This window comes from Dipteris shenzhenensis, chromosome 1, assembly GCF_047967505.1.
Source record: "Dipteris shenzhenensis isolate YYH24624 ecotype China chromosome 1, Dip_SZ_1.0, whole genome shotgun sequence".
Taxonomy (NCBI): domain Eukaryota; kingdom Viridiplantae; phylum Streptophyta; class Polypodiopsida; order Gleicheniales; family Dipteridaceae; genus Dipteris; species Dipteris shenzhenensis.
The window spans coordinates 57,150,057-57,222,145 of NC_141596.1; the positions used below are offsets into that span (position 1 = coordinate 57,150,057).

At 41.8% G+C, this 72,089-nt stretch overlaps 2 protein-coding genes across 2 annotated transcripts; both read right to left on the reverse strand.

Moving 5' to 3' along the window:
• Positions 1 to 27,706: 27,706 nt before the first annotated feature.
• LOC147906088 (uncharacterized) lies at positions 27,707 to 29,321 on the reverse strand. Its single transcript, XM_087376542.1, has 3 exons — positions 29,181 to 29,321; positions 28,187 to 28,481; positions 27,707 to 27,960 (listed from the first exon to the last, which is right to left on the reverse strand). Exons 1-3 carry the CDS (start codon positions 29,227 to 29,229, stop codon positions 27,906 to 27,908), a joined length of 399 nt encoding a protein of 132 aa, XP_087232668.1. The 5' UTR covers positions 29,230 to 29,321; the 3' UTR covers positions 27,707 to 27,905.
• Positions 29,322 to 38,837: 9,516 nt separating this feature from the next.
• Positions 38,838 to 55,181, reverse strand: LOC147906089 (uncharacterized). Its single transcript, XM_087383048.1, has 2 exons — positions 54,952 to 55,181; positions 38,838 to 41,400 (listed from the first exon to the last, which is right to left on the reverse strand). Exon 2 carries the CDS (start codon positions 41,398 to 41,400, stop codon positions 39,127 to 39,129), a length of 2,274 nt encoding a protein of 757 aa, XP_087239174.1. The 5' UTR covers positions 54,952 to 55,181; the 3' UTR covers positions 38,838 to 39,126.
• Positions 55,182 to 72,089: the final 16,908 nt, after the last annotated feature.

Consider the following 72,089-nt stretch of genomic DNA (forward strand, 5'->3'; position numbering starts at 1 on the left):
TGGCTTGAAGCAAGCACCTAGAGCATGGTTTGACAAGATAGGACAGTATCTTGTCACTATTGGCTTTCAGATTTCCAACGCAGATTTCTCACTTTATGTGAGAAAAACAGAGAAAGGTATTATGCTGCTTGTCATTTATGTTGATGATTTGATCATCAAAGGTGATAGTGATGAAGATATCCTTCATGTGAAAATGCTATTGAAGCAGAAGTTTGAGATGAAGGATTTGGGAGAGCTGCATTATTTCTTGGGCATTGAGGTGATTAGATCACCAAGTGGGATACAGCTCTTGCAGAGGCAGTATGGATTGGACATGCTATCCAAATATGGGATGACAGGCTGTAAGCCTATTTCAGTTCCTTTGGAGCAGAATGTGAAGCTGAGTGCAAATACAGGTGAGCTTCTAGAAGACCCTACTATGTACAGGTGCATAGTAGGAAGTTTGATTTATATGACTATTACCAGGCCAGATTTGAGCTATGCTGTTGGATTGGTAAGTCAGTTTATGCAGGCTCCAAGGAAACCGCATTTGGATGTGGCTAGATGCATACTCAGGTATGTGAAGTCCACATTGCAGTATGGACTATTTTATGAGGCTGGGGTTCAGATACAGTTGCATGAATACATTGATGCTGATTGGGCTGGTAGTATTTCTGATAGACGATCTACCAGTGGATATGTGTTCTCTTTTGGGAGTGCTGCAGTCACTTGGAGCAGCAAGAAACAGCCTACAGTTGCCTTGTCGAGCACAGAGGCTGAGTACAAGGGTGCAGCAATGGCTGCATGTGAGGTAGCTTGGTTGCATAAGCTACTTTATGATATGCATCAGTCTACAGATGGGCCAATTGTCATTTATTGTGACAACATGAGTAGTATACACTTGGCAAATAACCCAGTCTATCATGCTAGAACAAAGCACATTGAGGTGCATTATCACTATGTGTGGGAGAAGGTTTTACTAGGTCTTATTGATCTAGTTTATGTTAGCACAGAGGATCAGGTAGCTGACATATTCACGAAGGCATTGGGCGCAGAGAAGCTGCGGAAGTTCAGAGACCTGCTTGGTGTGCAGGAATTGGGATTGAGATCGAGGGGGAGTGTTGAGATATGGATCTCTGCTCGTGATATGCCAGGGTGACAATTGTGCATTTATGTCACCGACTTGTTAGCTACAGATGCGGTTGGTACACTACCCATGAATAATAGCTGGATGACAGCTATCCTTATGTACTCTAGTTCGTGGCTCAGTTAGTATGCCACCTTAGTTAGCTAAGTTTGGTTTGAGACCCACATATATGGTTCTTCTATTTCTTTGTACTAGAGTTCTTTTGGCTTTCACAACTAAGAAGAGGAAAACTGTTTTCAGCCTCCACCTTTGTGTGTATTCCCCCATTGTGTATGTGAGAAAGCCGCAAGTGAGACTCCTTCCTTCTCTCCCACTATCTTCACATGAAATTCCTGACTAGTACCTACTCGGAGTCAATCCATATGCTCACATATGGTTTCACATCATTACATTACCTGAAACCTTACATTCATCAATTCAGTGAGCAGACTTCAGAGTTCAGAGGCATTGCAAATTGTTTCAGTGGGCAGATAGACTTTGATTTCACACACACATGCCACCATTGTAAAGCCTATTCAGCTATCTCATGACATCGTGCACATCATTTCAGCGTAAAGCCTCTTGGCTATTCCCGGCATCATTGCCACAAGCCTTGTAATATAGATCAGATTTTATATACTGCAATTCTATCTTCACCGATGGTACAGAGATTTCACTTGGCATATTCAGTGTATTTGCAGTTGATTCATACAGAGATCTTCATGACACTTTTGAGTACATTTCTTGCACCATGTCGACTAGCAACCTCAATCTAGAGGCATTTGCTAAGTTAGACAACTCCAATTACGGTACATGGAAATATCAAATGGAGACCATTCTTGTGCTTCAGGACAAATGGGAGTATGTCAATGGGTCTACACCTAGACCATTGGATTATCTAGCCACAAGTAGCTCTACTACATCTGTTGTCACAGCACCAACAACGGGATCTACATCGGGATCTACATCTACACAAACAGTTTCCGCACCAGTAGCAGATCCTACCATTGCTCGAGCTCAAGCAGAATGGGATAAGAAAGACAAGTATGCCTATCACCTGATCAAGCAGAATGTGCAATATGTCATGCTAGGACAACTCAACATAGTCAAGACATCAAAAGAAGCATGGGATATGTTCGCAGCTCTCTACGAGTCCAAGAACACATCCAGGATTCTCACCCTGAGAAACCAAATCAACCAGAGTTTCCGCAACAGCAGTGAAACTGGTCATTCTTATGTACTCTGCATAAAAGACTACAAGAATCAACTTGCAGTAACAGGAGAGACTATGAACCCCACAGAAATGGTTCAAGTAATTCTGAATGGACTAGGAGAGGGATACGAGAATCTAGTCCAGAGTATTGCCATCCAACGGCAAATTCTAACACTAGAAGAACTTCAGTCAGTTCTACTTGGTGAAGAACTCAGGATTCAGGCCATTCAAGCACGTAAAGGTCATTCTAATGATCAGGCATTCACAGCTTCAGACAGAAGAAGAGGCAAAGGCAAATGCAGAGGTAGAACATATTAGAAAAGTGGTCATCATCAACAAAATCAAAGTCAGAATCAACATCAGCATCAGCATCATCCTTAGCAACATCAAAATCAGCAACAAAGAGGAAATCATTCCAACTGAGGAAGATTCCAAGGATGAGGGAATGCATCCACCAATGTGTCAAACATTCAGTGCAACTACTGTCACAAGTTTGGACACTATGAAAGAGATAGCCGCAAGAAGCAATACGACCAAGGCGGTCAATCCAGCAGTAATCGAGGAAATTCTTAAGGCAGAGGAAATCATCGTGGTGGACATTCTAGTCACAGTCATTTTGCAAATGAACATGGAAATATGTTTCTTGCAAGCGAGAAATTGCATCAGATTGATACAGTGTACCTAGACACTGATTTCAATCCCAAAGAGGATTTTCGCTATCATGTCGGCCAAGTGGAATAGGATCCTTGGTACATAGACAGCGGTGCATCCTCTCATATGACAAATCATCAAGAATGGTTCACAGAGATGAAACCATTAGAAGGACAAAAAAATGTCATCTACACAACAGACAAATACACCGAATCCAGTTCAAGGGACAGGTGTCATCCCTATGAACAATTTCACTGGTACAAAAGGATTAGTCAAAGATGTGCTCTATGTTCCGAAGCAAGAACCTTTTGTCAGTAGGTCAAATGACGGAACACAATTACAAAGTCATCTTCGACGGCGATGAATGCACTATCAGAGACAAATCTAAAAGATGTCAGCTAGTAGCAAAAGGTGTCAAGGAAGGACGCTTATACAAAATGCTAGGTACAGTACTAGATAAGCATGCCATGTCAGCTCAAATGCAACAGATGCCACTATCTGCAAAATGGCACAAGAGATATGGTCATGTCAACTTCAAGTACTTGTTAGATCTCAGGAATCAGAATATGGCAATTGGGATTCCGAAGCTATAGTTTCTTGGAAAAGTTTGTGAAGCATGCTGCTTCGGCAAACAAAAGCGAACCAACTTTGTCAGAAGTACCTCTTGTGCATGAGGTATTCTTGATTTGATACATACAAATGTATGGGGTTATGCCCAGACCCGCAGCATCGATGGTTCACTTTACTACTTGACCTTCATCGATGACTACAGCAGATATTGTTGGGTCTACTTTCTAAAAGAGAAATCTGAAGTGTTTTCTAGATTTTAAGAATTCAAAGCCATGGTAGAAAACCAGACAGGCAGAAAGATCAAGGTCATGAGATCAAATAGAGGAGGTGAATACATGTCTTTAGCATTCATGAACTTTTGCAGAAGTCACGGCATACAAAGACAATTCACATGTGCAGATACTCCTCAACAGAATGCAAGAGCTAAAAGGAAGAATGGGACTTTAGCAGACAGTGCTAGAGCAATGCTTAGTGAAAAGCATCTTCCAAATTAGTATTGGGCAGAAGCAATAGCTATAGCAAACTACTTGCTTAATCGGCTTCCTACCGAACCGATACAAGGTATGACTCCAAATGAAGCATTCACTGGACACAAGCCACGCATTGGGCATCTCCGCATATTTGGTTACATAGCATATGCCCACATACATGATGATCATCGCAAGAAATTGGATGCAAAGTCACGCAAATGCATCATGGTTGGCTACAATGAAGAAAGCAAAGCATACAAATTGTATGATCCCATCAATCGCAAAGTCATTATCTCTAGAGATGTAATCTTTGATGAGGAATCAGAATGGAAAACCTCACCTGCATAGGAGATAGAAGCATCGACTTCACAGTCATCTATAGAACAGGTTGATGAAGAAGAGCAAGAATTGCCAACAACACCCCAAGCAGAGCCACAGCAACTCAGCGACACTAAGCAAATGGAATTTGTTTCAGCTCGATGTCAAGAATGCATTTCTCAATGGTTATCTAGACGAGGAAGTCTACATGCAACAACCAGCAGGTTATGTTGAACTAGGAAAGGAGAATAAGGTTTGCCATCTCAAGAAGAGTCTCTACGGCTTAAAGCAAGCACCCAGAAGTTGGTATAGTAGAATTGACAAGTATTTTGCTAATCTAGGATACATGAAGTCCAATGCAGATCATACTCTCTACTACAAAGTTCAAGGGGAAGACATTACTATTGCACTTTTGTACGTAGATGATTTGATTGTGACAGGAAGCAAGGATAGCTTCATCAAAAAATTGAAACAAGACTTATCTGTAGAGTTCGACATGAAAGATCTTATTGTCTTGGAATTGAGTTCTGGAGAGATTCAAATAGCACATTCATGAGTCAGCTCAAGTATGTTGACAGTCTCCTGAAGAAGTTTCATATGGCAGATTGCAAGATTGCAGCCACTCCCATGGAACAGAGTTTGAAACTTACTAAAGATTCAGAAAAGCCTACAGTCAATGACAGATACTACAGGCAAGTCATCGGATCTCTTATCTATCTAACAATCACACGGCCAAATATTTGTTATGTAGTAAGCTCACTAGCATAGTTTATGGCAAATCCAAAACAGTCTCACTGGAATGTAGCCAAAAGAGTCTTGAGATACATCAAAGGTACAAGACAGTTTGGGATAGAATACAGAGGAAGTCATCCATGGTTACATGGATGCTGTGACATTGACTATGCCGGAGATCATGAGACTAGGAGATCAACGACACAGGGATATGCATTTTTCCTTGGTCAAGGTGCTATATGATGGTTGTCAAACAAACAGCCAACTATTTCTTTGTCTTCGACTGAAGCAGAATATAGGGCACTCACTACAGGTGCATGTGAGGCTATATGGCTCAGAAGACTATTGTTAGAAACAAATTACTTTGATGAGTCAAAGCCAACAACAATATACTGTGATAATCAATCGGCTCAAGCATTGGCCAAAAATCCAGTATATCACTCCAAGACAAAGCACATTAATGTCAGAGACAGTGCTTAAATTTGCTGCGCAGATTGAGCTTCATTAGACTTTTGGGCTTCATATGACTCCCAAGAATTTCACCAGCGCAGCATTCATGAAGCTCAAGCATATCTCCAAGACTTCAACATATAATGTACATACATATAGTTAGTAGTTAGAATTTATTAACTATACTACTAATATGTATCCCAAATAATGTGAGTCTGCCTGCTCTATAATCTCAGAGGGCCTGGCATTAGTCTCGGAGTCTGTGCAATTGTCATCTTCAGCTTAAAATGGGATTTGTACGGAGTGTCATCTTCATTTTGAAGCTTAAATTTTTTTCAAAGACTTCACTGAATTTTTTATGAAGCCTAGAGGTGTGCAGCAAATTTAAGCACTGGTCAGAGAGCACTTCATCAGAGAAAGAGTGTTACTCGGTGACATCACACTGCAACATTGTGATAGCAAAGAAAATGTTGCAGACATCTTGACCAAACCACTCGATAAACAGCTATTCGAGAAACACCGACTAGCTCTTGGTTTGACATAGAGGAAGGACATTCCCATTAAAGGGGTGTGATGGAATGTAATGCTCAGTCCTTCTTTGATTCCCTAGAATCATCATCTTGAGGGAAGGCCTACTTCATGGTGTTGATCTTGAGGGAAGGTGTTGAGAGTTCATGCTCAACATCATGTGATCATGTGTGCATAGCACAAGCATGTGATCATATGTGCATAGCACTAACCTTATAGAGTGCTATAAAGGAAAGGGTTAGATCCCCTAACCCTAACCCTAAAAGGGTTTGTATATATTCTATTTTTTCAACTAAATCTAGTGTACAGTTAGTCATTTGTGGTGTGCTCTCTAGCTATGCCCTCTCTCCTCATCTCCACTCTTCTCCTCTCCCCTCTTCATATTTTGTCAGCGGGCTGAGAGGCAGGGAGGGGGCGGCGGCGCAGGCTGAGAGGGAGAGGAGAGGGAGCGGGCTGAAGGGAAGGGGGAAGGCTGAGAGGGAGAGGAGGAGAAGGGAGGGAGGGGCTGAGGGAGGGGGAGGGGGAGGGGGATGGGCTAAGGGCAAGGGAGAGAGGGAGGGAGGGGCTGAGGGAGAGGGGGCAGCAAGGGAGCGTGGAGGAGCAGCAGCTCACTAGACCATCTGCATCATTTGAACCACCATCACCCCCAAATCACTATGCCATGCATCCCTTAGAGATCTCCCTACTACTATGCATGCTGCCATGTCATGATGAGCTAGTACCCTGGGCACTTATCTCTAGAGGAGGGACTCCTGACCTCATGGGAGTACGCTGGCAACTCTACGAGGCAAAAGGGCATCCAAACAATAGGGGAGAAGGGACTCCAGAACACCGCAGGGGATAAAGGACTCCTGATGATCACAGGGGAGAAGGGACTCCAGACCGCATAGGAGAAGGGACTCCTGATGATTGAGGAGAAGGTTGCCAGCTCTGCTGTCGCCTGCTAGGCTGTCTCAACTACACAAGAGTAATCTAAGTTGGTGTGGGTATGGGGTGGTTTGGAGTCTATACTGCCAACTCCTGGGGGGTGTTTTGAGTACTTATCATGTATGTATATAACTCCTGAGGAGTGGGAGGGTGCCCCAAAATGTTATATAACTATTGTAATATAGCATCCCGAAGATCAAGCGATGCTCTTGAAGAGCTTCCTGGCCAAATGATGAACTGCAAAAAAGAAGAGAATAAGTTTTCCATCATGCATGCCCTCTTTCTCTCTTGCATGCAATCTTGTGATTTCCGTCATGAATGCCATTTTTCTATCATGCATGCAATCCCGTGATTTCCATCATGCATGCTCTCTTTCTTTATACCGCCCTCATGCTATAGTCCAATTTCCGTCATGTAATCAGTTATTTCCATCATTCATGCAATCGCTTATTTCCTCATGAATGCTTAAGGCATTGAAAATTCGACTTAAACATGCATGCAAAAGAAAGGAGAAAGGAAAGAGAAGGGAGGGTGGGAGAATGGAAGGAGGATATAGAATGGAAGGAGAAGGTGGAATGGATTAAGGAGAAGGGAGATGGCAAGGGGAAAGGGAAGGGGAAGGGGATTTCCATCATGCATGCCCTCTCTCTTTATCCCCCTCATGCTGTAGTCCAATTTCCCTCATGCAATCACTTATTTGCATCATTCATGCAATCCCTTATTTCCTCACGAATGCTTATGGCATTGAAAATACAACTTAAACATGCATGCAAGGGAAAGGAGAAAGGAAAGAGAAGGGAGGATGGGAGAATGAAAGGAGGATGGAGAACGGAAGGAGAAGGGGGAATGGATTAAGGAGAAGGGAGATGGGAAGGGGAAGGAAAGGGGAAGGGGAAAGGGAAGGGGATGGGGATGGGGAAATTTTTCTTTAAAAAATGTCTATCGAAGGGACCCATAGACGTGGCAAACAACGCGTCTATAGGCACAACTACAATGTTTTCTCTAGCAGGCTAACATGCTGTTAGACGTGCTCCGCCAGAAACTTTTCGACAAAAAGTTGAAAACGACATATGCTTGACCCAAAAAGAACAAAAGTGCCAAAAACATCCTTTCCCTGCATATGACAAAGGACGAATTGGAAGAGAACAACTTCCAAAGAAGACCAACTGACAAGAGACTTACCTTGGATAGAGGTATGGAAGCTACTTCTCTTCCTTCAAAGCTTCCTCTCCTTCTTCTCTTGTGGCTTCCTTCTTCACCCTCTTCTCTTGTATGCTTGGGGATGAGTGTGTATGCCTAAAGATGAGTGTGGGTGCCTGGAGATGAGTGTGGGTGCCTGGAGCTGTGTGTGCATGCTTGGAGACTCGTGTATTGAAAGGAAAGCAAGCACGACGGAGTGAGGAAATGAGCGAAATGTAGGTTTAAAAACCAGTCTGCTTGTCTAACAGTGCGTCTTCACTGTGTAATAGACGTGCCTATAGATGCGTTCCACAATACATACATGCCTATAGACGTGCTATAAAATTTTCTCATTAAATACTCAAGGAAGAACACATTTTTTGGGTTGTTTATTCGTATGATGTCTTCATCTTCAACAAGTACCGGGCCAGTGAGGATGAAGCTACATATCCACCATTGAGAAATGTGGTTGGAGAAAAAAATCAAATGTATGTGTGATCCATGTCGAGGAAACATGTAACGTGCACGTAGAATTACACTCAATCACATCTCAAAGTACAAAGAATGGGATATGACTGTATCTTGGGTAAGTGTTAAAGCATTGAGGTTGATTGAGATACCTATGGGTGTTCATGTGTTTGATATATGATCCTTTTTTAATTTGATATAGGATGCATTGTCACACCCACATATGTTGCTCTATGCTCATCGTGGGGAGGCAAAGCATCAACGATATGAGGTGGGATCTTCAAGATGGACCGCATACCATTATGGATGCATGGATGGTGATACTAGCCCTCCACCATTACCTCATGAGGCTATAGAGGAGGAGGTGTTTGATGATATGGTGTGGGATTTATTTGTCCATCAATCCTCAGGTAGGGATGATAGCATGGAGCAGGGCAATCTTTTTACTACAGCATTAACACCACTGTTTGAGGGGTGCACATTCTCTATTCTACATGCCTCCCTTGAGTTACTAAACTTGCAGACTAGGCAAGTTTGAATGCATTACACAAGTAAGCATTAAAGTCTATTTTGCAAACATGGTGAATTATGCTAGTGGGTTAATTACTGGAATACGTTTTCTCATTTATGGTCTTCACGTGTAGGCTATCGTGTAAAATGCTTCCAAGGGAGAATAAATTACTGACCTCAAGAGATATGCCAAGGAAACATGTGACCTCTCTTGGAGGACTAGAGTACAAGCACATCCATGCGTGCAACAATGATTGCATTCTATTTCGTGGACCACATAAGGAGGCAAGAGAGTGTCCTACTTGTGAGAGGCAAGATATAGAGTAGATCTCAAAACTTTGGATGTGCCTCATAAGGTTCTGTGACATTTTCCCATAATCCCTCGCATCCAACATATGTTCAAGTGCAAATCCATTACAGAGGTCATGTCATGGCATTCCTCCCATCAATCAACCGATGGCAAGTGGAGAACTCCTGTGGACACTCTTGCATGGAAGCATATTGAAGACACATGGCCAAGCTTCAATGAAGACCCTTAGAACTTGAGACTTAGATTGGATATGGATAGTGTGAACCCATTTGGTCTCAAAAGCACCTTTTACAGTGTATGGCCAGTGGTATTGGTGAATTATAATCTTCCACCCTCTATGGCAATTAAGAAAGGACATGTTATGTTATCCCTTCTAATTCTAGGGAAACATAAAGTTAAAAATCCTAATGTTTATCTAGAGCCTTTGGTTGATGAGCTAGAGGTACTTTGGAGAGGTATCAAGGTGCATGCCTCCCTCATCACAAGACTTCAATTGCAAAGCAGTCTTGATGTGGATGATGCATGACTTCCCAAGCTATGGCGAGTGTTCAGGTAAGCACTGAACTTTTAATTATGAGTTGGCAATTGATGTGGAACCCAAAACCGACCTTGTTTACGCAATTGCATCTATTGTTTAGGTCTCACTACATCGGGTTACCATGCATGTCCTGTTTGTGGTCCTTCGCTAGTTGCTTCACTGAAAGAAGTATTGAATAAGGTCATCTATGAGAATCACCATCGATTTTTCCCACCTGATCATCCTAGATATGTCACCCCTTGGAATGAAGTCCCCCCACTCACTTTAGGAGATTGGATAAAAATTTGGGACCGGTTCCACCACTCCTCCACCACTTGGCATGAGCCGGTAAGGGTTTGTAACTATTGTGTGCTATATTGAATGGAAATAAATGTTGCACGCTAACACCAGCTTTTGTTTAGATACTCCATCTTTTATTTAGATATCCCATGCACCATGGAAGTTATCAAAGCTAGAGATGGTGGTGGTGAAGCAAGTTATCACTACAATTCATACTCCCACTGGATGCATGAGGTGTTTGAAGGGGGCCTTCACAAAGAGCAAGAAAAGAGGTGTAGAGCAATTATATGGCTTGAAATCTCATGATTAGCACAAGATGCTCCAAGTAAGTATGACTTGGCATAATCTCTTTTTCCTTCCAAATTTGTGCTCGTGTAGAAGCAACTAATCAACCATCGCTCATGTGTTCAGTTCATACTACCTACTAGCATTTCTCGTAATGCATTGAAGGACATGAAGGATTGTATTTACAAGATGGGAGAGGGAAAAAAAGTGGAGAAGAAAGAGGAGAAGGAGCAGAAGAAGAAAAGGGAGAGAAGGATTGGGTAGGAAAGTTGGGAAGAGTGGTAAAGGAGAGAGGGAAGAGTGGGAAAGAAGAAGAAGAGAAGGAGGAGGAGGAAAGTTTCGAGTGCAAGGGTATGGATGTAAGGGTTAATGATTGCTACCACGGTGACTTGCATGCTAGCACATGTGGAAATAGAGTCCTCATTGAAGCATTTTCATGCTTTTCCCACGAGCCTCATAGTGAGCATCTTTCTCTCACTAAGTCTAATATTTCTATTTCTAGATCATAGATTCACAAGTACATCTCAATATTCTAAAGAAGCATTTAAGGGCTATTCTCTCTATGCTCTTGTGGGCGACATGGACATCTATGAAGACTCAAAGCTACTTTGCATTTTAGAGTATATAGCTTAGTGTTTTCAATTTAATCATGTAATTTATTAAGTGTAGTCTAAATCCCATGAGATCCTAGACCAATTTAGATTGCTCACTCCCATATGCAATGTCCTGCAATGCACACACATGCCTATACACCTTGGTTGAAGCTTTGGCAAATACTTTCCTTTAAAGCTTTATATGGAGTGGGTTACTATACTTCCCACACTATTCAAAAACTCACCATTGACAATTAAAAATCATGATGCCAAGAATGGTCACATGGTTAGCTTATTTGGATTACATCATGTTGGTATTCACCTAGTTAAAAAATCCAACCTATGCATGGCTAAGCATGGCATGAACCCTGAAAATGACATAACAGATTTCATGTTGCTAGATAATTCAACATCAATGAGAGAGTCTACCTTTTCTATGCTCACTTCAAGAAAACTAAAGAAAGGCCTCATGTTGTAGTGGGTCAAACCTTATACTATCTATTGTAACGATGCTTATTGCCCCCCATGTGATAATAAAAATGACATATACCCATGGCTCCTACATGATGTACTTGAGGAAGGTGTAAGAAATGAGGCCATGTGTAGTGGTGATTGTTGAGTCACACTAGCATAGATTAGTTAAAGTTATGAGTTAGTTACATGTAGCAATTATATTGAGGGAGACCCTCTTTGCAAGACACATTCTTGATAATATACGATGGTGCACTATGAGGATACAACATCTATGACTCATCTATGATATATGAAGCCATTTTTGAAGCATGGTAGAAGTTTGCAATAAGTTGGAACAACTTGGTTGCCTATGCCGAGCTGCAAACCCAGGTGGATAGCATGCTTACCCATTTGAGTGGTTGCTCGCATTCGATTCCCCTTGGAGAAGGATACTTGTTACATGTCATCATAGGCCAAGAGCAGCGTACCCCCTATCGTTGGTTGTGTATGTGTGGGGAAAGAAAATGTGGTTGCCTATATTATGAAATTCCGTCAACGCTACAAATTCCTCGTGTGTTTTGATATCTTTATCTATGAGGAATTCCTCTTGTCCATTCTTTCTATTGTTTTCGATGAGGGTTTAATATTTAAATTAGGGTCCTCTTCCCTCAATCTCGAGGAGTTGATAATTCAACATTAGTGAGCTCCAACAAGTTCATACTCTCTTGTTTTATGAGAATGGGTGAGCATATTCTCCAATGCAAACGTCTTTCTAGCGTCTTTGAAATACTTTGATAGATGAAAACTTTACTATGATTGGGGAAGATAGAGGGATACCTTTATGTTAGTTTCACAAATAAGGGATATGCAAGTTCAACTCGTATAAATGCAAAAGAAAGACTTATAAAAACCAACCAACTTTAATGTTCATTAGTACATTGTAGATAACTGAGGGAATGTGCCTTCTTCATCTTCATTATATATAAATGAAGAACGTCTTATCATGTAGAAGCTCCAAACAAGTTCATACTCTCTTGTTTTATGAGAATGGGTGAGCATATTCTCCAATGCAAACGTCTTTCGAGCGTCTTTGAAATATTTTGATAGATGAAAACTTTACTATGATTGGGGAAGATAGAGGGATACCTTTATGTTAGTTTCACAAATAAGGGATATGCAAGTTCAACTCGTATAAATGCAAAAGAAAGACTTGTAAAAACCAACCAGCTTTAATGTTCATTAGTACATTGTAGATAACTGAGGGAATGTGCGTTCTTCATCTTCATTATATATAAATGAAGAACGTCTTATCATGTAGAAGCTCCAAACAGCACACACAGCATTGTTTTCGTGATATTTCAGCTTACTATATAGTATGGCGATCAGTACCAGCCTACCCATAATGTCCATACTCCATTTAATCCATAGAGATAAACTCCATCTGGCTGCATTTTCCAGTGGCACTCGCTCCCTGCGAACGGCACGATTGTAGTCGTGTCGAAAACAATCCAGTCCACGTAATCAATTTCTTGATCGTGACCCCACCAAGCTTGACACCAATGCTCCTCGTCCCCTCCATCCGCACCTCCGTCCAAGCTAAAATATAAGTCCACACCGTCTTCAACAGGCACTATTTGACCAGTTGTGTGAACGGAAGCACATACTAAAGACATCTCTGATCCTAGTGCGTTGAGCACATGAACGCTATCTGCAACCACATGATCGATTCCGTAAGGCAAAAGAAAGAGACTGATATAAAGAAGCAGGGCAAGAAAGCGCTTAAAGCGCTTCACTATCATCATCATGGTCTGCCGGTCTACTAGATGGAAGTGTAGCAGGCCCAGAGATATCCCTGGTCGAATTATCAAGAGCCAGATGGGCAAGCCAATTACTTGACCGAAGGTTGAGAAATCGTTACTTAAATAACAACAGATTGAAGAGTGCACCCATGAGGTTTTGTTTGTATACCAAGGCAGACGGACAAACCAATAACTTTCGGCGAAGGTTGCGATGTGAGATCGTCCAAGGTTACATAAAGCATAGCACAAGAGATGCTTGAAGGACGTTCGTTTTTGCCGTTCGGTCAATCATAATGACCTTAGGCCGAGCGTCAAACGCCAAACACGAAGCTCGTGTTGTATCCTTCGCCCTTGTCCTCCGACTTTCGTCGTTTGTTTCGTAATGAAATTCTTCGTAAACTAGTCTTTACATGACGGATTTCACGAAATGTAAACCATGAATAAGCCACACAACAGCATGGACGACTGAATTGACGAATGGCTACATAGTACAGAGTCGAGGAAGAGATCTTTAATCATACAAGGGAAGAGATATTTAATCCATTCATATCTTGTAGTTTAATATATACTTGTTGTTCCATACACAAATTCATTACCAAAAAGATTCGGACGTATCAATGTTGGCTCATTTGTCTTGACTCTGAAAGATGTTGGAATTGACCCTTTTTTGTAAATGTTCTTGACTCTTGTTGCACATGTTCTTTGGAATAATAAATACTAATGAAAGAATACAAATGTACATTAAAGTACCCTTTCAAATTATCAAAATACTTACAAAGACATGTGAAATTGGAGTAGTCTCTTCAATATTCTCATTATACACATGAAGCATACATTTACACTTGCATGTAGGGAAATAGACCCTCCGAGAGGAGATGTTTCTTGTCTCTCATTCAGTCTTATATGCGATTAAAAATATAGGGTGAGGATTTTGGCCCATTGCTCTAACTTCTCAAGATTCAAGGAGCCATCAAAGGCTTGAAAATCTAAGGATGTATCCAACTTGAAGAATTTGGATAGGTGGGAGCCTAAGCTATCTTGAGGGGACCATCCTCCTATAGAATCACTATCTGAGATAGTCCCTCCATGGGTTCCAGCATTGGGATTTGAATAACCTAGCACTTGTAAAGCTTGAATAGCTTGGTCTATGCTCTAAGATATTTATTACAAATTTATCTATCCAAATTTGATCATTCTAGAAGTCATCTCTCCTTGCAACTAAGACATTTTCTTTTAGGGAGATTGATAACCATCTTGAAGTTGTTGTTGTTGTAGTTGAGCGTGGCTCCTTATTTCGTCAAGCTCTTCATGAAAAACAACATCAATCTTCTTGGGAGACATGTTGGGATTCAAAATAAGGGATCAAAGTCTATTGGAAAGAAGAAGAATTTTAGAGAGAAAGGGGCAAAATGAGTGCAATGTATTGGGAGACATGTTGGGATTCAAAATAAGGGATCAAAGTCTATTGGAAAGAAGAAGAATTTTAGAGAGAAAGGGGCAAAATGAGTGCAATGTGTTGGAATTGAGATGGCTAAGTGGTGTGGAGACTTCTTTTCAAAACTCAAGCTCTAGTACCAATGATGTCAATGTATTTAAGAATTCTTTTAGGACTTGCAATGAGAATTATGATTGTATTGTCCTACCTTTTGGTTTGACTAATGCTCCTACAACATTCTAATGAGTAACATTTTTCATAAATATGTGAACAATTTTGCTCTTGTTTTCCAAGTTGACACCTTGATCTACTGAAAAACTAAAGGACATGAAACTCATCTTAGAAAATATTTAGAGAAGCTAAGAGATTTTTTTATATGTAAATTGAGTAAATGCTTCTTTGCTAAAGATTTGATTGAGTATCTAAGTCATGTCATCTTGAAAGATAGAGTGCATATATATCCCAAGGAAATAAGGGCAATAATTGAATGGCCAACCCCTAAGGGTATTAAAGATGGTTGAAAACCTTATAAGATTAGCTAGTTCTGAAAGAAACCTACATATAAGAGACTTTTCTAAGATTGTTTCACCTCTTACCTCAAGGGGTTCACTATATGCAAATCCTCCATATCATATGCATTGAAGGCCTACTTTCAACGTCCATTATCTATGAGCTTTTCATGAATAAATTCACCCTTTTCTATTCAATCTATGAATAGTGCCTTTGAAGGGTGCCCTTTGAATGTAAAAAATGTGCAAAAAATAGATCTTTTAAATCCCTCTTGTTGAACCCACATTCTATGCTTACCTATTTATGAGTGACCCCTCGAGCTTTTTACCTATGATGTAAGTGGGGATCAAATAGATTTTTTTCTACCTTGGGACAAGAGAGTAGTTAAATTTGAGAAGTGTAAAGAGCATGAAAGAAAATATCTACATACATATAATTTGCTCTACATATATATGAAAGTGTTGATTGAAAAGTGCACTACTTGAACTTCTCATAAACTAAAGGATTCAAAATATTAGGCTATGGATTAGGAGGTAGGTAATGTTGGGCTACAATTACATGCACACATTTGAGTGCATGATTCATAACTATTTTTCGTTTCATGTAAAAGTACAACTCTGAAAAGTGGAGCTACTACATGATGATTTCAAATCATTGATCTTTGGATATGTTTGTAGCTTGATTCATCTTAAATGGATGCAATAGAAAATAATATGTGCAATGCAATTTCAAAAAATGTAGTATTATGCATCATTTTATATTGCTTTCTTTTCCGTGCACTTCCTTGTAGTGGATCTCGCAAACATGTTAAATCTTACTGAATTTCTTAACGCAAAGCATTGAACATAATAGAAGGCATTTTTCCTTTTGTTCTTTTCAACCATTTTCATGCTTCTTTGCACTTATTTAAGGGGTCCCAAAAATCAAATTTGGTAATTTGTATGGCCAAAAGAGGCAAACCATGGCCATCACTTATTTTTTAATTTTGCATCTTTCACAATGGATTTTGAAATTACATGGCTACTACTTTAGAGAATCTTAAGTATATCAATCTTGAATACACCTCTATCTTATCCAACACCAATTTTATTAATTTTGGACTAGTGTGCTATCCAAAAACAAGATTATAACTTCTTTGAATTTAAAAAATTTTTAATAAAACCCTCTATTAAGCAAAAATCGAAACATTTATAAAAGAAAATGGAAGTAAAATGATACATGGCCATAATCCATGCGGCCATAGCCAAGGCTATAAGTTTTTTTTTCTTCTCTTTTTTTGAAAACCCAAAAAAAAAATCCTCCTCCCCTCCCCTCCCTTCCCTTCCCTCCCATGGCTATGCTGTCATGCCCAAAAAAATAGAACCCTTGTGGCCGTGGCCACGCAAATGTTATATATTTAAAAGAATGGGCATGCATCCATGGTTGCATGGATTATAGTCAAACCTCCTCCCTCGACCCTTGATGGCCTTATTAGCCTCCCTTTGCACCACTCTCTCTCCTTGATCCTATTTTCTCTACTATGTAGAATGACTGATATAATGAGTGAATTATGGGATGGGTGAGAGTTCATATATAACTGATATAATGAGTAAATTATGGGATGGGTGAGAGTTCATATATAGGTTTCTTTTGGAACCCTAGAGCATCTAAGCTAAAAAACCATGAAAAGAGAGATAATTAGAATGAGAGAGAGAGAGAGAGGGAAGTGTTTCTTCTTTCGCTTCCATCCCCTCTCGTTCCTTCCCTTCCCTTCCCTCATTTCCCTTAAGTTCCCATCCTCTTCTGCTCCTTCCCCTCCCCCCCCCTCCCTTCCTCCCCTCACCCCCTTCTCTACCCTCCCTTCCCTTCCATTCCCCTCTCCTCCCTTCCCTTCCATTCCCCTCTCCTCCCTTTCAAGGATTGCATATTTATGTAATCGTGCAACCTTTGCATTATTTGCATTCACAAATCACACACCAAAGCATGCACACAATGATGACAAGGACTTTCTACTCTTAAAAAATAGTAAACCAACTATCTACTTTCTATACTCTACCATTTATCATCGGTATATTCTCAAAATACCATCAGTAATCTAATACTTACCATCAATAAGAGAACTATACCTTTGGAAAAAATTGTAGTGCTAACATTATATATAGGCATGATTTACCAAATGCAGTACTACGCTTGATACCATTAGTATCATACCTAGTACTACCAAAAAACATGCATATATCATCAGTAGTATGCCTTTTTCTATTGGTAATATTCTACTTACCGATGGTATAAGTATAGCTGTGATAGACTTGAGGATGACATCAACTCATTTCAAATGCTTTTTATTTGAGAGGTCATTTTCTCTCCTATCTTAAGCTCCACACTAGGGCCTGGCCTTGAGATTAGTCTCTAGCCTTAGTCTCTAGCCTGTATGCTTGCAAGAAACAAGAACTCAATGGGTCTTGCATGTAAGTTCTTATTCTCTCTCAAAGAGGGAGGTGGATTTTTATCGGCCTTTTATTTGTAGATATCATGTCATTATTTATTTTGTATTGCAATATGATATATATTGCATTCAACATCATGTTGCGTGCATTGCTGCATGTTACCTGTAAGTGTTAAAAATTTATTCTATCTTATGCACACTAGTAGAATCATATGTGTTAAAATTTTCTTGAATTCATGCTTTCATAATGCCGCAAAATACCTTGCCTACACCCATCCTTACTTGAATCTTCATACCTCACCATTCGAGATGTCAAGAGACCAACCACCTCATGATGACAGAGGCATAAGAGCAAGAAAGATACCTTTGACACAAGAGGAGGATCATGAACAAGAGGAGCATGCCCGTGCAATCCATGTAGAAAGGATGCAAACAATTGCCACCACACCCCTTCAATGTTTGCCAAACGTTATTGAGTGGAGCTCATAGTTGGAGGATCTATTAACCATCTGACCAATACATGCAGAGGTAGAGGTAAGGGAAGATCATTCTCAAGATAGGGAATGCAAAAAAGGTGAAGGCACTTGGTAACCACTGCTCAACCAATTCAAATACATGTTAATGGAAAATCAATGACACTAGGAATCGGGAGATTAGATCATGAGAACTTGATATTTACATCGATGTGTATGGGAAATAGCCCTTTCATTATGGGGATGCCCCTATACTTCACAAAGATGTTATTTTGGCACTTTGTGAAAGGACTCCTTGTAGATTTCTCCTCACACAACAACAAACCTATAAGGCCTCACACAAATGTTGTGATAACACAAGAGATGCTATTAGATGTCAAAGCACCAGAGATAATGGAGGATAAATTTTTTAGCTTTTGTGATGAAAACAAAGTGCTTTTTGATGAGATTTAGTGGCTAAAGAACACAATGAGGGATGAAGTGTCACGAAACTTGGTCACAAATCAACCTACATAGTTAACAAGCTTAGCCAAATTGAACACATAGATAAGTCAATAATGTGTGGACCAAAGAGCCGTATCAGAAGGGGTGTAGCCACATGATACAAATAGTGCATATGTCGCCACGTACAAATCACATGCACCTTGATTACTTGCTTCTAGAAGGTATTCAAGATGCACTTTTATGTCTTATTTTGTCAAGTAGTTTTTTATGCATATATTGGATTATATGTCCCACCTTGTGGGCATAAATTTTGATCTTATGTGCTTGTTGTAAGCCAATTATCATACCTGATGGAGACACATACATATAATTGAACCAAATCCTTATATATTTGGACACTCATGCATGACGTGTGGTGAGAAACAAGGAAATTGCAAAGGCCTTAAATAGGGAAAGATTAAGGCCTTAAATAGTATCATACCCATCGGAGATAAACCAATAGGCTAGAAGCACAGCAATGAGTATTTTTTAACACTAATGCATGATGTGACTATCATCCAATTGATAGGGACTCCCTTGTGATCTAGATTATCAAAGGAGCCTATGTGCCATTAGGATATGGTAGTTGTACTCCTCATTGGTAAGAATTCACCCAATCACAAAATAATTCTAATGAAGTTCTATGCAATGTATTCAAGCCAAGCTAAAAATTACAAAAGAAGTATGTAGAACACATACTTATTAACTATGCTCGGAGGACTCACTTGCAACCACTCTTAAGTTGTGAGTGAAGCACCTCTCCTTTGCATGTAGACTTGTGTAGCTTTCTGCTACTTGTCCCCTTCATTGTGGATCTCATTTTGGCCCTTCTCTAATCTACCTTATTCATATAAGGAGGACTCATCTTGCCTTCCCTCACCACACCCCAAATCTTTGATTAGTGATGTGTAATAGCATGTACTTTGTATCATAAAAAAGAACCGCCAACTTCCTTATATTATCATTGTGGTATTGATACCATTAGTAAAAAAGCCATTATCACTAGTTAAAGGTCTATTATTTTGGAAAATAATCCTTTATTGATGGTAACAGGCATGAAACTAGCAGTATTAGGATTACTACCACTAGTAAAATCATGCCCAAATATACCTCTGGGACTATGTCTTTTGTCAGTGGTACAAGTAATTATACCTATGGTAAGACTAATGTTGTTGGCAGTATTTTTAGAAAGTATTAGTGGTAAATGGCAAAGTAGTGGTAGTAAATAGCCAATTCTCATTGCATGCATGATTTCATGAAAGCACTATTCACAAATGTTAATAATGAAAAAGTCATGTGATTATGTGAATATACAATCCCAAGATGGAAAAAGTACTCACGGGGCTATGGAGATAGACTCTAATGAGATAGCCTATCCTCTCCAGCTCGCTCTCCCAGATCTCTTGCATGCAAACCTTGCATCTGAGGTGACTGCCACTCCCCAGACCGATGGCTTTTGTCTTCCCTATGCCCCTTTCAGCTGGGATAGAACAAATATTGACTTTTCTTATTTCTCCAAATTTTTTCCTCTCGATCAGTGCTCTAAGCAGCATCAACCTTTATCTCCTCTCCCATGAGAAAGTGACACCCATGGTGCCCCTCCCCTCAATACCTTGCTAGTTCCCAAGACAAAAGTAAAAGAGGAACCAATGGACGTGGCAACACAAGCTTTGGCAGGTCCTTCATCATGGGTAGAGGCAAAAGCTCCGCAGGGAGAAGTACTATGAGAGGCAATCGTCATAGTGAACTTGCCAAAGCACTACCAAAAAGCCATACAGGCCAAGGTGATGAACCCCACACCTCTTACACAGGGGCGTTACAACAAACAAAGAGATTTTTTTTCTACATCCCCCAAAGGCGCTCTCTTTTGGCAGCTACCAGAACAAACAAGATATCGAAGGAGCGACCCAAGATTCAGTGCGAGGCTTCACATGACGGCCCTAAGTGGTCGGGAAAAATGAATGACACGCCGACATGAACGATCACCAATAGGCTCCCATGACTCCAATAGCGAAGCAGATGCATCTGATAACGCAGGAGAGACTCATGCATCGAGCAACACAACTCCGAGAGCGGAGAAAGTTAATCAAATAGGTAAAACTATCTCATAATTCATTGATGAAGAGATCTTGAGGATATTGAAGATTTCCTTTTTGACAATGTGCTTGTTGGGTTCTTACATTGCCCACGCCCACCAGTATCTTACCTAGAGAGATGGTTTTGCAATAGCTGGGTGAAGAATGGGGTTGGCATTGGCAACCTGTGGTTTCTGTGTAGAGGGTACTTCATCTTTCTTTTTGATAGCCCTAAAGCCACCTCCAAGGTCTTGCAACATACAAACCTCTCTATTTGGAGAGGTGGTCTCCCTTCATCAATCCCAACATGCCTCATTCCACCAAGTTCCTGTCTGGGTGGAACTTCGAGACTCACCTTTTTCTCTTTTGATCAAGTGGCATCGTTGTGTGCATCTTCGGGCAAAGTTCTAAGCATTGAAAGAGAGGAATTTATTAACCGGAGGGGCAACCCATAGGTTTGTGTGCAACTTGATTGCTGACAACCTCCCAGAGACATTGCTACGTCTTCGTAGGAGAAGGGACGTTGTAAGGGAACAACCCCTGAACTACAAGAATCTTCTCAGTTCTGAATTCATGCTTTCTTTGTGGTCTATCTAGCCACGCAGTCAAAAGCTATCCCCTAACCCTAAAATCCCAATCAAACTGCCTCTAACTGCTACACTAGAAAAGTGGATACCAAAGAGCACCTCCCCTCTCCCGGTTGATCAAGGTCCATCTCACTCTTCTCATAATAATTTGGCTGGAAAAGAGGTCACCAAAGGTGAAGCTTTTGCTGGCAAAGGCAGCTTTACTGACAAAGATGTTCCTGCTCTTCCTATTAACAACCCTTTTAATGCTCTTAATGTCATTCCACCAGAGGATATGGTTATTGAAAAATGCAAGACTTTGAGGATGAGGTTCTAAAGAGTGATGATTTGCTCTTTAAGGAGGCTGACTCAGAAGAGGAGCTTCCTTCCCACCCGAGTGTTGAGAAAGATATTGTGGTCAAAGGTAAAGCAGTGGCTCATCTTCACTCTAAAAGAATGCTTTCACATGCTAAGCACCCTACTATATTACCTAAGAGCCCCAACTCCAGGGCTAAGAAGGGCAAAAAGAAGCATAGTAAGTAAACCCATGTCCTTCCTCACACTAAATGTGTGTGGATTAACTGACCCCACTAGTCTCTAGGTGACTAAAAGGACATTTCCGTCCACCCTTTTAGCACTGCAGGAAGTTAAATGTACAAATAGTGACCTTGAGTATAGATTAAAGTATATAGACAAGAGAGGAAAGTGGTTTTTCACTGAACATGAGTCTGGGAAGGGAGGCATTAGAATTGCCATTTGGGTGAGGTGAACGTATTCAACTTCCCCAGGGGTGCTGCAATTTTGGGCAAGAGTAAAGCCAATCATTGAGGAAAATCCACCACTTTAACTAGCAATGCCTAATCAATGATAGGTAATCCCGAGTATAAGCACTCCCACTTGCTAAGGTGGGAACCCTCTAAAAAATTAATGCTTTGTGCCCATGTGTCAGGTATGGAACCCTCAACCTCTTGCCCCCCACCGTTGGACCCTTGCCAGTAGGCCAACGAGCCAATCTTGTAATTCCTTTTTGGCAGTTCGAACATATTTAAATTCAATTCATAGCTTCTTTGACTCCTCCCTCTTAAGTGCTTGCAAAACCACCTAAGCCTCCATTATGACCCCTCCCTAATGCACTTGAAAGAGTCTAGTCTATATAGACTAGTAAGTTATGAAGTATAGAGTAGAAGTTTAATGTGTGGAAGCTGGATCATATTCTACCAATCCTAGTCTCTAGAGGATAAGAGTAATATAAAGTGTGGTAAGTGCAAATTAATTCACAAAAATAAAATTTTCAAAATGTCACTACCTCACTCTCCTCCCATAATCTCTATGCATTCATTGGCTTGTAATTGTACTAAACCCTTCCCCCAATATCCTACATATTGGAGCAATTGATCACTTCCGTAACCACGATGACACTCTCGCCCTTGCCCTCTTCCTCTCATGACTCAATTTTGATCTATTTTGTTCTACCATGCTATGTGCATGAGCTATAAACAATAACCTTGGTGAATGAAGAGTGCTCACGGCTATTGCAAGCATTTTATAAAAAACAATAGGCGAGAAATCCAATAAATATTATCGCAATAATTCCATAATTTCAATGAATCATAATATTGATGGTATAGACTATTATCACCAATGCTTGCTAGTATCATAACCTATATCATGGCTATTATGAACATTATCATGTTTATTACCGATAGTAAATTTATCTGGTCCACCGGTGAATTTTTTAAGTTATCAACGTGATAATGTTATTTTCACGCTATTTTAAATAAAAAATGATGATCATGAATGACACATTAATGCACACAGGAAAATGTCAAGAAAATCCATGTTTAAAATAATGCACAAAGTCCAAAAGGAAAAGGAATTATATGCATTTGATGTGGACTTGTTCGACATGCGAGACGATACTATATATTTTGGAAGGGGCAAGCTATTTTTGCATCCAAACAACTAAATATGCCTTATTATAGATGTAATAGATCAAAATGCAACATTGCCTTGCTTTTTTGCCACTTCTCCTAAGCTACAAGGAAACACTTGCTAAAGACATACTTATGTGGAGTATTAGTGCATGGCTTAAAGATTTTTGTAGGCATATCGATTGATGCCTTACATCCAAGTCATGATAGTAATCAAGTTATAATATCCACATGTGCATGCAACAAAAGGTCACCAACGCACTACTCATGAGAATACATATAGATTAATGAGTGAGAGAATAAGAATGCATTCACATTCACATTTTGCTCAATGCTAATCATTGTTGTATGTTGGACATACACATTAGATGATGATGAGGTTTTGCAAGAAAAGTACAAAATGCTCTAAGCTAAGATGATATTCTTGCACACAAAATGAGAACTTCAAGATCCTTACTCCTTAAACTTCGATTCTACAAAAAGAAATGCATGCAAAATGGACTCAAATAGAAGAATCCATTGATAAATCTAAAAGTAAAATAGATGGTTTGTGATTCTAATGCAAAAAGACAATGATGACAACAAATGCACTTTCTTTTGACCAAATGTTGCTAAGAAATATGTTTTTTTTTATAAAAAGGGCATCTGCCTTACACCAAACTTTAAAATGGAATTCAAATCACTACTTCCATGTCCATTTTGCGGACCATGTAAAGAAAAAAGAGAGTTGATGCTAGAAGTAGATATGAAAGTCAATGATTCTCTTGTAATTGACCATCACATAATGAATGTAAAAATGCGAGATTCTTGGTAGCAAAAGTAGTAGATATATACATGGATAACCATGGGAAAGCCATGACATTTAAAGTAATATGGTTTGGGCCAAGAGGTAGGATGAAGAATATAGATGACAACGTATTGTATAATGATTGTATAAAAATAGAATGGGTCCCAAACAATGAACGTCTTGGAAAAAAAAGGTTAAGAAAACCAAGCCAATTCCCATGAAAAGAACTCACATGGAAAGCATTGTGAATTGTCCAATGTTGTAGTAGCTTCAGCCTGTAAGCTACATCATTAATCTTCTGGCCCATAATACCTCATATTCAGCTTGTTGTACAGCTTATGTAGGGCGTATACAAGATAGTGCAAATTAAAAATTATCACAATACTTTTCAAGGATGCTGGCCAAGGAGAAGAATAGTGCAAATGAAGAATTCGGTCCATTGTACCATAGCATGGGCTGCATGCAATGCCACTATGTCTCATGCATCAGGCCCCTATCTAACCCTGAGGCATGCTCCATTGTTCTCCTCATTTGGGGGCTGGACTAGTGTGACACTCCATCCCCATTAAAACAGATGCTCCATCACTCAAGAACTTGTTGAAGGTGTCCTCCATTGCACCCGTTCTCAACGATAATGGAACAACGGACCCTCTACCAGCATAGATGCACACACTACACATGGATGGGCTGCCACCTGGGAATCACATAAAATTGCCATGTAGGCTGCAATGTGGGCAGCAAATCTGGTTGCCACATGGGAGGCATGTGTGGCCTGGCATGCGGGCAGCCTAATTTACTGGGATACTAAAAGCTCATGATGCCCACATAGTGCCATTGTGCTGATTTTTAACTTATTACTGGGTTACTAAAAGCTGCATGATGCCCACATAGTGCCATTGTGCTGCCCACATGGCAGGCCACACCTGCCTCTCCAGATCTGCCCATGTGGTAGCCAGATTTGCTGCCCACATCGCAGCCTCCATATTTGATGGCCATATGGCAGCCCATCCATGCACAATGTGTGCATCTATGTGGCATAGGATCCGGTGTTCCATTATCATCGGAGCATGTCACTCATTAAGAGCGGGTGTATGGTCGGACCATGGAGAACACCTTCAACAGGTTCATGAGTGCTTTTCCAGCGAGCATCTGTTTAACAGATGAAGTGTCAAACTAGTTCATGGTCCTGTGAGCCACCATATAACGGGAACAACGGAGTATGAGCATGACACCTCAGGGTTAGACAGGAGCCTGATGCATGATCCATAGTGGCATGGCATGCAGCCCATGCATGCTATGGTACAATGGACTGCCACATGGAGGCAGGGTTAGATAGGGCCTTAGGGGTCTGATCCATGCAGACCTTCTTCCATGCTGCTCATGGTAGAGTCCAAAAGACTACCACATGGAGACGCACCATCGTGGGCTGCCACATGGGCAGCAAGGAGGATAGCATGTAGGGCATATTTGCTGCCATGTATCCACACCCCAGGTTTCTAGGCTTGTAGGTCTGAAAGTTGTCCCTGGGGGAGAGGGAACACCAACATTACTATAAACACGGATTTCGCTAATGTTGGGCTTGAAAATACTTCTCGAATGAAACATTAGTTTAATGAACCACCTTTTGACGGTAACAAGTTAAAAATTAGGCCGCCCACATGGCAGGCCACACATACCTCTCTAGATCTACCCATGTGGTACCCGGATTTGCTGCCCAAATCCCAGCCTACATGGCAAGTTTATGTGATGCCCATGTGGCCGCCCATCCATGTGCAATGCATGCATCTACGTGGCAAGAAGTCCGGTGTTCCATTATCGTTGAGAGAAGTTGTATGGTGGAGGACACCTTCAACAGTTCTTGAGTGCTTTTTCAAGGGCAGATGAAGCATCTGTTTTAACGGATGGAGTGTCACACTAGTTCATGGTCATGTGAGCCCCCATATGAAGAGAACAATGGAGCATGAGCATGATAAGTCGGGGTTGGATAGGGGCCTGATGCATGAGACATAGTGGCATAGCCCAGGTTTCCAGGCTCGTAATTGTCCCTGGGGAAGAATGGGGGACAGACAACACCAACATTACCATAAACACAGATTTCGTTAAGGTCAGTTTTAAGAACTCACTTTTTGCAGTAACGAGCTAAAAATTAGGCTGCCCACATGGCAAGCAACAAATGCCTCTCCAAATCTTCCGATGAGGCAGCCAGATTTGCTGCCCACATTGCAGCCTACATGGTGATTTTATGTGATGCCAATGTGGCAGCCCATCCATGTGCAATGTGTGCATCTATGTGGCAGAGGGTCCGGAGTTCCATTTATCATTGAGAGTGGGTGTATGCTTTTTCAAGGGCAGATGGAGTATACTGATTTAATGGACGGAGCGTCACAGTGCACACTAGTTCATGGTCATGCAAGCTCCCATATGAGGAGAACAACGGAGCATGAGCATGACACCTCAGGGTTAGAGATGCATGAGTCATAGTGGCATTGCATGCAGCCCATGCTATGGTACAATGGACTGCCACATGGAGACAGGGTTAGATAGGGGTCTGATCCATGAGCCAGAGACTCCTTCCATGTATGAGTCCACACAAGACTGCCACATGGAGGCGCACCGTTATTGCATTTTTGTATTGTCCCTGGGGGAGAGTGAGCCACGTGGGCTGGAAGGCCTTAGGAAAAAGGGCTTTATATGGGCTCTTGGGCCCTAGAGAATAACCGGAAGACGTAGAAGCCTGACCCTGGGAAATTCTTGTGTGTCAGCTGGTGCTTGTGGCCCAGGACTGAGTGAACGTTGTCTGAAGGGGAGGAGGGAATATCCTCTATAAAAGGATCCCTTGTGGCTCGTGGTCTCTATCCACACACAGCCACATAAGCCTCCCACAGCCTGTGGCAAGAAGATGAGGCACTCGTATTGATAGGAGCATTTAAGGTGCTCAATTTGTCCAGCCACCTTGATGAAAGTAGACTTATGTATTCCTAATGCCTACTACACTTGGGAGCCTTTAAAGTGACCTGTTGTACTGGGAGCCTTTAAAGTGACCTGTTGTACTAGACTAGTCTACACATCGTGGACCATGGTGATTAAGTTATTTTGCACACAATTGAGAGGGAGATCTGAGAATACTGTGATTAGTAGGCACCGAGCAGCCAGGGTAGGTGCATTGTTTTAAGAAACATTTCTCTTGAAAAAATATTTCTTGGTAGTTGCACGTCATATCCTTCATTTTTGAAACCTGCATATGCTGGTCCTTCATTACTGCCTACACGATATCAATTTGTGCACCATAATTTATATGAACTTACATGTGATCCACGCACCAAATTAGCCAGCACGCTGCAATGTCTTGCATATTTTTTTGCCTTACAGACAGGACAAGTACATGTACGAGCACACAAAAACAAGTTCCTCACAAGCAAACTTGGACGCACACAGGCACATAGAAAACTGACTTCACCACGTGAAAAAAATCTTATATAACATCAGTTTCCAACCATAATCCCCATAAAAGAGAGTCCTCTGCTATACAAAAATTGCCTACACGAAGATCCTCCCTAGAGGAACTCAACTTGGTATGGACAAAGGAGAAGGAGAATCGTTACCAGTGGATAAGGTAATCTGTACAGATAAACGCTGCCTTCAGTGGACCCATCATAAAATAATAATAATAATAAATCAGGATTCAGGATTTTATGTTGCACAATATTCAGATCAAGAAATTTCTCTCTACCCGGTTAAAATAGAAAATTGCTTACAAGATCCATCAAGATTATCTCTAATCCATGTTCACTTGCTACAAAATTTATCCTTCAGGTGTCAAGTTCATCAGCAGCAGTGTGGGTTTATGGCCCTGTAAAGCACAATTTAAGCATGCAACAGCAACACAAAGCTGCAAGACTGCAAGGAACAAAAGAGATAAACGTAAGCCATCCACCACACTTTACAACCACCAAGCTTTCAAATCCACAGTTGAAAGCAAATATGCTAGAAAAAGCCAGAAGAACAATAATACAAACTTGAGTTGAAAACATACAACGAAAATGATAATAGAATGAACAGAACGATAAATGCAAGAATCATCGGTTGGATATTCAAATAAATGGAGCAAATACGAGTCTCTTACCAGCCTTCAAAGCAAGCAAAAAATCCTTCCAAACAGCCTATCTCTGGCTCCGGCCGGTTCTCCAAGTAAGGCTCCTGCTGATACAATAGAGAATGGTGTGGCTGCTGTGCTGTATAGTGCGAAGTGATATATGCCTCATATGCCTCATTAGGGAGTTGTTCAAAACCTTGGTGATCGGCGGGGGGAAGCGGTGGAGGATACGAAGGAGGATACGGTGGGGGATAAGGAGATTGACTTTGATAATCAGATGGAGGGTAGGGAGGTTGGACTATAGAATAGCCTTCTGGAGGATGTGCTGTGGCATTAAAGCACTCATCCCATCAGATACATGGTACATGATAATATTGTAACACACATGACAAAGAGTTCCTAAATCTACACAAAAGCAAGGAATAGTGAATCTAGCAGCCTATTCCGCACGCAACGATCTACATCTTAGGCGAAAACCCGACTACAGCTTCAAGTCTTGACTAAGAAGACTTGAATCTCGCTAGAAAGGCAGGACAGATTTTCAAGGTAGTGACCTCATTAGCTGCCGCTAGAATTAATTATTGCCGCCATAAAATCTCGTCGTCCCCGGCAGATACATGAAAAAATGCAAGCGCTCGTGCTACAAAATAAGGAAAGTATACGAGCATGCAGACTGACACCAAGTAGATTTCTAGTTAAGGAAAAGCGGATCAAAGCACATACTGGATCGTAAATTCCTATTGGAGTCTAGAATAAGGGATCACTTCAATAGAATAAGGGATCAGACTCTCAAACAATCCACGTATAAGGATCAAAGTGCAAATATGAAGGAACAGAAGATCAAAATAATAGTTGAACACATTCGAACGGTGCAATTCTCAACTGTCCAGATCATGTGGATGCTCGTTCAACACGTTCGAACGTTGCAATTCAACTGTGAGGTGCGTATGAATCATGTCGAAACTGTGGGAGCAATCCAACTCTCAAGAGGAATCGTTCAAGTGATCATGAGAAAGGAGGTTACCTGGGCATCCAAGGAGAGGCTGTTGATTGTTGGAATTATCGAACTTCATGTTGGTGAAGATCAAAGGTGATGATACAGTGGAAGCTACCGAAGCATGCAGATTTACCCGAACTTACGGTGCCCAAGATTGGTAAATTCCTTTTCGTTAAAGTTAGTATAAAAGCAGCTTCCAAAGGAAGACTCTTAGCATACTTTCAACACCTCTTTTGCCGTCCAAACAAAAGAGAGAGAGAAAGAGAGAGAGAGAGAGAGAGAGTGTGTGTGTGTGTGTGTGTGTGAGAGAGAGAGAGAGATGCAACGTTATAAGTCATGTGTCATGACGAGAGAGAGAGAGAGAGAGAGAGAGAGATGCGGTCATGTTTGACATATAGGAGTCACGACACATGACTTATAACATAGAGAGATGCCAATGTAAACTACTCGGTGCTTTCTATCAATTCAGACAACGGATTTTGCAGAGGCGTTTGAATGAAATGATTGCGAGTTGCCAAACACATATACTTGAACTTAAGTTGGAATTAAGACTTATACAGCTTAAACACAAAGTGACATCATTGGAAATTGCAATATGATTGAGGGGCCAAGACAGGCCCCCCCCTTATCCAGGCTCACCTGTGTCATGACTCCTATATGTCAAACATGACCGCATCTCTCTCTCTCTCTCTCTCTCGTCATGACACATGACTTATAACGTAGTATCTCTCTCTCTCTCTCTCTCTAACTCTCTTTTGTTTGGACACATGACACATGACTTATAACATAGCATGACTTATAACATATAGGAGTCATGACACATGACTTATAACATAGCATCTCTCTCTCTCTCTCTCTCTCTCTCTCTCTCTCAGGTTTGACATATAGGAGTCATGACACATGACTTATAACGTAGCATCTCTCTCTCTCTCTCTCACACACACACACATACACATACATATTCTAGCTTAGAATTCATGTGCCATGACTCCTATATGGATGTTTTAGTCAAATCCCGGTAGACTTGACATGATGTGAACTATTTCTTGATGCCCTCCCAATGTATAAGGATGTTCATGAATTTGAAAACATGAAAATTTAAGCAGGTTTGCTTATTTTTTCAGTCGTGCCACCATCCAACCAAATAAATGCATGCTTCATTGTCTAGTTATTGCAAAAGAAACAAAAATTCTTATTTTTTCTCATATTCTATTCAAAGTTGATTATGTTGTTAAGAAATTGATGTCTCTATTAAGTATGAGTGCTTGCATAGCTTGAAGAATGTGTAGTTAGCGTTATTTTTCCGTTTGATGTCTCTACTAACTGGAAGGATTAACACTGATCTTTGCACATGCAGGTACCATGCTAGATCACATCAACTTGATCCATAGATCATTTTAAATAGGTAAATTATAAGTAACATGAAATTGTATAACAAATATGGAGACAAAATATTTAAAAACACCATCATACTTCATATTACCAATTTGAAATAGGACAATTGTTGCATCGATACAATAGACTAAGAAGCCTAGAAGCATGTTGAACCTGTGAAAATACTGAGGTTGCCATTGCTTATGGTGGTGGATGTCCATGCAAAGCCACATAATAGAGGATGCCCAACACTCCAAGGGTGCCTACTATATGGTCGTGTCACCTAAAGGCATAAATTGCCTCTTCAACATCCTTCCTGAATTTATGCATGAATGGAATCATCATCATCTTATTCCACACGTCAGGACTTGCACAAGGAGGAGAAACTATTCCACCACTGTCACCACCTAATCTGTCTGTCTACTCTTCTTTTATTTCTATAGATAGGGATTTCATATTTACATAATTGCGCAACTTTCCCCATGATTTACATTCATGAATGGTTAACCCTTCATGAAATCATACATGTAATGACAATAAAAATCTTGCCATCCAAAAAGATCATCGATACTCTACATTTACTGGATATTTATTGCTAGTACTTCCAAAATGTACCATCGGTCACACTACTGTACCACTGGAAAGCTGATAGTATCGACGGTTTATTTAGGTGCATGATTTTAACTAGCGGTAATACTCGGGGGGTCCATCTGGGACATGTAAGTATACTATGAGAGTTCAAAATGAGGGGTATTTTAATTCTCAAGACTTACAGAAATATATTTATAGCAGGGGCAATTTTATACACCATTTTTAAATTAACAAGTAGGGTGTATTTATTCTCAGATCCAAATTAAAAGTTATTTTTTACATATTGTCTTATCTAGGATGATGTGTAAGAGCAGTCACAATTTGTTGATGGGTAGCTCAAAGTTTTAATGTGCTGACTAGCCCTCGCAGTCATGATAAGTAGATATTGGTGTTTGATTCAGCAAGACACACACACACACTCCTCCCCTTGGGGACCCTTGTGATCCTAGGGTGTGCAAGGACCACAAAGTTCATCTAATGGGCTACTAGTAGTCACATGACTATACATGGGCCACGCACACATGCACATCCATCCCCTTGGAGACCATGGTAAACCTTTAGATATGCCTATAAGTGGCTCTCATTCTAGTAACCTTGTTGCCACAACATGTCAATTACTTTATATTGATTGGAAACTTTGGGTACACTTGAAAGATATACTTAGTAGGTTATTTGATGCTCTCCTTAGTGGGCATTATATAGGAATGATTTTAGACCCATCTTGAGTATTGGATTATTTTGATTGAGAGGCATAAGGTTGGGACTAGAACTCCCATGATCTACCATGATAATGCCTTGTGCAGGATTATGCCCTATGGATGTTCAATGAAGGAAATGGCATTTCTCAATTGACGCAAAATATACCTTAACCTCGAGAAGGCTTTGGTGCCTCAAGATGCCAAGAGGATTAGCACATAGCTGTTGTGTCATTTACTCCATAGTGGGGTAAGTAATGGACCTAATGGAGGAGGACCTTGGACCACGTCCCCACATGCCCATAGCTTTTTCCCCCCCTTCTTCTATCTTAGAACGCATGCTTCTCCTCTTCTTCCTGGCACCCAAACTCTTGGCCTCCCCTTCCCTATACTGTGAGCTTGGAGACCTTGGAGACCTTGGAGACCTTGGAGAGCTCTTGGCCATTGGAGACCTTAGAGACCTGGGAGGTCCACGCTAGAAACTCAGGTACGCAAGCTTGAATACGTCTCTCAAAAGACGATCACCATTCCACCCAAGATTACATAGACTTCTCTCTATAGATAGTTACGCAATCGGGGTACCCTTTGAGCTCTCTATTCTGGACCTCGTAACAAGTTCTCAAGAGCATGCTCAAAACGTTGCCCTTGGAGCCGGTTGGAGTAGTGCAGCAGAGCTATGTGCAAGGGCCCCTTCATGCTCGAATACTTGTGTTCTTGCTCCCATCTAACACTGGGATACACAGGGCTAAGAGAGCTCTTACCTCCTTGGTCTCGAGACTGTGTAGGTGTGTGGGTTCATCTGAGAGTGTGTGGGTGGGTTGCGTGAGGCAATGTGACCCCTCTTGCTTCCTTTGGGGGTCGGCAAAAGTCCTTTGCACGTTCATGATTGTTTGCGAAGCATTGTGAATGGCTCCACTGAAGAAAAACATATCATTGAGCTCTCTTGGCGGCTCTTCCACTAAGCCAGTCCTCTAGCACATCTTCTATAAAGCTTTGCCGCTGTGTAACACATTTTTCCTTCATATGTTTCTTGCTATTTAGAATTTGTGAGATTGTATATGTGAGATAAATATGATACAATCACCACGCTAGTCTGTACGAGCTGGTCTACCAGGGCAACTGAATCCCTGCGGACGTCTGTCCCTTTGCCAACTCTATGATCACGCGTCTCCTTTTTTTTGGGCTTATGATGGAGCCAGTAGCCCTATTGATCCCTTAAGTCCCCTGATCGTCCGTGCTGATCAATAATGGGATTTTTCCTTGCGAGTCCCTTGATTGTTCACTATGATTCTGTAGCTACGAGAAGGGTGGAAAGGATTTGGATCTATGGGAGACAATGCTCATAACAATTCTTGGTGCTGCATCTACAGAGTATTTAGCACATTTTGTGGCCTCAATTTCTCAGCGCACGTCAATTTTGCATCACAAATCCTACCTCTGGCCATCACTCATGTCTTATATGCCACTTTTAGTTTTGCAGAGATTTTTGGGACGGAGGAAGAGGCATAAGGTACCTACGAGCCTAATATATTGTGCAATTCCTCATGGAGGGATTCGCAATCACTTAGTTCTGATTGAGATCCTCGAGAAGGGCACTTTGGTAAACTCTAATGCTTGGAGTTTAAAGCACACCTTTACTCAAGGATTTCCTAGAGTTAGTAATATTGCTCTTGATCATGCTCTGTAACTAAGCTCTCTAGAATTTCTTGTAAGTTACATGGTTCTTGTCATGTTTGATATATGATAGCATTGCTTCACACACATGAAGAGCTGGGGCATTATCTTTGGGCCAATGCTTTATAGGATTTCCCTAGGAAGATGGGAAAGACTTATACATTTACTTGTTATGACTATCATTGATTGGTCAGACTTGTCTCTTGGTGAGGGGAGCTATACCTTTAGGATTACTTAAGCAGGCTAATGGAGGAAGATCCCCCTTAAGAGCTTTCACACTTGGGATGTTTACAATAAGCTACACTAGGAATGTTCTTGGGCAATTTCCTTTATGGTTTGACAAGTCTATTATCTAGTGGAAGCAAATGATTGGTGATGTGTTGCATGTTCTTATCAACTCATAGCTCACACTCGCCACCTGTACTTGCCTTGCAGAGTCTCCACGCAACCTTGACGCAGCTCCACAAAGACCTTGCCTAGCCTCCAACCTATACCTTGGTGACGAATACCCCTGCAGCAACTCGTGAGCTCGCTCCTGCAACAGAATCTCACTTCCTTCAAGCTAGCCTTGGATTTATGTTGTTCTATAACTGGGCCACACATCAATTGGAATAAATCCAATGGCTTTTGGAATAGTGATAGAAGACTCCGGATTGGGGGGACTTGCTTTGGTTTCACTTGGGTTGTTCAAAGGGGTGTCTCTGTCAAATACTTGGGCTACTAGGTTGGTCTGGGTATCTCTCATTTGTAGCAATTTGCTCCTGTGTTGGAGAGTATTAGGAGGAAAATCCTATTTTGGAGTTTAGAAAAACTTGACCTGACTTACTATCTTGAAAGCTTGATGTAGCTCTTCAAAGATTTCCACCTCCCTCTCTTGAAGAGATTAATAGGTAGCCTCTCATGTGGAATGATACAATACTCGATGATCATGGTAGACCACTTGGCACCTGTCATTATATGCAGTGGTTTAGATCAGAGAAAGGCCCTTCTTAAGAATTACAAACATGTTATGGAGTATCATAAACTCCAAATAGTAACCCACCTCAGAGGAACTGCAAGCAAGATTCAGCAAATTGATACAACCATAGCCACGGATTGGGTTGGTATAGGTGACAAGCCTTCTTTTAGCTGGATTTGGGCTTTTACAAGGACAAGTATCCCTCTAGAGCTCATAGGATTACAATGAGGTCCAGATGGGGATGCCTTGGTATTTTATGTTCGTGTGAGGTAGGTTCTCCAAGTCTAGAGATGGAGATATCCTTGTGGATGTTGTGTTTAAGCCTATCGGGGTTTTAGGTCAAGTGGAACCATGTTTCTTGGTTTCTAGATGGTATCTAGACCCTAAGGTGAATCACATTTCCTTTGGTTCATGGAGGATTTCTCTCTATTGGGGTGTCCCAATAAAGTATCTGCAATCTAGGGTATTAAGACTAGATTAATGTAGGGAGCTAGGAGAAGAGCCTCCGTTGTTTTGCTACATGGTTAGTAATGTTAAGTTTAAGCTTAGGCTTAAGCACACTAGATCTCCTCAATGGAAGAATTTTTTGACTTTTACTAAACTACAAAATTCCTTTTGGAAGAGACTCTAGAATCCCTAGAAATAAAAAATTCACTCTCTCTTTTGTCTTTCTATTCATGAGGGGATTGCAGTGAATCAGTGGAGATCCATGTTTAGAGTATACTCTACTTGCTATCATTGCCTTTCTATTGAGGATTCTATTTGGCATTGCCTATGGGATTGATACAGGCAAGGGTCACTTGGAAGGGGATTCTAATCTTTTGACCACTTTTGTTCCTTACCCCTTCTTCATGACTTAGGGTTCCTCACCCCTTCTTCTTGCCTTAAGGTTGGGTGGCTTGGATCTCTCTTTGAAGGCCTCAAGTCTTTTATGAGAGGCATGACTCCTCTTGTGGTCTTTTGGTTCGAAGACATATAGTTGATTCATGCTCCTCTTTTATGAGAGGCATGACTCCTCTTGGGCTCTTTTGGTTCAATGACATTTATTTGATTCATGCTCTCACTGACTTAGTCCTTAATAGAGAAGGAGATAGAGGGAAAGATAGAGAAGGATCCCTGCATTTCCCTCCAACATAGCACGTCAAATTTCTTCCCAAAGGAAATGACTTTCCAATCTGAAGTCCCCCCTCAAAGATTGATCTTTCAAGTTAAAGTCCCCCCCCAAAGATTTATATTTCAATTTAAATTCCCCCTTCCCCCCCCAAAAAAAAAAAGTTGGAGTTTCCAATTCAAATATCCCTCCATCCACCCAAATTTTGCCCCAAAACATCAATTTTGATTCAAATTCACTCCCTTTTCTTAGACTCACTTTTTAGTCCATTTTTCCTTTCCCAAAAAAAACAACTTTCCATCTCAAATTTCCTTTAGAATCTCAAAATGCAATCAAGATCCCTTCCCCAGGGACTTAGCTTTTAGTTAAGAATTCTATCCAAAAACATAGTTTTAGTCTAAATTTACCCTGTCCTTAAACTCAGCTTTTAGTTCTGAATTTATGCTTTATGTGTTGCAAGATTATATGTGAATCATATGAGAAGTGGTTCATGAAATCAAAAAAGAAATAGAGAAGAAGAATGGAGCACCATACTTGAAAAGGGAAGGATGCAACCGATGGACTAAGCAATTTTGATGAGCCAATTGAATACATCTTTCTTTTATTTATTTTCTTAGAGTGATCAAATGTGAGTAGATTAAAAAGAAGCAAGAAGAGGGTCAATAGACATGCAAAATAAATAGGAAATGAAGGCGTTGGTCAAGACATGAAGCCATTAGAGAGGTAAAATGAGCACGAAATGAAGCGGTTGGAGAGGCAAAGTGAACAAGAGATGAAGTTCTTAGAGAGGTAAGATGAATAGGAAACAAGGCCCGATGGAGAGACAATGGCAACACAAGAGACTAGTGGGGCTAAAAGGTACGGTTCAGTTGGGAGAGGGAAAGAGACCCATTGAGAAAGGGAGGGAGGCAATGCAACACAAGGAGTAGAGAGAGAGGTTCTTCAATCAAGAAGTCCATTGATCCATATGCATGTCCATCAAGAGAGTACAATCAATAGAGAGAGGGGAGAGAGGTCTAGCAACATTAGAGAGAGGCTCATTAGTCATGAGAAGGAGAGAGTGCTATCGAAGAAGGGAGGCTTTGTGGCAATGAAAGGAAGAGGGGTGAATAAGGACGAAAAAGCAAGAAAGAATGTGTGAAAGGAAGAAAAAAAAAAGAGTGGCTAGAGGGGGGGGGGGGGGGGGGGGATACCTTGTTCTCTGATGTTTGTGCTTCTATGTGCTTAAGGAATAGAAGCTATGAACTTTTAAGAACAAGGTTAACCTATTATAATCTAGGACAAAACTAGGATGGGGGACCTTCCAAGAGCATAGTTTTGAATTTTTTTATTTCTTTTACTTCAATCTTGTTCCCTCTTAATTCCTAAGTTTCCTTGTATTTTCTACAATCTCAAGTCTTACTTCATTGCATTTTAGTCCATATAGCTAGTTGGGGGACCTCCTGAGAAGATAAGTCTAATAGATAGATACTAACATAAAAATCCCTATCCAAGCTATTTATCCATGTTTCGCCTATCTGATTGATAGGCTATTAAATTTATTTCCAAGCATCTATTTTATTCATGTAGTTTCAGCAATTAGATTTATAAAAATGTAATATACAAATTAAATCATATTATTTATTATTATTATTTTATGCTTTACTTATTAAAAATTAAAATTAAAAGTAGAAGATGATGATCGTTAAGAAAGAGGAGGCAACATAGAAGAAGAAGAACGTGAAGCAACTATGGCTATTTATAGGAAGCTTTCCAAATGACAATGAGGATTTCCACGTTCGCATCTTGTGTACTTTCAAAATGTGATCTTTACATTCAATTCTACCATTACTGTTGCAAACTAGCCCTTCAAGTTATTGGTGTGAATCTACCATTCTTGCAGAGCATGCTATTGAACTGGGATTTCCCCCCTGCCTTTGTGGATGCAATGGTGTACAAATTCTCAATCTTTCCTGCCATGATGCGCATGGATACCTCTTAAACCTTAAAGACTGGTGAGTGCTCTAAAACCTTCAAAGATGTCAAAAGGATTGGTGAGCTTGCTTACACTAGAAGGATGTAGAGTGCATCCAGGTTTTTATGTTCGTTGTTTGACAAAACAGCTGCTTGAATGATACTCTAGCAGGAGAGGAGATTCTATTAGGCTTGATGAACCTTCAGTGCTTCCCATGAGCCACAAAAGAATGTGCTTCCACATGCACCACAAAAGCATGTGCTTCCACATCTCAATGTTAAAAAAAGGCATACGTGCCATACACTTTCAAGAACATTTAGTAAAGCAGAACAATATTTCAGAAGAGAATGCTACCTGGGAAATTGTAAGAAAACTCAAAAAGTGATTTCCTAGTATTGTTGCCACAACATCAACTCTTCTTAAGACGTCAAAAATAGTGTGGTGCAACATTACTCCTAGGTTGGGTTTCTTTGGTTAGAAATCAGGAGGTTAAGTAGTGGTCATAAATTAATTAAGCCTAAAGAGCTGGTAGTGCCCAAATATGACAGCTAGTACAGTAAGTACTGACTACATATCCTAAGTGTCCTAGGTCACTGGGCTTAGGGGTGGCAAATAATACACCCAAAGCCTCCTCATAAAGTCTCCTTGTGGTGAACGGCAGGTAGGGTTGGGTCTCCTTTAGTCAATTTTGTAGTCATATGTGTAACACTCCAAGGCCTGTGCAAAGTACTCCATTCAAAGTCCATCACGCTCTTCATCCCTTTCGTATCTCCTACCTTCCTAAACTGAACCTGTGAGCTCGGGAGTTTGTATGACATCTTTAGATAATGAGCATGGAGTGATGTCCCCTAGAATCCATTCACAAAGGGCGCACGGCATCTCAAGCCCTACTAATTTCAACAAACCAAACAATGCCTGGGTTTTACAACTTACACAACCATCTCCTTTGACATATTAGAGATGTCCTAGAACATGTGTATTGAACATACTTCCTTTTCAAGCATGTATATTGAACATACTTCCTTAGCCCTCTTATACGTCATAACTGCTTGAGTTCCCAGTAGACCATTAAACTGATCATTCAAATCCATCTCCTTAAAATCAGAGTGATTTGATTGTTTAAAATACTGAAATTTAGAGACTAATCGATATTTTTAAAAGCCATCCAAAATCTTGAGAAGCGTTCACTGATCAAAAAATATCGCAAGTCTACTATCCTAGCAGTGCCCATTGGTTTGGAACACAGGAGCAGGTCGGTGCCTTCTCAGCCCATCAGTGATCATGCCGGTGCTTTCCGCAAAAGTGGACTCAAGAATTTCTGAATATTCAGAGACACACCCGCGATTGTGGCATTGTGATCATTAAAGTAGCTCATCAAAATTCATTTGCTGATTGTATAGAGAGCCCCTTGGTTATTTCACTCTCTAACTATTAGTTTCTCAGGAGTAGTAGGAGTATTTTAAGTAGAAAAACTTTTCCCGAGTATTCACAATCCTACTAGGCTGATACAAAAGAAGAGGTGCCTTGAATTTAATATTTCCAAAAACTTTTGTTATACAAGCAAGGTGCCACCTGCAACTTTCATGCCCATGATCTGTCCTTCCTGGGCGGCTTTACTAGATCCGCTCAGATTCTTCCTCCCACCATCCAGTACTGCTCCTCACTATCTTATCAATGATACCAAATTCTTCATTCTGCGCCCTTCTTCTGGCATAATTAGAGATAGTAATTGGTCCACGTTTGAGCCGTCGATTTAGGATCACCTCCCATGGCCAAAATCGAGCAGCACCAAAACCCTGTGTAGACAATTGTTGACCATCATCAGGGGGTCCAACTGCTTTACACCCCCCTTCAATAACTGCCATGTATGAACTATATGTAGGGTCTCCGACCACTCTTGTAAGTAAAGAACCAGGACTAGTTTCTAAACCCTTTATGCTTGCTTGTCCTGCAGCAAACCTACATGGTAAGTCCCTACTATGATCCTGCAATTTGTAATCCCTAGAACGGCATTCGTTCGAGACTGGTTCCTGATTAATAGAAGCCTCACCACCACCTGTTCTAATGTTTTCCGAGTTGCCATACCCACCATTTGATGCTTCCTTAGTTTCATAAAACAGCTCAGATCTCGTTTGATCTTGTAACTTTTTGCTCTCTTTAAAGTCCTGCCATCGTTCTTTTCTTTTCGCACTTTGTTCATTTCTATTCCAATCCTCTGATGACAATTCTGCATCATTTGCACTTTTTTTAACCTGCTTTACTTGTGTTTCTGACCCAGTTGCAGATGTATTTGTAACTGCAACACTGCCTCCTTCACAGTCCTGGCCCTGTAAGCTACTAAACTTCGGAGGCCTCCTTGATTGTTCCTGTGAACTACCATATGAAAGTGGTGAATCACCTTCCAAGGACTTTAAAGACCGAGAAGGCAAGCCATGAGACTTTAATGAAGGGGAACGCCGTAAAGCGCAGGAGTGGGATAACGATCTGGATGGTGATTTTGAAGAGCCAGATCGAGACTTGGAGGCAGATTTATCATACTGAGAATTTCCTGACCGAGATTGTGATCGAGAAGCGGAAGATACTGAATGGGACCTGAATGGCTCAGATCGGGACTTGTGAGAAGACACAGAACTTGAAGAGTGGGATCGAGACTTGGAGGACTGTGATGTTGATGCAAATGAAAGAGATCGAGAACTAGAAGCCAAACGAGCATGTGATGGACTGCTGGAAGATGAACGAGAACGACTAAGTGTGCCAGATGGCAAATCTGACAACGACCTTTGCCGTTTCCTGGTAGAGCGTGAACGTTTTTTACTGGACCTTTGATGCTTTGTCTTGCTCCTCTCCTTGCTTGGAGGATCCCATTGGTTGTCAGACCTGTGACATTTCCGTCTGCCCTTATCACAAGACTTCATGTCTACTTGCTGATGTGGCCTTCTGTGATCCATGGAACCTTGACTTCTTACATACCTTCTTTCATAATGTCGCTCCATGTCTCTGTTAACAACCCTTCTTGGTCCATCCATGCCTCTGTTAACCCTTCTTGGGCCATCCGTCCCTCTAAAGCCTAAACCACGAGGATTTCTGAACTGATTTCTCCTACCATGAAACACATCCCTATGGTGCACATTCATTTTTATCCTTAATTGACATTGTCTCCTTCCATGACCTAGATGTCCGCATATAAAGCATCTCTCTTGAGGTTTTCCAGAATTGTCATGCCCTTCCTTACACTGATCCTCTGAGTTGTGAAATGTTCGGGGGGAATGTTCAAGGTTCTTATCTGTAGGAGAATCATGGACTTTCTTAGGTATATCGTTTCCAATTTCTTCTCTTTCATTGACTGAGCCATCTCCCACCATGTGCTCATAAGAGCCCTCACTTAATGGCTCTCCCCACCGGCCACTGTCTCTTGCCAGTTCTTCACCTGCCAAGTCTTCTGTCCTTTTGTCTTTCCATTCTGACTCTATAACATTATTTCCAACTGCAGCTTCCCTGCCAGTTTCACTGGCCTGGGAACCATCTTTCACCTCATCAAAGGACCTGCGTTCTTTTAGGCCATCATCCAAACCCTCGTCTGAATCTATGTATGGCCTCTTTGAAATTTGACCTTGAGACTTATCACAAGAAGCTCTCCTAGGTAATGTTCCATTGCGAGAAAATCTTTGAGAAGGACGACGTGTTCTTGCCCATGATATCGACGGCCTTTCCCCGCAAAGTAACTTCCCTTGCAAGGATCTGAGTGCCCTTTCAGCATCTCTATATTCCTCATAGACAATAAATCCATATCCATCTTTCAATTGCAAATTGCTTCTGCCAAATCTTCTGAAAGCGTTTTCAAGTTCCCGATGTTGAACATGGGGTGAAAGATTCCCAACAAACAGCGACATCTGACAACAAAAACAATTTTGTACTGATTGTCAATAATCGAAACACAAGGTGAAGAAACACAAAAGGTGGCGGGGGAGAGGGATGGGGGGAGAATTAGCAAACACAGCCTACATGCACAGGAATTATTTACTTGACTATGATTGAGATTAAAAGGCTTTACAAGCCATGAACAAAACATGAAAGATGCACCCCAGGGTCTAATAAAAACAGCTACTAGCAACAATGTAATCAATGATCCCATAAGTGCCATACTGTACAAATGTAGCATCCCTGTATTCAGCCTAAATCTGCTGCGACTACACATACAGCCTCAGCGCAATGGAAAAAGAAGTGAGCACCAACAGAACAGAGGAGCACTGAAGAACAATATATACCATCATAAGGCCAAATTACACTAATTGTATAAATCAGCTTCTTAGACAACAAAGCCGATAGACGAAAAACGAAAGTTAAAAACAGGGTACATGTGTGCACAGGCACGCATGCGGGCACACACACAACCTTTAGACATTAAAAAGAGACAAATGGGCCTAATGGACAGAAATGATATAGCAAAGTCAAAAGGACCAAAACAGAGAGCCTAGATAGCTAGCTCTATAAAGAGGATTATCTAGTCCCAACAACAACACATCTGAAACCTAACAAGAAACAGCATCTATGGCATCTGGAAGAAAACAATGGGGGCAGGGAAATTCAAAATGCAGTGGCAACAAATGTGAACAAACAAATATCTAAAAAAAGAACATGCATTGCATAAGCTTTCATTATGGAAAATAATCATCAACAAAGATCAAAAAACACATTACAATTGGACATTTCAATGATAAAACAACCAAGAAATCCGAAAAAATCAATTAGAACTAATTCGGATTGCAATATACATCTAAATGAATATCCTGTGAAAACAGAACAAATACCCTTAAGGTTGAAAATCATAAACTCCATCATGCATAAACCCCTCCAACATCATGACAATGGTATAAACAGTCTCGCACATTTTTTTCCACGCACCTAGACACACTTGCGCGCCCATTCATACAGAGGTCTTTACACTGATTCTCTGTCAGCACTCTGGAGGTGAAGGGCAGCTTCAATCATCATCACAAAGGGCAGCAACTATAAAGCTAACAAACTTTATATTGAAATCCTGTTAATTGAAAATCATCATCACAAAGGGCAGCAACTATAAAGCTAACAAACTTTATATTGAAATCCTGTTAATTGAAAATAAAACCATAACAATGAGAACATGAAGATCAAAATCCCTCTAATTTCCCAAAGAAGACATAGAAAGGCACTAAAGACCTCTGTGTATCAAATAACAAAAGTTCCAAAGGAAAGGAGCTCTTGAGATACAAATAGAAAACATGCAATCAAGAAAGGTTACAATAACGATGTATATGTATGTGTATGTATGTGTCCCTCTGCATCCAAATCACCCACACTTCCATAAATTCCAGCTTGGTGTTAGTCATCTTTTGAACAGAAAAGCGGTCAACTACGGACTCTCAAGATAGTGCTCTGCACTTTCCATTATATCGCGAGTACAAAATTCTTTCATGGCCCTTCCATTGGCACTCTTTCTAAGGACTAAGAAGGCACGTTCATGATGTGGGCTCTCTTTTACTTTGACAATTATTCCCTTTGCATACAGCACCAAACCTGCCACTACACTAGAACTCTGCAAGCGAGAGTTATACAAACATGGCATGCAAAGCATATACTTAGATGAATCCAGGAACATTCCCAAACTCATCCTCTAAAAACACAACATAGTGCAGTTTCAATCTCATGATAGTCACTCACAAGGTTGAAAACCATAAACTCCATCATGCATAGCAGGGACTAGCTACTATGACATCCCCACTGACGTCATCAGCGCCCAACAGTGGGTGTAGACCATAGTATAAAAATATGCTCTCACACATACAAATCCACACACCCACACATACTTGAGCATCAATTTATACAAATTCTTCGTACTGAGTTTCTGTCGGCACTCCGGAGGTGAAGGGCAGACTCAGCCATAATGGCATGCAAAGCAGTTGACGATTATGTCAACCATAATGCCAAATCTAAGGTTGTGCATTACAGTAAAGTGGGAAAGAGCTTGACAGTGTTTGCACAAATGGGGTATAATGGATATGGTCATACTATGGTAGTGTTAAACCTATGCCTCGGCAAATGGGCTAATGGGGCGCATAGGAAGGCCAAAAGAAGGCAAGAAGCTACAAGGGTACAATCGTTGTAAAACTATTATCAAAGCCATAACAATTGGTTTGTGGAAAGAAGATTAGTACATAGCTTTGTAGCATATAATCATGAAAGGCCATTTGATCCATCTATAAGTTGATTTCTATGCCTCGTTTAAGAAGTAATATTATCCATCAACTTCATCTATCGAATTTCCAAGTCTTTCACAAGCTCATGTTGGGTACCAAATCACAATGTGCAAGCTTATGTGCAGTTTCCAAGGCATGCTTGCGTGCTGGCAATGCACACAACTGCCATGTGCCATTTGTGTGCATGGAATAAAGTTCAGCTCTCATGGCATCCATCCATTCCTTGCTTTCAAATGCATCCTTATGACATAGAGGTTCCTCATTGCAGGTTGTGGCAATCAATGCAACATCAAGCAAATTGCCATGCATTTGTCTTTGACCACCTCTTGTGTGGGAAGCCAAGGCCTTACCTTGCCTGCTGTCCTTGAGGGTATCCAAGAAAGAGCTTGGGACTGTTTTCTGCTCTCATGAACCTTGCTTGTGCTAGGCTGATACAATTTGTAGCCTTTTTTCTGTGAGTTGTAGCCAGTGAATACACATTTGACAGGCTTATCTTCCAGCTTAGGACTCAACTGAGAGGAACATGTGCATATGCCAAGGATGCAAACAACCGCATGTGTGAAATCACAGGCTTTTGGCCTGTCCATGCTTCATAAGGAGTTGATGGTCTCAATGCCCGTGTGGGTGCTCTATTGAGTACATAGTTGGCAAACACCATGGCATCCAATCGAAACTTATTGGGCAAAGACTCACCCTTAAGCATGCATCTAGCCATTTCCATCAATGTCCTATTTTTTTCTCTTTGCAACTCCATTCTTTTGCAAAGTAGGAGGAACTTGGACTGAACAATGACCGGCAAGTAGGAGCAAAAGATTCTGCTTAGATACCACTATAGGATGTAGGGAGCAATGGAAGGAAGTTGGAATGCAAGAGAGGGGACAACAAGCTAAAAGCAATGGAGCATACTTGCAAATGGATAATGAGGAAGTACAAATGGTAGCCTATAAGTCAACTACTAAATGTTCTAAGGGAACTAGGACTAGTGTCCTAAGTGGACGAGATGTCCTAACTAGGCCTAACCAGCCTACAAGGCCATATTAGGGAAGTGGCAACAGTTCACAAGTGCACGTGTTCCATATGGGCCTAACCAGCCTGGATTGCAAGCCAGTTTCTACACCATTAGAGCCTAGCTTCCCGTTTCTCCTCTAGGATGGGAGTGACCCATTGATCCAATCGAAACTTATTGGGCAAAGACTCACCCTTAAGCATGCATCTAGCCATTTCCATCAATGTCCTATTTTTTTCTCTTTGCAAGTCCATTATTTTGCCAAGTAGGAGGAACTTGGACTGAACAATGACCGGCAAGTAGGAGCAAAAGATTCTGCTTAGATACCACTATAGGATGTAGGGAGCAATGGAAGGAAGTTGGAATGCAAGAGAGGGGACAACAAGCTAAAAGCAATGGAGCATACTTGCAAATGGATAATGAGGAAGTACAAATGGTAGCCTATAAGTCAAATACTAAATGTTCTAAGGGAACTAGGACTAGTGTCCTAAGTGGACGAGATGTCCTAACTAGGCCTAACCAGCCTACAAGGCCATATTAGGGAAGTGGCAACAGTTCACAAGTGCACGTGTTCCATATGGGCCTAACCAGCCTGGATTGCAAGCCAGTTTCTACACCATTGGAGCCTGGCTTCCCGTTTCTCCTCTAGGATGGGAGAGACCCATTGATGCTACCCTTAACCAGCAAGATGTGGGTTGCCTTATCTATTTATGTCACACTAGGCCCGATCTGCAGTTTGCAGTGTCTCATTTAAGCAAGCATGCACAAGCCCAGTATACAGCATTGGCAAGCAATGAAACATGTCTTCCGATACTTGAAAGGCATGCAGCATTTGAGACTGTTATATGATCATAAGTCTTCACTGGTTATTCATCCTTTCACGAATAGGATTGGACTACTTGTTACGACACCTATGTGTCTCACACTGACAATTGTTTCATGCTTGGCTCTTCATGCATTTTTTGGTTAAGCAAGAAGCAGCCCATAGTTGCGAGTTCGAGTCGTGAAGCTGAGTACAGGGGCCTTCACAGTGTTTGGCTCCGCAAGTTACTTGCAGATCTTGATGTCAGCCAGGCATCTTTTACCATGAGCTACACTGATAGCTAAGGTGCTTTGGCTATTGCAGATAATCATGTCTTTCATGCACGTACCGAGCACATTGAAGTACACTATCACTATGTTAGTGAGCAACTGTCAACTAGAGAAATACAATTGTCCTACATTCCCACAGAGGATAACTTGCAGATCTTTTCACAAAGGCTCTACAATACTGATGATTGATGATTTGCTAGCTGATCAAGCACTGCTGCGTAGAAGCAACTAGCTACCCAGGCTTGAGGTTTTTCAAGTTGTTTCTATAACACCAACATAGCTAGGTCGCAGAAGACAAATTGTGAATTACGAGTGTGTACTCCACAATCATCAGTGTGTGCAAACCACTAAATAGACATGCTCCAAGAAATATATAGAATCCACAAGAGGTATTTTCTGTCCAAAACCGGACACAATACAAAAGAGAGATGCAGAGTCCGACCAAACCGTGGTCCTCTGATCTTGCCAAAAGCTCTCCTACTATCTGCTTGGCACTCCTAGATCCCTGAGCCCATCTACTCCTCTCTGAGCTTGTGTAGACTCACCATCCGGTGATCCCTCCACTTTACTGCCAATGTAGTCAGCCTAGGTGGGCAGCTTCCTGGGAGCCATGTCTGCTGCTCGTCAGCATGCCTTTGTCCTCCTGAAAGTAGGCCCAAAGGTTGCTGACCTGCTGCTCCAATCAGCTCCTGAGTGGCTCCCAAATAATGCCAAGTGATGCCCCAAAGGGCCCTTTATATAGGGCTCCAAGCCCCTCCAAACCAAAACGACCAGTCAGTCCTAAATGGGCTGAGTGGATTTCTCTTATCAGCTGACTTCCTGCTGGTCTGTAAAACCCTTTGGGGGGGGGACACAAATATAGGGCTGGCTGGCCTAGCCTAGCCACGGGGCAGGCTGCCACTGGCCCAGACCTGTCCAGCCCTAACCCGACTGCTTCTCAGGCCTATATGGCCCAAAAAACTGCCACTAGCCAGGCACCATTGCAGCCCTGGTATTCCACATTCTGTCATGCTGACTCCAGCCCAGGGGCCTGCTCCAGTCCCGTACACACTGACGTGGACAGCTGTATACATGCTGATGTCATCACCAGTTCAGCGCAGCTTTTCCAGCCTGCAAATCCTGTGCAATTCTTCCCTTTCCAAGCGTGGACAGCCGCTTGACATGTCTTTGCCAAATCTGCCCTCCATGGTGTCTTTCCTCTGCCAGGTATTGTCCTCTCCGTGGGAGCAAAGGCAAGGGTAAGGGTAAGCCTGGCAAAGGCAAGCCCAAGAAGGATAATGTGACCAAGGAGCAGACTCTTCAGATGAAGAGAGCAAGAAGAGGAGGAAGAAAGAGAAGAAATGCTTCTATTGTGATGAGCAAGGGCATTTTGCAAAGGACGGCAGAATGAATAAGGCTGATCAGAAGAAGAAGGGGGCTAGCTCAGAGTTAGAGGAGCCACACTCAGCAAACTCAGCTCATGTGGTGGTCAAAGAGGCTTTTTTCTTGGTGGCATCTCCCGGTGTTGCTAAGATTAGGTATGCAGACCCCGGTGTGATTGTCAGGATGTCTGACATAGAGAGATGGTCAGAAGAGGAGTCAGAAACTTTTGTTAAGGTGATGGATAGTGATGAGTGCTTGAGTGGTGTTGCTGACACACAAGGGGATTCTTTCACAGATCATGAGGACTCAAAGTTGGATAAACGCTGTGACCGGGACATAACAGAACCACATAGGGTGTCCGGAGCTGTTAGGAATTTATCATCTATTCCATCGTATTTCTTTTCCCGAGCTTCTTGTTGCAGCAGCAATGGAACCAACTCCTCGACCGTCACTGGCACAGCCCTTTGCCCTGCAATCACCATAGTAACAAAACTACTATAGCTCCAGGGGAGGCTGGCTGCTCCAGATGATGCCAAGTGAGGCCCCAAAGGGCCCCTTATATAGGGCTCCAAGCCATCCAAACCAACCGACCAATCAGCCCTAAATGGTCTTACTTGAAAAGAAGGATCCCCTCCTTATTTCTAGAGAACACACAGGCACAGAAAAATGGGAGTGTTGACAGAGAAAGGAAGCGAAAGAAAAAGATGGGAGAGGTGTTGGAGATAAGTGCACACTAAGTGTACTATTTCCCTAGTCTACATTTGTCTAGTCTAGTCTAGTCTTTGTGTCTTGAGTATGTGCCATGTGGCACCTCTACAATTATCCCATAAGCACTCTTGCTTTATGTCTTGTACTTTGGCCCATATATTCATGGGTCACATCATTGCAATCTATCTATCTAGCTTGTGTCTTGTCTACACTCTTCTCAAGGTACTTCTTTGTCTTTCAATCTTGTTCTTATTTTACTTCTAGTTTTCTAGTTTCTAGTTCTTCCTTTTATATTCCTACATGGTATCAGAGCCATGTAGATCCCTCTTCTCTCCCCTCAGTCTGCTGTAGCCATAGCCGCCTCTTCTCAGATCTCTGCCCCGCTCAGCGGGTCGCCATCATCTCCGAACGGGCTGCTCCTGTCTGCCCTGCCACTCTCTGCGCCACAGCTTCTCTCTGCCAGATCTTCTGAGTTATCCACCTTAACTAACGTTAGGACACCACCTCCACCACACCCAGAGGGTAAGTCTCGTTCAAGAGGGACTTCCAATGTCATGAAAGACTTAAAGCAACCTGTATTTAATGGGGAAGGACAAGAGAGAACTCATGATGCCATTAATAAGTTTATCCAAAATGGCAAGAATTACAAATATTAAAGAATACACTACCTGAATATCAAAGCTTGCAAATGGTGGATGAGCCTTCAAGAAAATAATAACACTCGTAGGACATTGCCAAAGTTTGAATACGCTTTCCGAAAGGAGTTTATCCGAGGATGAGCTTGAGTATGTGTGGCAAGCAAGGGATCGCCACACAATGGATAGAAAATCCCTTAAATCGAGGTTTATTCAAAATTAAGGGCATAGATGTATTCCAGAAGATAAGAAGAAGCTTTGTGAGAGTCCTTAAAAATGATTACAAAGTTGAAGTGTGAAGATCTCTCAATACTTTGGATGATGTCCAAATATACGATGATACCACATTGAAGCCAAAAGAGGTAAATGAAGATCAAAGGGGGCCCTGTAACGACGACAAAGTAGAGGGCTGTAGCTTTGCTATCCAGCAAGCCACAGATCCTGTTAGAGCTCCTCCTCTCAAACTCTATGTCTGTCTCTCATGACATCTCCATCTCGAGACCTGCTAAGATGAGCTCCCCCTCTCAAACTCTATGACTGTCTCTCATGACATCTCCATCTCGAGACCTGCTAAGATGAGCTCCCTCAACCTAACACCCCCACTTGGGAAGACCCGTGGGTGCCATGTGTCTTTCAATTGAAACTATACTTTAAATTTTCCTTTGAAGCCTTTCATATGCACTCTATAGTTAATGCCTAAGCCTACAGATAACTCTAGCCCATGGCCTTCTTAAATTCAAAGAAAAGTTTTATGCTTTTTAGAGAACTTAAATGGATTTTTCCTTTTCAATAGCATGATAAACAAACATATCATCACAAAAAGGCCTTCCGTCGCCGCTCCCCGCTCCAAAAAAAAAGACAAAAAAAAAGGAGTGTTCCTTTTCAATGGAGTTATTAAGATAACTCCTCTATAAAGTATGCTGAAAGCTATGAAGATATTGTCTTCCAAGGACAACAGTTATCCTATCAAGCTACATAATATAGAAACCTAGGACGTTCTTGTACCCTCAAATTTCCACCTCTACATCATATATCATCATGTTCCGAATCTCTTTATTCCTACCCTTTGTCAAAGAGGGCACATATTTGTGCACTTGGACTTTCTAGAAACTTTAATTTCTTAACTAATGAGTAGTTAAAGAAATTATTGGGTGCATTGTCATCAACCGTTAATGTATCTTGTGCCCTCTCATCTACTCACTAAAATATGAGGTCCAAATGTCGGCTTCCTTATTGCCGATAATAGGCAAACACGTGTGTACCTCATGATATACCTCCACCTCTTATAATTCTCAGTGCCTAATAACAATAATGTATATGCTGCATGTACTTGCTTTTGCTAAGGTTTATTAGTAGTAGTGGTAAAAATATTTTGTCTTTTAGGATAGTTTCAAGTAAGGTAGGGAACCATGAGAGCTTGACAAGGTGGGATATTAATGGATATTACCATTTGAAGTAGGTACGTCATTATGTGTAAAAGGGCTATGATTTAGAGTTATCTCTAAGCATATTTAGAGACAAGCTGCACTCTTTTTGGGCAAACCCTGTAATGAAGGGGGAAAATGGACTAATTTAGAGGCCCTTTAGGGGGATTTTAGGTGAGACATGTGGAGGGACTATATAAGTCTCAATCCACCACTCATTGTAGCACCTTTTGATGTGACATCTAATCCTATCTACTCCCTCCTCCTTCCTCCTACGTGCTGCCTACTCTCTCTCTCTCTCTCTCTCTCTCTTCTTCTCCCCTCTCCTCTTCCCCCTCTCTTGCCATCTCTGGCCTTCACCAATTCAGCCCCTATCCCCTTCATTGCATTGGTATCAGAGCTCCGCCCTCTGGTAGCTTGCTTCCGTGGGCTTTCACCCCGCATTACAGCAACATCTAAGACGCCTACAGGCACAGCAACATACCAAGCTCATAGGCCAATCGAGACCAGCTCATAGGCTGACAGACGCAAGGCCAAACAACACCAGCGGCTGCATGCCTATCCAAGCCTATCCACGCCTATCCACCCTCATCGAGGACCTACGCACAAGCTGATGGCTTGCAACTGATGTACAAGCCCACGAATCTGATTGCACTTGGAGTAGAAGAAGCCCACAAACCGTTTGGAGAGCTCCTCCTTATCTCGGGTATAACAGATGGCAACCAACCTGTGCCTAATGGATTTGCCTCAAACGGGTTCGCAACAGCCTCCCAAACGGATTCCTAACGGCCGATTCGTCAGCCTAACCCGACAAGTTCCATCAGGCATCTTGACCTGCTCGCATGGTGCACACGCCTACAAGCTGCTCACGTCGCCACATGACCGCCGATCTCACATCGCCGCGTCTCCTCCTACGCCCACGCCGCCGCCGCGACATTGCCATCCTCTTTCTTTTCACCTTAGTCTAAGGTCCTGACTATGGTAGGTCATGTTAGGTTGGTTAGGTTTAGTTAGTTGGGGTGAGTTAGGTTAGTAGGTCCAATTAAGGTAAGTTAGCTTGGATGGGTTAGGTTATGTTAGATTAAGTCAAGCTAACTGGGGCTAGGTTCTTAAGTGCCTTAGCTGTCCTAGGTTAGGAGTCCTAAGTGTCCTAGGTGACTCAGGGGGACCCCCCCTCCCAAAAAAAAAAACATGCTCAATAAATTGCCAAGCAACCTGTGATGCTGAATACCAGGTCTTAGTGGCTATGAAATGAGCCTGTTTTGTCATTCTGCCCACCACCACATAAATGCTATCCCATCCCTTCTCTGTAGAAGGCAACCCTCTGATGAAATCCATAGCGATATGAGTCCATTTGCCTTCTGAAATAGGGAGAGATTGTAAGAGATCTGCGGGTAGATGGCTGTCGACCTTATTTTTTTCAAAGAAAGGAACCTTCTATTAATGCTTGAAAGATTTCATACAAGACAACAGCCCCAAAGGTGATGAGTATGAAAAAAACCGAAAAAGACTGAAAGAAAAACCGGCCTGTTCCAGAGAAGCCCAGCTCACTGCCTAGGGGATCTCGGAAATTGGGGCTAACAGCCAAGTGGAGGGACTATACAATCAGCAAATCCCTCGCGGAGTGAATATGTAGAAAACACCTGCAGGCCAAGCCTTGCAAAAACGAGCACGCCTCTCAATAGTCACCCTAGAGCCTAGAGTTTCGCGCTCTCAGGTGGACCGTAGAGTGTAAATGATATCCTGCTAGATGGCAACCAAGGTAGCCGAGGGTGGAACCGGGTGCTCTCCCATCACGAGACTGCAGCGAGCCACCCAAATGTTCCAAGCCGTGATACTGGCTACCACCTCCCAAACACTGTCTTCCCTAGGGGAAGGAGGAGCTAGGGCATCAGGCGGGGCTGCCTCGTGGAGTGCAAGCTCGTCTATTCCCGACATCATTTGTCACATTATCCTTGTATCAAATATTGCAGTTATGCTCTGACCCTGTATCCGATAGGCTGGGGAGATCTCATCGATCTAGAACGCATGTCCTCCCTCTGTCAACCAAGCCACCATCCCCTAGGTGTAGTCTCTGTGAAGACTCTGCATGCATGTCATGATCCTGAGGGCTCTCATCCAGATCCTCACTGTGCTACGACAGCTCCATAGGCAGTGTGGGATAGTCTCCAGGACACCATCTGAGCAGCAATGGCACTGCCCCTCCACTCGCATCTGCTCCAACCACGGGCCGATGGGCAAGCCTCTGTGGGCTGCCAGCCAAAAGAAGTAAGGAATCTTCCTCGGCCACAAGCTGGACCACAACCGCGTCCAAAACCTGGAGCAAACATCCCGGGCACTCTCTGGGTCCCCTAGTGTCTCTCCCTCGAGGGAATCTCCTGCCAATCCGTGTGGTGTAGGAAAAGAAAGGCACCTCATCTATCGGGCTGTCCACCTTATTCTGTTGGCAAGGCAAGCATTCAGTGACATATTTAACCACATCCCGCCACATGCCATCCTAGACGAAACTCTATCTGATTCTTTCATATGTCTTAGTGATACCAGCATGTCTTGCTGTAGGAGATGAGTGCATTTTCCTCCAAAACCAGCCTTTTATACTTTGAATCTGGCACAATATAAATTCTGTCCTTGGGGTACAACAGCCCATTATGAAGCTTAAATTCAGTATGCCCTTGGTTTGAAGGCTTCTGTAACTCCAGAAAGATGGGAGCTGCCTTCGAATCCTGAATATACTCTTCCTGAATCCCATGAATCCAATCTTGATAGATGGTTTGAACGGCAGACAGACTGCAAGCCCACATTCCCCTTCCTGTTCTTGTGAACCTTTACAGCAGTCGTTCTTTAGTTATTTCCAGCATTCCCTTGCACTTGTCTGAGTATTGTCTTTTGTCCACTTCAAGCTGGTTTTAATTCTAGGGTTTGGGATGCAGCACCCAGCTTCCACTAATGTATGTTCTTGTATCAGAGACCCTAGACGGCCTTTTCCAGGTTACCTCGTTTTTTATATGCCATAATCCATTTGGTAACTATGATCATTGATCACTATGACTTTATTTATTCTTTAGACTGCCTTTTTTGTAAGGGTCTATGATTTTATCAAAATAATTTTATCCATTCTTTACACTAACCTCTTTGTAAGGGTGTACGTGTATATGAAGTATATTATACATGGAAAAGTCACCTCCCCATTTGTAAGCGCCATATGAGGAGAGCATGGGGCTGTACTTAGGGTTGATGTGGCTGCCAGATAGGCAGCACATAGGCTGCCATGTGGGCAGCACACAGATGAAGTACATGTCATTGATGGAGCTCCTCAGGCGAATAGGATCTGTACGGAATAGCCACATGGCTGGCAGGGTCCCGATGGAGCAGATCTGCACAGGAGAAGTAATGTCAGCAGCAGGGACACATGGCACCTATGTACGGGCTGCTACAGACTACCGTACGGAATTGTTGCAGGCTGGTATGGATGCAGGACAGCAGGTGCCCAAATCCATGGCGGGTCAGGAGGAGCTTGCCTGTAATTGCCTACAGCAGGGTTTTGACCAGGTCTGGGGCTGGAAGATGCCCTCGACAGAGGCGGAATAGATGGTGCTGTAAGGCACCTACTGGGAGAAGGTCTGGCCTGGAATAGACCCCGATTTTGGGCCTGCTATGGGCCTGGGCCACTGGCTGTATGCCACGTGGCCAGGCGACTATATGGCGGCCCGGTTGGGCTGGTCAAAGCCAGCCAACCAAGGTTGGTTGGACAGACCAAATTCGGCCCCTACAGACTGTGGGGTCAGCTAGTCACTCACAACGTTGCAAACCATGCCTCCAAGCATGGCAGGGGACTAGTACAATGACATCCCCAAGGTTGAGGTAGACCATAGTATAAACAAATGCAATCTTACTTACATATCCGTTCATCCATGTACAATTGACATCCATTTAAACAAAAATCTTTTTACTAGGTTTCTGTTAGCACTCAGAGACTCAGCCATGTCAAAGGCTAGTACTAAAGAAGTAGACTAATCAAAAAGTAGTCCAAGAAATCCAAGAAACTTTGTTTGGAGTCCACACATGATTGGAAGATGTCAAACCATCCACGATGGAAAGGATACCACGAATATATGACCCCATTTCTTAAGTAAAGGATTCATAATAGTTTGTGATTGATATTCGTCTTGAGCTCTACATCATGCCATCCCGTTGGTCAATAAGACACTACAGGTGTGAGAGAGAGAGAGAGGGGGTGGGGGGGGGGGGGGGGGGGGGGGGTGCCAAATTCATCATGGTTGCGAACTCATGATCGTGATGCGCATTTGAAACCATCACAACTAGGGACGTATTATGTGATAAACTCACTTTACATATCCCCAAATCTTTATCACCTAAAGAATAGCAAATAAGGTGAAGACATGCAATACGTTTAGGCCGTAGAAGATTGCGACGCGTGTAGACTCAGAGGATTTTGCCTTGACTGACCCTAGCGTTTTCCAAGCATATGATACCCCCTCATTACATTTAGCGGTGTTTTCCTGTAAAGAATGCACATCACGTGGGCTTTTAAAGGATTAAACCACTGTATGCCCTTTTAAAGATACAACCCAAAAATGTTTTTTGTGTTCCCGCTACAATTTATAGCAATACAAGATGTCGAATGTTTATTAACTGAATTAGAAAAAAGCTTGGGCTGTGGCCTGCGCATTACACACGGGGCACTTTTGTCAAAACCCCAGCTGCAAAATTAGAGTGCTTTAGCAGAAGGAAACAAAGCGGAGAGAGAGAGAGAGAGAGAGAGAGAGAGAGAGAGAGATGAGAATATGTTTATCAAAATGGCGCTCTAATGAATTGGGCTCTGCACTGGATATAGCTTACTGTGCATCACTCTGTTTGCACGATAAAGACCCTCGTGGCTTCTGGTCTTATATCACCGATGCCTCTGGCTTCTTATCTAAATAAAAGTATATGACTTTCTCCCGAATAAAAAAAGGAATACCTGTACAAAAAGCGGTGATCTCCACAGCTCAAAATGGTGTCAACCACGGCTAAGGGTCCTCAAACCTGACACAAGAGCAAATGCCAGAAATTGCACATGGCCGTTGGAGACTGAAATTGTCAAAGCAACGTGCGAATAGAGAGAGAGAGAGACACACACACACACACGTAGAGGAAAAACTCTCAATTGGAAGGCCTAAAAGCTAACTAGAGATCGAAGGGATGGCATTGGGCAAGACTCAACTCAGCTAATCGATGGCCATGGCAATGGCAATAAATCTCTATGCTTACAGACATGCCGCCCACTTAGCATTGAATACATGTGAGTCATGAGTTGGGCATTCTTGCCCGTCCATGATCTCTCGGCGATGCTCATGGTGCCCTATGCTATTTTGAGCCCGTTCCCACGATAGTCGTTCACAGCATGTTTGCCATAGAATGCCAAAAAATCTTTATGCTTCACCTGTTCCCGCCTATGGCCCCAAAAATATCGATGCCAAAGTTGAGCACCTGCAATGCCCCGTTGGAGACGGGAAAATTGGCTCTCCACCTGGGCACTACGGTGCTAAGGCTAAATGGAGTGACTGCTATCCGCTTGCATCCAAAAATCCTTTTGACCTCAGTGTGCAGTGAATGGCTGGAGTGCTCGTCTGATTTTGCTGCAACTCCTCATAACACAGCGGGGACGGATGCCGGGCTGCGTTTGGCTATGCCAAGAGCCTTGGCAAATATGCGAGCCCAGCTATACGTGGGAAAGCTCTCTAATTACAAACTTCTCAAGCACCCAAGTTTGAGTGGAGGGGTGTGGTGTAGCAGTCGCCACTCGGTTCCCAATGATTTGTAGCACATTTTAGGGATCGCCCATAAGGGCCCTTACAAACCACCAAATGGGTGCCCATGAATTGGTAGTCTTCAATTGGGAGAGGGTTCACACAAGCAAGAATCTCTCAAAAGGTTAGTATTCAATTCATTGTTGACACAAGATTGCAACTGTAACTATACATGAATTTGATTGGTGGGATGAGTGGGTGCCTAAGTTTGGACAACCTTGCCCATAAAAAATGTTTATCATGGGCGCTATCAGATGCCACCTCACCTTTTGAAGTGCGCCTAATTTTTTCTGTGTAACGAGGGTGTGCCCATCTAGGCCAAATTAAGCATCCAGTTGGTTTCTATCATTAAGGGTGGGCGGGAAGACCTCGGTGTGTAACCACCCTATGCTTGGGTATCCATGATCCCAGACCTCTCCCTCATTCCAAACTTCATGTTGACAACGGGTCTTGATGATTATGCCTACCATTAGGAAGACATCTGCCCCCTATGTACTTTTCACTTCACGTCATTTTTTTTGGTCTTGTGTTTGCTTGGTGTGTAACTACACACTACCCAATATGCCTCTAAGCACCAAGCGGTGTGTACCCGCCCTAATATCTAAGGTAAGTCATCCATATTGAAAACCAAGCATCTTTCCTCACCATCCCCATGGGTTTTTACAATGACCCTTATGGTGACCCAACCCTACTCTTGGTGACTCATCAATACCTAAGAGTGCTTGCCCACTTGCCATATCCTCTCTATATCGCAAGGACGAAGCTGACACTCATTACGACATTAAATGTCTACCCCTAGCACACTCATTCATAAGCCATAGGCTACAAAATTGTAAGGAATGTCTACGAGAGCAAATTTTGTCAACATGAGCCCTTGAAAAAGACATAAACATGAAGGAAAAGAAACCTCTAAGCCACCCTTGCTCAAAATTATGAGTCTTTCTAGCCAATATTAGGGGCTACTTACTAACACCACTTGACCAACCATTAGCAATTGAACAAAAGAATGAAGGTTCTTTTTTCCTTTTAAATTAGAGGGACATATTTTTGCAAAGAATGAAAGTTTCTAATCCATTGAACACAAGAATAAAGGTTCCTTTTTTCTTTTTTTTAAACAAGGGTGCATGTATGCACGCAAGCACCTGGCTCCAACTTGTGGGCTTTACGGGTCTTTAGACACTGTCGATTGTTTAGTAAGAAACAATAAAAAAGAAACGCTTTGAGGACTCGCAAGATCCATTAGGCTTTGCCAAGGCTCTGTAGTTATTTGCATGCTCTCACACTAACTACAAAGCCATTGCCTTTATTTTTTTTAAAACTATAATTTAAAAATGAAAGGTAAATCGGCATTATTTTTCTTTGAAGGTTTTATGAATGATACTTGCAAAGTTTTGATGTCAACTTTCTGGGGGTTTTTTTTGCTTTATTTTTATAAATAGATCCAGTAGACGACAATGTCTTCACCGGCAGGCATAAAGCCCTTTCAACGAGAAAGCTGATTTTTTTTTACAGGCGAACCTGTTTCTGGATAGCAAATTTTTTTCAAGCAACGGCTTTAGCAGTTAACAGGCAAATCGGCTTTAGCGCCTTGCTCACAAACAAACACGCGAGACTTGGATGAGTGACTGGAAAGCTTGAAGTGACTCGAAGACTTGGAGCTAGAGGAAGCCAAGGCAATTGTTCTAGGGAGAGCTCAAACATGGAGTGAGAGTGGAGCCCCTGAATTGATTTATAACCATGTTGGAGAGGGGTAAAAAGGACACACAAGCTAAAAGCTGAAAAGCCAACAGGCCACACACAAGCTAAAAGCTGAAAAGCCAACATCCATCTAAAAGTAGAGGTTAAGAATTTTAGAAATTCCTAAAAAACTAAGAATAATCACAAAACTCCCACTCAACTCAATCCTAAAGCACTGTCTCTAGGAGAGCCATTGCTAATAAAGAATGAGGTCCCTAATCCATAGTAAATCTATAAACAAATGAAAGCTTGAGCAGCATGTAGTCCAAGCTAGATAGACGCAAATAATTAACTCTAAAAGTGCACACCTCCCTTCCCAATGCTCCTAAGCTTATTAATAAGCTAATAACAAATCAACAAATGCCTACTCTTTGCAAGCCCACCTTATATCATAAATGACCACTTGTCGATATATGTGGGTGCAAGAAACTGATGTGCATCTTAACTCTCACAATTCTAGAGGCTTAAGGGTTGAGAAATACATGTCTAGTTGTACCTATGGCCAAAAGTTATGTTCTTTTTAGAATATTAGGGCCTATTCCCACTACTAGTAAAGAAGGACTAATTAAGGATTTTAATGGAAGTGTGCATTCCCATTGGGATTCAAGGGGGGGCTAGTTATGTTAAATCTCTTAACGGCATGATAAAGATACTTGGAAATGTACCCCGTAAAAGGTATTTTAAGGAACTTTTGTAAAGGGAAACAAGTTGAAATATAGAAACTAAGGGTTTAAGTTATGGCGAACAGTGGGACTGCTACTTTAATCAAGATTCTTGTTACATATTTTTGAAGGTTGAGACCAAATAGAAACTATACAAGATGAATATTCGTCTCAAAGCCTTAGAAATAAGTGGCCTTTGTAATTGTAAGCTCAGATAATTGACATCACACTGTAAGGGTATATCATAATATGTTAAAAAAGATCCAAAGTTTCTTGTTAAGACAACTTAATGCATGGCATAATGTGTACCAATGGGAATGGAATTTCATGTTAGTACTAACTTTAAAATTGCTGAAATAGTTAAGTTAAGTTTATAATATAACATAAGGATGAGTGCGAAGAGGCCCTAAGTGGCCAAGGTCAAACCACATTCCTTACTAGAAACTTAGCATTGCATCTTATCCTCCATACCCTATCGGCCTCCCACCACTACCTTGGCTTTACGAATATGTTTGCTTCGAACCACAATTGTAAATGCATAATAATAGAGACATGATACTTTGGAACATAATTAATATGGAAAGGTTGCTTAGAAGAAGAGTATGAAAGTGCAAAAGAAAGGGATAAAGGAGATATTTAAGGCTTGACATGTGAAATTAATGTGATAAGCACGACCTCACTGGCCATTGTAGCCTATTAAAAAACATTATGACCCTTCTTATAGAATTGCTACAAGGAGGCTAACAATGGAGTAAGCTTACAAGAGACTGACAATGGAATTGCTGCAGGGGACTAACCATGGAGTAAGCCTACAAGAATGAGGCTAAATTTGTAAAATTATGGCCCTACTTATTGAATTCTAATTCAAGGTGCAAAATGCTAGTAATCCTACAAGATGTGAAGGTAAAAGTTGAAATATTATGCTATGATTATGCCAAACCTAATCCACTCCATCCAATTCCTTTCACAAATGCCCTCCCTCCCAAGGGTTAATGTGATAGTCTTGAGATATGGCACCAAAATCTAACATGTTACATGGCAATGATATCAAACAAGTCATAGCTTCATGAGTCATATATGTATGAACTAAAGTCATTAAGGTTATGTCTGAGCAATATATGGATGAGTTGAAATCATTTAAGGTTATCACCATGACCTTACATCCACATACGAACTCATAGCTTTTACACTTTTGATACAATATATGGAATGGAGATGGATTTGAGTTGTAAGTTCTGAAAGGCAAAAGCATTGAGATGTTGTCAGTGAAGAGAACTAAAAATTGTATGGATTGATAGTAGTCAACACCCTTGGTAAAATTGTGGCTTCTATGTGCTATACAACATCAACATCAACACCCTTGGTAAAATTGTGGCTTCTATGTGTTATACAAAATAAGCTTCCCATAGCTCTACCAACACTAAGGAAACTCAAGCGACAGGAGGTTACTTCTAAGAACTTTATCGGCTATTGCCTCTATTATCTCTGAAGGCAAAAAATCATCGCTCAAAATAGTAGTGCTTCTAAGAACAAGACTTATGGCAACTACATAAAACTCCATCTAAAAACTGAATGCTAGTCCAACTAGTCCTCTTGCAAGTAGTGAGTAAATCCATAAAAAGTTTTCAACTCATCTGTCTTCTAAGCTATTGTTAAACTCATGAATAGGGTTGAAATGCCATCTCCAATATAGGCAAAAATATTGGTGAAGAAAAGATCAACTGAATCTATGAATTATGAAGACCTAGCACTCTTAAATACGAGATTAAGTGGGCTCATCAATTTGTGAATCAAATGCTTCAAATCAACATGGCTCTACAATGATAACATTGAACTCTATAGGATGTTTGTATTCCAAGGCTTTTTGACACAAATTGTGCCTTCTATGTTGGATTCTCTTTCTCACATGATATGGAACATATGGATGATTTAAATCTCATGCACTTTAAATAACATAAATGGAAATGCTACAAGGTAAGATTGTATTGCTAGTTCTTGATGCAAATTCTATTGTATCAACAATCATAGTTTACAAAGAACCAGCTCTAAACAAGATTACAAAAAAGGGATAAAAAAACACCAGAGTCTCTCTCCTCCAATCTTTTGATCTCTCCTATTGACTTATACACAAAGCTCTTGTGCATGTATCCATTCTATAATTAAGGATTACACTATCTCCTATATAATGAATGTATCCATTCTATAATGAAAAGTGTAAAAATGACACTATATCCTATATATCTCTCACCTACATTTGTGATCTCAAATGCCACAAGTGGCATTGGTTCAATTATATTGATTTATATATGAGAACATGAAAAAAATTCCTACAATCTTAGACCTCTTTACATTATGGATGACATGATTCTTGATGCACAATCTAGCCTATCAGTCATAGTTTTGAACAAATTGAATGTTCTGCTGAAGGAAGTTTGCCACCCATTGAATCTATGAGCCTCCTATTTGAGCTAGCATCAAACTAAATCAAGTTCAATCATTCAATGAAAATCCTAAATCAAGTTCAATCATTCAATGAAAAGCTCTTTGCGATTGCTCAACCAATTCTTATTCTTCATGGACCATGTTGTTGTAGTAGTGGGCCAGAACTTGAGCTACATTCATTTTGTACTTGTCTTGGTAAGAGTCAAAAGTGAGATTCCAAGCATCAACTTGTTCTAGAGTCACTACAAGAATAGGCTTGAAAAGCATTGATAATGACCATTAAGCCTTGGTTCAAGAGCCAAACAAATGCTTTAGTGCATTAAGGAAGAAGAGGAGACACTCTTTCTATAGTCCCCAAGCATCCAATCGTGTCACGCTGTGTGGACAAAAATGTAAATATGTTTTTTACTTGTTGCATGTTGATGGGTAGGTGCATAGCTATGTATATAGCTAGTTGGTGGTGGCATTGAGTTTTGGACACTCCCAAAGGACTCTACACTGATGTATAGATGGTAGAAACTTCTACAGGGATTTTTGGGAAATGATGAAATGCAATGTGGTTGTACCAGACTTCCAGAGCAAGGGTGTCCAGTGTGTGGTCAATTGAAATGTTTTTGGGGTTATGTAAGTCAAGTCATGAAGGGTTTTTTTAATATTTTCCTGAGTCAATGTGTACTTGGATGCTACCCATGTCAAGGGGCTTTTTATTTGTGTGTACAGGGGCACATGCAAGTTTTAATGTGCATGCTAATGTGTGTGGAATTGTGTGACTAAAGGTCCAAAATGTGCATTAATGTGATTTGGGGGAAATGTCTTGAGAGTGGTGAAATGTCACTGATGAGGTGGCAAATTAGGCTGAGGTGGCTGGACTGATTGGGAAGGCATTGTGCTCATGCATGTGGCTACGTGATAGAAGAGGGAAGCTTCTGGTCGATGAGTAAGCATGGTACGTGGAGCTTGGGCTTGCAAATAAGGGAGAAGGGGCTGGTTGGAGGGATGGCGATGGTGGGAGGCTCGTAGGGTGAAGAGGAGAGAGCAGCTGAAGGAGCACAATTGTTAGCTGGTTGAAGGGCTACACTGTAGGAGGGGGTTTCCGTAGATGAAAGAGGGTGTGTGTGCATAAGCGAAGGGTTGAGCACTATGAAGAAAAAGGCCTACGTACGTGATGAGACGGTTGTAAGTTTTCGACTGCAGGAACTCTGAGTATATGATCTCTGAGAACAAACGTAGCCTTGCATCGGATGGCGTGCGTTGATTGAAGGCTAGAAAGAACTGTATGGGCTGGTACGAAATTTGAAGCGTGGGCTTTGTACGGGCTATAGTACGAGGTTGTACGGGGTGTAATTGCTGATTGGTATGGGCTGGTAGTACAATGCCTTAAATGCAGGCTGTACGGGCACGTATGGGTCATAAATATGTCTTCTACGAGCTGTACGGAGGATGGTCATCAATAAATGTAGGCTGTACGGACTACTGTGCATGGTTGTACAGGGTGTAAGTACCTGCTATTGTACATATGATTGTACGGCTGCTTGTACGATGAACGTACCTGCAGGTTTACAGATGATTGTACCTACTAGTTCTTCATTTGGACAGTTTGTGGGCATGAGGGGCATAAGCTGGCCGTTGCCTCAAGTTGTGTACTCATGGTTGGGTAGTGTTAAATGCTAATTACCTGGGAGTGAGCAAAGCAATGATTACAGAAGAATGCACACAGAGGTTATACTTGGGGGTCTTGCTAGCCATTGAGTAGTGGGCTGTGGGTTCATAGTATTCTGAGGTTGACTGTTTTCTGAGTTTTTTTGGGGAAGTTCAGTTCTGAGTTCAGTCTGTTTTGGGCTGTGTAGTCTTTCCCCTCTTTCAAAGAGTCTGTGTGTGTGTTAGTCAAATTGTGTGGGAGATAGACTTGTTATTTGTGTGCTCTGGATATCTACTCTGGAACTTGGTCCACCTATTAGAAGGCTAGAATTTGGAGCAAATCTTCATGTTGAAATCTGGTATTCAGAAGTGCATGAGCATATCTAGTCTGTGTTGGCTTATATGAGAGAGGAAGAGCAGAAGGATTTGCCATCACCGCCAGCAAGATTAGAGTGAGATAATGAATTTTGTTTTGAACTAGTAAGAGATAGTGACTTCCAGGGTCTATAGGAAGTCTGGTGCCTCTGTTTGGTGCTTTGGGTGAGCAGAAAGAAGATACTATAGGGAGTACAAAGGCATAGTTTAGCTCTACCATTTTTTGCAGTCATCTTTTGGTGCCTCCACGGAGGAAGTTCACTCCAGTTTACAAGATTGGAGGAGCAGATGTTCTGATACGTGTTTCAAGCAATGGGGAGAAATCCACACATGAGAGTGATACAGTGTGAGTGGTGTGGAGAATGTGGTCACAGGAAGGACAGATGCATTGAAGTCCAGCTACATGTGATCTGACTCCGCCGAGCCAAAGTGCAGAGAGCTCTGAAAGTGCTTGCCCACAGGAAAAAGAATGCTCTTCGGATGCAGAGTGAGCTTCTTCAGTAATGTGTTTGTTTTGTTGCCTTCCAGTTTTGTTGTGGTTGAGAAAGCCAAGGTGTGTGATAGTTGAAAGATTGTGAGGATGGCACAGGATTTCCCAGAGTACTGGGGATGCCGTATGAAAATGCAGTAAGATTCCTGGAAAAGATGGAATTTACAGCACTTATGAAAGATAGGGCAACCCCTGAGATTTTGTTTCAGATCTTGAATTATTGTTTGCAGGGAGATGCAAAAGCATGGTTGCAGACTCAAGTTGCTACCTTCAGGACTGCTCATCCTCAGCAACTAAATCCAGAGTATACAGTGGTGAGAGCAGCTTTCCTTGCACGGTTTGCACAAGCCAAGCGCCCTAATGAAGTTTGGAAAGAGCTATGCTCAGTGACACAGGAGGAAGAACAAGATGTGAATCAGTACATAATCCAGTTTGGGAGATTATGGAGTTTGTGGTGTGAAGCTCTTGTTCCAGAAGTACCACCTCAAATGATCAAGCTTGATCGTTTCATAGCTGGCCTAAAGCCTACACTCAGATTGAAAGTAGAGTTGCAGAATTTGGATAGTTTTGAAGATGCTGTCAGAGTGGCCAGGGAGAAAGAATGGAAAGTCCAGAGACTGCTGAGACAGCTTGGCAGCAGGCAAGAAGAGCCTAGGAATCCGATTGGAAGTCCAGAAATAATAAAGGCTTATGTAGAGAGAGAGCCGATGTCTGTTCCTATGCAGGATGACTCCCTGAAGAAGGACTTGCATGATGCTGTAGAGCTTATGAAGTCACTCAGTATAAATTGGATGGAGACTGTAGGAAGAGGAAGAGGTCGAGGTGTGCAAAACAACAGGAGAGATGTACAAGCTGGGAGTGAAGGAAATATAGTTGGAATAGGTAGAGGACGGGGATACATGAGTAATGTGAAGTGCTGGAATTGTGGAGAGTGGGGACATATCAACCCTCACTATGATAAGCCAGCAAGAGTAGGTGGAGAAGTTTATCCTGTGATGCAAAAGATAAATGATAGGTCAGGAGACTTCAATGTGGAAGTGAAGGATTTGAATCATCCCTCTACCAGTGGAGTCAAATGGGATGATAAAGGAAAAGGGAAGGCAATCAGCCTGATTAGGGTGTAGACTATTCCGGAGATCATGCCAGTAGCAAAGAGAACAAGGAGTGCAATAGGAGAGAATGGACCTTCTGCAAAAAAAGGGAAGCATGTGGAGTTTGATCTCAGCCCTCAGTCTCCTAAAAAGAAGAGTCGGAGGCCCAGGAAACATTACAAGACTTCAGATTTGCATATGGGTCAAGGACAAGAGGAATACACACTGATGAATGATTTGAAGGGGAGAACAGCTAATATAACTTTTGCACAGTTACTTGGTTTGTGTCCGAAGCTCAAAAGATAATGGAAGAAGTTGGCTAATCCCAAGAAAAGTAATGAGCAGGAGCCTACGAGAAGAGAGATGGAGATGATGTCTGTAGAAGATCTTCCAGATTTATGCCCTGCAGTGGATGCATGGTGTGGAGGTATGAGTGAGGCATATGTTGATGGCGGTGCACAGATAAGTGTCATGACTCAGGCATGTATGGAGAGGTTGGGGCTAAAATTGAATGCACATTCAGATTTTAGGTGCCGATTGGCAAACCATGCGAAGGTGAAGTGTCTATGTATATGCACGGGAGTAGTAGTGGATGCTTTTGGAGTATCCTATTGCATTAATTGCCACATTATGCCTGCTGGTTTGGGAGCATACCCATTGATTTTGGGTAGACCTTGGCTCAGACAGGTAGGAGCAATACAAAACTGGAAGATGGGTACAATTACACTGCATAATAAGAAGGGAAAGGCCAAGAAATTTGATATGAGTAGTAGACGGGAAAGAGAAGAAGAACCAGAAGAAACAAGCATGGAGGAGGAGTCAGACAATGAGACTGAAGAAGAAAGTACTACATCTGAGGAGGAGGGGCAAGTATCATTTCTGTTGAAGGAGTCTGATGCATATGAGTTGCAGGCAGCAGAGGTACAAGAAGCTAAGGAGGAGAGTAAGCTTGAAGATATGGATAATTTGATGCAACCCCCACCTTCCCAGACAGAAAGAAAAGAGATATTGCTGTCCATGCTGAATTTGAGTCTGGAAGAGGTGGAAAAGGAGGAGTATATGAGAGTCATTCATCAGTATCCAAAGTTGTTTATAACCTCACATGAAGAGATCAGGGGTTTCAGATGTGAGCCAATGCACATTGAGTTAAAAGAAGGTAGCAGGCCTGTTTTTCAGAAGTTGAGGAGGACACACAGAGAGCTTTTGCCCAAGCTGAGAGAGGAGTTGAATAAGTTGCTCAAGGCTGGGCTGATATATCCAGTGGAGCATTCAGATTGGGGCAGTCTAGTGGTAATCATTCCTAAGCACACAGGAGGATGGAGAGTATGTATTGACTACAAGCCTCTCAATGTGGTAACTAAAAGCAATCATTATCCTCTTCCTTTTATTGATGATATATTGGATAGAGTGGTAGGTTATGAGAAATACAGTGTGTGTGATGGATACTCTGGATACTTCCAGATTTCAATTGCCAACAAAGAGGATCAAATCAAAACTACATTCATCACACCCTGGGGTTGCTTTTGTTACAAAGTAGTGCCATTTGGATTGAAGAATGCACCGGCATGGTATCAGGAGAATACTGATGAAGTGTTAGCTCCTTTCATTGATAAATTTGTGAGAGCATTTCTGGATCATATATGTGTGTACAGTTCCAAGAGAGAGCATGCATGGAGGCTAGATCAAGTGTTCCACAGAATGGATGAAGCAGGAGGACAATTCAACCCACGGAAATGTCATTTGGGATGCTCCAAAGTGAAATTATTGGGACATATAGTATCCCAAAATGGCATTGAACCTGATCCACAGAAGGTGAAAGCCCTTATCTTACTTCCATCTCCCTCTACATCAAAACAGTTGTAGACTTTTGTGTAGAAAGTGAAGTATATGACAAGATTCATACATTTAGTCTCTCAGCTGTTGTATCCTTTACAACAAGCTATGAAAGAAGAACTTCTGCAATGGAATGAGAATTATGAACCAGTGTTCAATAGAGTGAAGGAAGTGTTGGGAGAGATTGCTTGTGTGAAAGCTCCAGATTTCTCTCAGATCTTTTATGTGAACCCTTCATTTGGACCTGATGCTGTGGGAGCCATTTTATTACAGAAAGGGGAGGAGTCCCGTTATATGAGGCCTGTGTATTATGCAAGCAGAGTCAAAACAGAAGCAAAGAGGAGATATACGGAGGCAGAGCTGATTCTATTGAGCTTGGTGTATGCTTGCACGAAGTTCATGGCATATCTGATCTCAAAGCCATTTGTGATTTTGACTTGCTACCCTTTATTGCCTCAACTTGTTAATAATTCAACACTTTCTCGAAGCATGATGAAATGGTTAGTTGAGCTACAAGAATATACTTTCTCATTTTTGGTGGAGAGCACTTCTAGAGCCACACTGGCAGATTTGTTAACATACAAAGAGGGTCCCATTTTGGTAAAGGAAGTAGAGAAAAAGATAGATAAAGAGGAGCATGCTATCATTCTAGGAGCATCTATCTTGCATTTTGATGGCTCATACAGGAAGAGTTTACATCAAGCTAATGCAGGATATGTGATTGCTGATTCAGAGAGCAAGCTGATTCAGAAGGAGGGAGTCCATCTGGAAGCCGGAAGTAATAATGAGGCGGAGTATGCAGCATTATATGAGGGGTTGCTGGCTGCACTTAAGCTGAAGATTCAAAAGATAATGATCAAGGGAGATTCTCTACTTGTTGTAAAGCAGGTTCTAGGAAGTTGGCAAGCAAGAAACCCGAGGTTGAGAGGGTCTCTAGCCAAAGTAAAAAGGCTGCTTCAACAATTTATAGCATGGAATATCCAGCATGTGCGAAGGGAGGATAATCAAATGGCACATGAATTGGCTCAGGAGATGAGTGACCAAGATCCAGTGATAGCAAAGCTTGAAGATCCACTGTACAGAGGGAGAGAATTCCGGGCTCAAATAGTGGATTTCTTACTTACTGGACATCTACCTTAGGAGCTTAAGAAGAATCAGAAATATCACTTCATACAGAAGAGTAGACAGTATATGATAATTGATAATGAGCTTTACATGAGAGGAGCTGATCAAATCTTCAGAAGAGTGCCCTGGAGAGAAGAAATATATTATATACTGTCATCCAATCATGAAGGAGCTTGTGGAGGACACTATGCTTTTAAGATTACACTACAGAAAATACTTCTAGAGGGTTATGTGTGGCCTTCAATACAGAAGGATGTTCAGCATTGGTGCAGATCCTGCCATGAATGTCAGAGGATGGGAAAAAGAATTCTTAAAATGGAGCTGAGAAATATTATGCTGGTTTATGATATCTTTGAAAGATGGGGGATAGATGCAGTTGGTCCGCTACCCAGAACTGCCAGAGGGAAATGTTATATGCTAACTGCAGTAAGTGGAGTATTTATCAAAATGGGCAGAGGTGAAGGCAATGAAGAGAGTGGATAGCAAAGGGGTTGCTGATTTTATATATGAATACATATGCTACAGATTTGGGATTCCCCTAGAGTTACTTTCAGATAATGGTCCTGGATTCAGAGGAGAAGTGACAGATTACTTATGTAGCAAGCTGAATATAAATCATAAGTACATCACCCCATACTACCCTCAGTGCAATGGGTTGAATGAGAATTTTAATGGAGATTTCAAATTAATGATGACTAAGATGACTGGGAGCCACACCAAAAACTGGGATTTGGAGATGAATAGAGTTTTGTGGGCGTACAGGGTAGCGGTGAAGCATAGCACTCAATTCTCTCCATTTCATCTGGTATATGGGAAAGAAGCAATTCTGCCATTGGATGTAGAGATACCAGCTTTGAAATTTTTAGTTGAAGAAGGATATGAGCCTGTAGATAGCTACAGGGAGAGATTACTAGCACTGCAGGTAATGCAGTTAGACAAGGATTTGGCTTTTGAGCATTATGCCAGAGTGCAAATGCGGAGGCAAGAATTGGAAAATGTAAAAATCAAGAAAAAATAAATCGAAGATGGAGACTTGGTTCTCAGATACAATAGCAAACTGGATAGTACATTTCATACTACATTTCAAACCAAGTGGGAAGGTCCATATAGAGTGGAGAAGAAATTTGAAAATGGAACTTATCAATTGACTGATTTAGATGGTAAAAAACATAAGAAGAGAGTCAATGGTGTCCGGTTGAAGAGATACTTTGTACGGTTGATGGTAGCATTGAAAGAAGAAGATCATGAAGATAATGAGCAGTGGCAGAATCAATGGAAGTCAGTGTAAAGTGAAGAAGAAGAAAATTTGGATCTGTCATCTCTTTTTGGCTAACTGCTGGACATGAATGTCACAACAGAAGAAACGGGTTGCTAGAGATGTGTGGACAAAAATGTAAATATGTTTTTTACTTGTTGCATGTTGATGCGTAGGTGCATAGCTATGTATATAGCTAGTTGGTGGTGGCATTCAGTTCTGGACACTCCCAAAAGGACTCTACACTGATGTACAGATGGTAGAAACTTCTACAGGGATTTCTGGGAAATGATGAAATGCAATGTGGTTGTACCAGACTTCCAGAGCAAGGGTGTCCAGTGTGTGGTCAACTGAAATATTTTTGGGGTTATGTAAGTCAAGTCATGAAGGGTTTTTTTAATATTTTCCTGAGTCAATGTGTACTATGATGCTACCCATGTCAAGGGGCTTTTGATTTGTGTGTACGGGGGCACATGCAAGTTTTAATGTGCATGCTAATGTGTGTGGAATTGTGTGACTAAAGGTCCAAAATGTGCATTAATGTGATTTGGGGGAAATGTCTTGAGAGTAGTAAAATGTCACTGATGAGGTGGCAAATTAGGCTGAGGTGGTTGGACTGATTGGGAAGGCATTGTGCTCATGCATGTGGCTATGTGATAGAAGAGGGAAGCTTCTGGTCGATGAGTAAGCATGGTACGTGGAGCTCGGGCTTGCAGATAAGGGAGAAGGGGCTGGTTGGAGGGATGGCGATGGTGGGAGGCTCATAGGGTGAAGAGGAGAGAGCAGTTGAAGGAGTGCAACTGTTAGCTGGTTGAAGGGCTACACTGTAGGAGGGGGTTTCCATAGATGAAAGAGGGTGTGTGTGCATAAGAGAAGGCTGAGTGCTATGAAGAAAAAGGCCTACGTACGTGATGAGACAGGTGTAAGTTTTCGATTGCAGGAACTCTGAGTATATGAGCTCTAGGAACAAACGTAGCCTTGCATCGGATGGCGTGCATGTTGATTGAAGGCTGGAAAGAACCATACGGGCTAGTACGGAATCTGAAGCATGGGCTTTGTACGGGTTGCAGTACGAGGTTGTACGGGGTGTAATTGCTGATTGGTACGGGCTAGTAGTACGGTGCCTTAAATGCAGGCTGTACAGGCACGTACGGGTCATTAAATATGTCTTCTACGAGCTGTACGGAGGATGGTCATCAATAAATGCAGGCTGTACAGACTACTATGCATGGTTGTACGGGGTGTAAGTACCTGCTGTCATACGTATGATTGTATGGTTGCTTGTTCGATGAACGTACCTGCAGGTTTACAGATGATTGTACCCGCTAGTTCTTCATTTGGACAGTTTGTGGGCATGAGGGGCATAGGCTGGCCGTTGCCTCAAGTTGTGTACTCATGGTTGGGTAGTGTTAAATGCTAATTACCTAGAAGTGAGCAAAGCAATGATTACAGAAGAATGCACACAGAGGTTATACTTGGGGGTCTTGTTGGCCATTGAGTAGTGCGCTGTGGGTTCATAGTATTCTGAGGCTGACTGTTTTCTGAGTTTTTTTGGGGAAGTTCAGCTCTGAGTTCAGTCTGTTTCGGGCTGTGTAGTCTTTCCCCTCTTTCAAAGAGTCTGTGTGTGTGTTAGTTAGATTGTGTGGGAGATAGACTTGTTATTTGTGTGCTCTGATCCTAGGTTAGGTTAGTATTAACCTTAGTTCAATTAGTTTTCACCTTAGTTAGGTTAGTTTAAATGCTGGTTAGTTACATTACCTAGGTTAGTTGAACTAACTATGGTCAGTCTAACCATCACTAGGTTAGGTTAGACTAACTGATTAGCATCTAACTAGACAATTAGGTTAGTTATACTAATTGGGCCAGTTAGGTCAACTAAATTGGGTCAGTTACAACCCCTCAGACTTAAAGTCCATTCACACCACCCTTAGGACACCCCCCCCACAAAGCAAAATTTACCCCTACTTTAACCCCTTGTAACTCATCCGTTTGGGACCCAAAATGGACCTCGTTTGAACCCAAATTTCACACACGAAAACACCACGTTATGGGGTATTTTTCCAACCCATTGCACACCATTTCGGCATCGCTAGCACTCGCTCATTCGCATCCCCGTGTGGGCTTCGTTTTGCACAAATTCGCTCATATCTTCACATTGTGACCTTCGATTAATGATCCGTCTACACCGGCACATTTCCCTACACACGTAGGACAATCTTAGGCACATTATTAACACGACTGTCCCTACACAAACTAACACCACTCTAACCCTCCCAATAAAATTACATCCACACCCGCACTTGTGGTAGAGTCACCCTTGGCAAATCTCACCCAATCTGCATGTAGCTATGTTCCGACCAATGCCTCCGACTCCAACGCTCGCCACAATCACATACAACTTCGCTACAATAATCGCCCCCGCCAATCCTCTACCTCGAATCCCCCTCTGAGATTCAACCACTCCCTTTAACTCCTCCACACCCCAACATGGCTGGTCGCCGTCATGACAATGATGGGGATATCGACCTCAACGCAGAGGCCGACAATTTCTTTAACCAAAGAAATAACAATAATAAAGGTCGATGCCCCTTAGGAAAACTCAAACTTCCCAAATATAATGGTTGGGGAGATCCAGCCCGATTCCTCCAGCATTTTGATGCCGCATGCCGCACAGGTGGAGATCAATCCCATGAAACCAAGGTGGCTTGGTTTCCCATGGCCTTAAGTGATGAAGCGTCTGAATGGTACCTAGATCTTCTCGTGGAAGAATGTGTCACATGGGACCTACTTCAAATTGAATTCAAACGACGCTTTCAAACGGAAAGGCTACAAGATGATCCCACTCTCCAACTAAGCACAAGATCGAACAAGGTCGGCGAGAAGATGTACGCACGTACCTGGGTAAGATGAAGAGACTCACCAAGGTAGTAGAACCATAGCGTTCTGATTGGGCAGAGAAACTGAATGCTGCCTTATGGGCATACACAACCACATTCAAGGTCAGTACAGGGAACACACTTTTTCAATTGGTGTACGGCCTTGAAGCTGTGGTTCCACTAGAATTTGTAATACCAAGCCTATGCATAGCAGTACAGGAATGCATGTGGAAGACCATGAATCCTTGAAAGAAAGGCTCTATCAGTTGGAGAAACATAGAGAGACAAGACTAGTCGCCTACCATGCCATGACAACAGAAAAACGTAGAAGAAAGGCATGGTTTGACAGAAATCTGAAAGCTAAAGACATCAAGGAAGGCAACTTAGTCTTGTTATACAATGCCAAAGTACACAAGGGAAAACTGAAGTATCTAGGTCAAGGACCCTACTGAGTACGAAAGATGAATCCCATCAGAGCTATGCTACTAGAAACATTGGATGGAGTCCAATTCAACACAATAATAAATGAGAGTCGACTGAAGCGCTACTACATCAACACGCAAGCCATCCCCGACAAAAACGAAGATTTGGAAAACCAAGTCTTCCTTAGTAAGGATTAGATTGTATCATGAGCACTCAAATCACTAGCATATGCACGTTTTTGCACATATAATTTGCACTAGATTGTTACACGCACTCACTGGCATATGCACGTTTTTGCACATTTATGAAGACCTAATCAATTTCGTATTAGGGATGATTGAGTCTTAGTTTCCCTATTAAAT

What these genes read in the sequence shown, in the direction of transcription:
- LOC147906088 (XM_087376542.1), bottom strand. Translation starts at nt 29,229, where the DNA reads ATGAAGTTCGATAATTCCAACAATCAACAGCCTCTCCTTGGATGCCCA. An exon ending in GCCTCTCCTTGGATGCCCAG is followed by an intron (nt 28,482 to 29,180) that starts GTAACCTCCTTT and finishes TTAATGCCACAG; the next exon opens with CACATCCTCCAGAAGGCTAT. An exon ending in TTTGCTTGCTTTGAAGGCTG is followed by an intron (nt 27,961 to 28,186) that starts GTAAGAGACTCG and finishes TGTTCCTTGCAG; the next exon opens with TCTTGCAGCTTTGTGTTGCT.
- LOC147906089 (XM_087383048.1), bottom strand. Translation starts at nt 41,400, where the DNA reads ATGTCGCTGTTTGTTGGGAATCTTTCACCCCATGTTCAACATCGGGAA.